This window comes from Zea mays, chromosome 8, assembly GCF_902167145.1.
Source record: "Zea mays cultivar B73 chromosome 8, Zm-B73-REFERENCE-NAM-5.0, whole genome shotgun sequence".
NCBI classification, from domain to species: Eukaryota; Viridiplantae; Streptophyta; class Magnoliopsida; order Poales; family Poaceae; genus Zea; species Zea mays.
Window position 1 is genome coordinate 134,515,888 of NC_050103.1, and position 70,556 is coordinate 134,586,443.

Genomic DNA, 70,556 nt, shown 5'->3' on the forward strand with positions numbered 1-70,556 from the left:
AGAGGTTCGAAGGCTGGCCCTCCGAAGGGTTCAACAGTCGCCTCAGATCGCGTGGGCCCGACACCCACTACTGGTCAGGGGTTCGAAGGCCGGCCCCCCGAAGGGCTCCATGGCCACCTCAGGCTACTCAGGCTCCGCGCCCACTACTGATCAGAGGTTCGAAGGCTGGCCCCCGAAGGGTTCACAGTCGCCTCAGACGCCGAGCGAGGGATGACCAGGGGTACGTTCGATACATAACCGAGGCTCGGGCTGCGCTCCCGAGGTACCCTAGGACATTTCCGAGACCAGCGGGAGCGATCTTGTAACGGAATCCCATCGGAGGGAGGCATCGAGCCCTCGGACCCCGTCGCCAGGGGACCGGGTCCGGCAGATCACCCACTTTTGGGCGTGCCTCTGGGCCCCTAGCCGACCCCCAACGAACGGGGCACGGACGTCCACTCGGATTACCCGCTTGCAGCTCACCGGAGACACCATGTTTGGTGCCCATCGAGGGTAACATGGCGCACTCCCCCCCTCCTCCTTGCGGAAAGGCGACGTAGGGGCGTATGCAAAAAGTCGAGTCTGTCCCTGATCGTCCTCTCGCCCTGTGCGGGGGCTCGGGGGCTGCTCTCGCAAACCCGGCTCCGGCCGAACCGTTGACAGCGTCAACATACCAGCCCGAGAACTTGGGCCCCGACCGTGCACCCGGGCTACGGCCAGTTCGCATGAGGGAACGACCAGACCAGCCGAAGCGTTACGCAAGGCATTAAGACCTCGAAGGAGTGAAACCACTCCTCCGAGGCCTCGGGGGCTACACCCGGCGGGTGCGCTCGCGCGCACCCACCGGAATAAAATGCAACCGAGGAAGGCTGGTCCCCTTGCAAAAAAGTGCGACGAAAGCCTCCAAGCGAGTGCTAACACTCCCTTCGAGGCTCGGGGGCTACTGTCGGGGACCATAATTAGGGGTACCCTCAAGACGCCTAATTCTCAGCTGGTAACCCCCATCAGCATAAAGCTGCAGAGGCCTGATGGGTGCGATTAAGTCAGGGATCAGTCCATACGAGTGACTCGATCACGCATCACCCGAGCCTAGCCTCGGACTCGGGCAGCCGACCTCGAGGGACTTCCGTCTTGCCCGAGGCCCCCCTTTTAACGGCGGACACATCTCCAGCTCGCCCGAGGCCTTGGCTTCGCTAAGAAGCAACCCTGACTAAATCGCCGCACCGACTGACCGAGTTGCAGGGGCATTTAACGCAAAGGTGGCCTGACACCTCTATCCTGACGCGCGCCCCAGAGCCGAAGTGACCGCTGTCACTCCGCTGCTCCACTGACCGGTCTGACAGAAGGACAGCGCCGCCTGCGCCACTCCGACTGCAGTGCCACTCGATAGAGTGAGTCTGACAGGCAGTCAGGCCTCGCCAGGGGCGCCAAAGAGAACTCCGCTCCGCCCGACCCAGGGCTCGGACTCGGGCTAAGACCCGGAAGACGGCGTACTCCGCTCCGCCCGACCCCAGGGCTCGGACTCGGGCTAAGACCCGGAAGACGGCGAACTCCGCTCCGCCCGACCCCAGGGCTCGGACTCGGGCTAAGACCCGGAAGACGGCGAACTCCGCTCCGCCCGACCCCAGGGCTCGGACTCGGGCTAAGACCCGGAAGACGGCGAACTCCGCTCCGCCCGACCCCAGGGCTCGGACTCGGGCTCGGCCCCGGAAGACGACGAACTCCGCCTCGCCCGACCCCAGGGCTCGGACTCCGCCCTGGCCTCTGCCGAACGACTTCCGCCTCGCCCGACCCAGGGGCTCGGACTCGGCCTCGGCAACGGAAGACAGATTCGACCCCAGCTTCGGAGGAGCCCCCACGTCGCCCGGCCTCGGGCGCGGGCCCGCCACGTCAACAAGGAGCGCCATCACCACTCTACCCCGAGCCGACTCGGGCCGCAGAGAACAAGACCGGTGTCCCATCTGACCAGCTCCGCCAGATAGGCAATGATGGCGCCTCCCAAGCTCCATGACGGCGGCGGCTCTCAGCTCTCTTACGGAAGTAGGTGGACGTCAGCGAGGACTCGACCGCTCCGACAGCTGTCCTTTCGCCAAGCTCCGTTGCTCCTCCGACAGCCACGACATCACGCCAGCAGGGTGCCAAGATCTCTCCGGCTGCCACATTGGCATGTACTTAGGGCGCTAGCTCTCCCTCCGCTAGACACGTAGCACTCTGCTACACCCCTCATTGTACACCTGGATCCTCTCCTTACGACTATAAAAGGAAGGACCAGGGCCCTCTTAGAGGGGGTTGGCCGCGCGGGACCGAGGACGGGACAGGCGCTCTCTTGGGGCCGCTCGCTTCCCTCACCCGCGTGGACGCTTGTAACCCCCCTACTGCAAGCGCACCCGACCTGGGCGCAAGACGAACACGAAGGCCGCGGGACTTCCACCTCTCTCACGCCCGTCTCCGGCCACCTCGCCTCTCCCCCCTTCGCGCTCGACCCATCTGGCTGGGGCACGCAGCACACTCACTCGTCGGCTTAGGGACCCCCGGTCTCGAAACGCCGACACAACTACTGGTCTGATGTGATTGCAACGTCTATATAACTAGATGCAACTGCTGGTCTGGTTCGAAAATTGTAGCATTCTGTCGGGAGCGTGCGGGAGGGACGAAGACGAAGCATCGGTTCGGCCTGGGTGGGACGGTTGGCTCGGACCAGGTGCTCCTGGCGCGTAGGTTCAGCCTGGGTGCATTCTCTATATTGAATGCATCCAGGTGTAATATATAAATACAGTATATATATATATATAGGTGAACAACTGGATGGTTTATACTTTAAGGTGAAGAGAACAACACTTATGAAAGCGACAAGAAGATGAGTTCTCAATAATAGCATAAGCATGACAAGTAAGCAGCCTAGACCTATAAGGGGGAGACACCAAATTCCAATAGGCAGAGCCATCGAAACCCTCTAATGCGTATATCTCGTCCCTATTCTCCTTGTGCATGTTTCTGTTCAATTCAAACTCATATTTGCATGCACGTCGGGGATTACATGTTCTGCCGGTTCATACTATGGTTGGATTTCATGTTCTGACAGTGCTAGCTAGAACCACAGAGCAACACTCATCTTCGACGAAAACCAATGCCCCCGGTCCCCGTCCCCCTTCCTAATTAAATTGAGGCAGCCAGAGGACTCGATTACTGTAGTCTCATCCATAGTGATTTTTGGCTAAAAACAAGGTGGGAAAAGGCACGCGCAATTGCAGATTCCGGATCAAACCATCAGCTTATTTATCGTACACGTAATTGATTTTGCATGTTAACACGGGACAAACATCCCAACAATGCTGAAAGGAAAGAAGGGGGGAAAACAGACAGTTCCCATCGTACAGAAGATGGACTTATTTTCAATACGGCATCTCCATCTCTGAAGGAAAACAGAAACAAAAAGGGCCGGTACAAACAGTGATTTGTTCCATCTCCCTAGAGAGTAGTGATCCGTCCCGAGCGAAGTTATTTGTAGGCACCGCACGCAGCACCGGGTAGCTGTTCCCCCGGTCAGCAACTTAACCAAAAGCTGTGTTCCTGTGCCCTCCCACTCAAGGCGTTGAATGAATCAAAGATGAGATTTTTGTACTAGGGTACATCTACAACATCAGTATAGCAAGTGCTCGAAAACATGGTCTACGTTGCGTTGCCACTTCGTCTCGTACAGATGCAGAAGTCTCTCGGCAGGTGTCACTCCTGTAGCAAAGGTTAAGTTAATTAGGATCTTCAGAAACGGAACGAGTGATTCGCAGCAAAGCGTAAACATGGCCGAGGATGCTGAATGTAGCACTACTACCTGTCCTCACCACTTCGTCAACCTCTCTAAGGAAACCGACCTCCTTGTATCCTCTTCTTTCCAATCCATTCTGTGGTTAGGGCAACACAAACGTTAGTACGAACATTTCTCTGAACTTGGCATTGCTTCAAGGAAAAAAATAAGGAAACCATAGCAAAGCACTCTAATTTACTAACCTTGGCCAGTTTTAGAACTTCCTCGGCTAAATCTCTAACATATCCATCGCGAAATGGTGTCTTCAGACCAGTCAACGGTACCTAATCGATATAACACAGCAAAACTGATTGAATCTGCTGGACTTTATCCTTATCTATAATAGACAAAATCTAATCACGATAATATGGTAAATTTCTATTTGGCAGTTGTAGTTGTGAGACAAATAAAATTTTAGTTCCCTATCAAGAATATTTCCCATTTTGGCAAACAACAAAACATCCTTTTAGTCCCAAACATGTTTGATGGATCAAGTGCTCAAATTCTCAGAACAGAGGACGCTAGAGGAGGAAGATAAACAGTATCAGGCAATTGGCGCACGAACACCTGCAACACACACACTGCTTGTATTTTCTAGCATCGCTTGATGGATCAGTACATGTGTCATTTATAGTCGGTGCCTAGCTATCCAGCTTGGGCTCCTGGCCGCTCGCACGACTCAGCTGGTGCCTAGCAATCCGGCTTGGGCTCCTGGCCGCTCGCACGACTCAGCTGATGCCTAGCAATCCGGCTTGGGCTCCTGGCCACTCGCACGATTCAGCTGCCGTGACCTGATCTCAACGGCCTCCACCAACAGCTTCTCTACGTGACACTGTTATATAGTACCTGTTTAGGGTTTTAGGGCTAGTCCCTTGTAATTACAGTTATATCTCTGTGTAATGGGCTAGGCCCAACAAACTAAGTCTGTTAATACTAACTCCCAACCCTGAGTTAGAGTTAGAGTTTCCCACGTGGTATCAATGTTCACCATTTTGTAGCGAATTTTGTTTTTTTACCAAAGTTTGACTTTTGTATTTTTGAATTTGGAACCGAAATCTATCAAAAACTGGAGTGCAATTCGCATCTATGTCAACAGCGAAAACAGGAAATTTCATCGAATTTCGGTGATTTCCCGACGAGAAAGTAAACCCTACATTGGTATAGAGCTAGGTTCGAATCTCAGTTTCTCTCTCCCCTACCACCTTCCCCAGCCGCAGCTGGCCTCCACTGCCGCCGTCGGCGTCCCTTCTCTTCCCTCTCCCATCCCCCAGCCGCCGCCAGCCCTCTTCCCATGGAGCACCTATTCTTGGCGCCCTCCTAGCCGCCTCGTGCGCGAGCACCCCGCAATCGCCGCCATGGGCGTGACCACGGTCGAGCGCGCCGCCTCCCCTGCTCCCGCTGCAGCCCTGGGCGCGGGCGCAGCCGAGCGCGCCGTCGCCACGACACCGGACACAGGCGCCCTAGCCCCTGCAACCATCGACGCGGACGACCTAGCCCCTGCAGCCGCGGTCCCAGCCAGCGTCGCCAACACCGCTGCAGCCGGCCTTCTCCCCACCTTGGGTCTCTTCTCAGCGGTCGGTCTCCTCCCTGTCGAGGGCTCCCCGCAGCAGCAGCGATGTACATCCACCCCTCTCGGTTGGGCTTCCCTGCGCACCAACAGCCGTAGCAGCGCACCTAATCCTCCCCACTGGGATTCCCTGACCACCACCCCACTCTCGCCGCTCCCGCGTGGGCCGACACCGTCGCGTCCCCGTCGAGTCCTCTACCTGCATCCTCTGTGCTCGTTGCCGCCATCGCCACCATCGAGGCGGCCTCCCAGGAGCGCGAACGTGTTGCGTCTCTCGCCTTGGCACAACAACGTGCCATGGGCGCCGCCTTGACCGCCCAAATGGCCATTGCACAACGCCTCCTCCTCGGTCGCCCGTCGGTCGCCCATGAGGATCCCCCGATCGCTCCCGAGGCTCCCCACGCCTCCGGGCTTGACGCTGACACCATCGCTGCCCTCCACTCTCAGGCCGCTGGGGTTCACAACATGTGGTCCCTCGTGTCCGTTATGTTGGACCAAGCGTCCTCCCACTACCCTCGTTGGCAGGCTCAGGTGGTTCTCACGCTTCGGCGATACGCCCTTGCCGACCACGTCCTCGACGACCCCGTCGACCCATTGTCTCCATCCTAGTACCAGATGGACAACGTGGTCCTCTCGTGGCTCAACGACACCATCACCGTTGAGCTACAGGACATCGTCCGCGACTAGGCGGACAATGCTCGCAAGGCGTGGCTCGCTCTCGAGGGGCAGTTCCTCAGGAACCAGGAGGTTTGGATGCTCCACCTCGACGCCTAGTTCCACCAGTTCTCTTTGTTGGAAAGTATTGTCGCTAGATGAAGGGTTTGGTGGACTCCCTCCATGAAGCCCATCGTCGATCGTACCGTGGTGCTGAACCTTCTGCGTTGCCTCAGACCCCGCTACGGCCACCTGAAGGCTCTCATCCAGAGGACTGTGCCATTCCTCACCTTCCACGCCGTCCGCAACAAGCTTCTCCTCAAGGAGCTCACCATGGAGACTAAAGCATCCGCCCAGCTTCGGCCCTCTACAGTGCTCCTACCAGCGGACAGACGTCTTCGAGGGTCAGGCCCCTCGCCCTCCGTCGATCGGTGCCCCTACCCGCCCTCCACTCGTCGTCACTGCGGCTACCACCGCTAACGGAGGTCGTCGTCCCCGCAAGGGCGGTCGTGGGAGTGGCGGCTCCACCCGGGGTGGTCCCTCCGATCGGGGTGGCGGCCAGGCACTGTCGTTATTCTACAACCCCTGGACCGGGACCATCTCCATGTGGCCAGGCAAGGCCCCGGGTGCATCCTTGCCTCGTCCTCCCACATTGGCCCTCCTGACGGCGCCCCCTACGGCGTGCCCCCAATGACTCCGGCTCCGCCCCAGCTCCTACCTCCGGGGATCCCCACCCCGACACCTTGGTCCCCACTGGCTGGAGGATGGGACTCAGCCTCCATCGTCGTCGCCTTCAGTACCCCATGGCGATGACACAACCACCCCCCTCCGACAGGGTGGTCGACTCCAGTGCGTCCTACCACACCACCTCCATCGCGGGCACGTTATCTCGCTCTCATCCCCCCATTCCTCCCACCCCTCCTCGATCGTCGTCGAGAACAGTTCCACTCTGCCGGTCACCTCAGTAGGTGCCTCGGTTCTCCTAGGACCGTTCTATCTCAATGACGTTCTCATAGCTCCTCACATCACTCACAACTTTCTTTCTGTTCGTCGGTTCATCACCGACAATTCTTGTTCCATTGAGTTTGACCCTTTTGGTTTCTCTGTGAAGAGCCACCATGACACCTCTCGCCCGTTGTGACACCTCAGGGCCACTCTAAATGCTCCGACCTTCCTCCATCGACGCGTCTTCCTCGTCCGTCCTGGTCTCCACCACTTGGCATCGTCGTCTCGACCATCCAGGACCCGACGTCATGACTAATCTCACCGGTAGTTCAGCCATTTCATGTAGTAGGGGACATTTTGAGGGCCTCTGTCATGCTTGTCAGCTAGGCCGACATACTTGTCTCCCATTTACTACTTCTCGGGCTGAGCAGGCTTTTGATTAATTTCATTGTGATCGTGTACTCAGTCTTTCTGGTTATAAATACTACTTGGTGATTTTGGATGATTTTTCTCACTTTCTTTGGACTTTTCCGCTTCGACTGAAGTCCGACACATTCGCTACCCTCACCCACTTCTTCGTCTAGGTGTCCACCCAGTTCCCTCGTCCGGTTCGTGCCCTTCAGTGCGATAATGGCCACGAGTTCGACAACAATGCCTCTCGCTCCTTCCTCTCCCACGGCGTTCAGTTGCGTCTCTCCTGCCCTTACACCTCTCCCCAGAACCGTCGGGCCGAAACGTATCATTCACACCACCACAAACATGAACGCATCATTCTTCCTCTTTTAGGCGTCTCTAGCTGCCAGCTACTGGGTAGAGGCCCTGAACACTACTACACATCTCGTCAACCGCCTTCCCTCGAAGGCAGTGAGCTACCCCACTCCCCACTTTGCCCTGTATGGCACAGTCCCCTCCTATGAACACCTTCGTGTGTTCGGTTGTGCCTGTTATCCCAACACTTCTGCCACCGCTCCTCACAAGCTCTCCCCCGCTCCACTCGCTGCCTTTTCCTCGGTTACTCCCCTGACCACAAGGGGTACCATTCTCTTGACCTCCTCTCCCACTGCATCATCATCTCTCGTCACGTTGTTTTTACCAAGATGAGTTTCCTCTTGCTGGCTCCTCCCCACCCACCGATCTCGACTCTCTCCTTGAGTCTGATTCGGTTCCTCCTCTACCCCGATCGCTCCCAACCGCTCTCCCCTAGTTCAGACGCCACTGCTCGCGCCTGTACCCGCACCACGTGCGACCCAGACGCCCCGCCTTGTGTCGTTACCCGCACCACGTGTGGCTACATCGACCCCCCCCCCCCCCGCACGCCATGCGCGGCTCCATCGACGAGTGTGGCCTGCTTCGCCGATCACGCCCTCATCTATCGCCGCCGTGGGCGGGCCACTCCCTCGGCCCTCGCCGAATCGACACTGTCGACGAGCGCGGCTCGCTTAACCGACCCCGCCCTCGTTTACCACCGTCACGAGCGAGGCCCTCCCTCGACTTCAGACGACCCACTGGCCCACACTGAGCCTCCCGTGTACCACCCGATCGCCATCCACCGCGATCCCGGGCACGTCCACCCAATGGTGACTCGTCGTGCAGCCGACGTTCTCCGCCCCGTCGACCGACTAATCCTAACGGCTTACGCTCCTTCGAACGCCTCCCCGGTCCCCTTCTCCGTTCGCGCCACCCTCGCCGACCCCCACTGGCATCATGCTAATGCGCTATGGAGGAGTATGCGGCCCAGCTGGCCAGCCACTCCTGGGACGTAGTGTCGCGTCCACCAGGCACCAACGTGGTCACCGACAAGTGGATTTTTCGCCACAAGCAGACCTTGGATGGCTCCCTCGACTGCTACAGGCCTGTTGGATCCTTCGGGGCTTCACCCAGCGCCCTGGAGTCGACTACGATGAAACCTTTAGTCCCATCGTCAAGTTCGCCACCACTCGGGCCGTTCTCACTCTCGCTCTCTCCCGGGACTAGGCGATTCATTAGCTCGATGTCAAGAATGCCTTGCTCCATTGAACTCTGATGAAGACTGTCTACTGCAGTCAGCCCACCGGCTTTGTCGACTCCGCTAGTCCGGATCTGGTCTGCTGGCTGAACCGCTCCCTGTAGTCTCAAGTAGGCGTCGCGGGCCTAGTACAGTCGCTTCGCCTCCTACTTGGCCTCCATCGGCTTCGTCAAGGCCAAGCAACACATCCATGTTCATCTACCAGCGCGGAGACAACACTGTTTACTTCCTACTCTATGTCGACAACATTGTGCTCACGGCATCCACCGTCGACCTTCTACAGTGCACGATCGACTCTCTTCAGCAGGAGATCCCGATGGACCTCGGGACTCTTCACTACTTCCTCGGCATCACCGTCGAGTGTCGGCCTCATGGTATCTTCCTCCACCGATGTCAGTACACCATCGACATCCTGGAGCGGGTTGGTATGTCTGACTGCAATCCCTGCTCCACGCCTATTGACACTCGGGCGAAGCTCCCTGAGGACGACGGGCCCCCAGTCGTCGACGCGACGTCCTACCGAAGCCTGATAGCCGCCCTCCAGTACCTGACCTTCTCCAGGACCTACAGCACCTACGCCGTCCAGCAGGTGTGCCTACACATGCACACCCCGAGCCCCATCTCACCGCTCTCAAGCGGATCCTGCGCTACCTCCATAACTCCCTCGACTACGACCTTCTACTTCGACCCTCCTCGACGTCGGAGGTCGTGGTTTACACCGACGCCGACTAGGTTGGCTATCCCGACACGCACCGGTCCACTTCTGGTTACGCCGTGTACTGCTCCAACGCAGAGGCCGAGTACCGTGTTGTGGCCAACGGCGTGGAGAGGCCTTCTGGCTGCGCCAGCTTCTCCAAGAGCTCCACAGCCCCCTTCAACGTGCCACCCTCGTCTATTACAACAATGTCAGTGCGGTCTACCTCTCCACCAATCCCGTGCAACATCAGCGCACGAAGCACGTGGAGATCGACTTGCACTTCTTCTGCGAGCGTGTCGCTGCCGGTGACGTTCGGGTTCTCAGCGTCCCCACCACGTTGTGGTTCGCCAGCATCTTCACCAAGGGGCTACCGTGGAGTGTATTAGCCGATTTTCGATCTAGTCTCAACATCTGTACAGGATAGAGTTGATATTGCGATGGTGTTAAGAGTACTCGTTTAGGGTTTTGGGTTAGTCCCTTGTATTTACAGTTATATCCATGTGTAATGGGTCAGGCCCAACAACCTAAGTCTATTAATACAACTCCCAACCCTGAGTTAGGGTTTCCCACAAACACACACGCTAAGCTAGCACACAATGCAACCACATCCCGCATGCACACACATGCTAGAAGCACAACTACACACTATACGTACACGACACATGCACAAGTACACGCAATGACTCGCACACACACATGTTTGAGCAGCACACACATGCGGCCAAACCACACGTAGTGCCGGGTTTATTTTTAACAAGCTAGAGTTGAAACCCAGAATGAGCAAACAACAAGAGAGGGGGAGAGGAAAAAGGAAAACCAACATTGTGGGGAGGAAATGAGTGCACAATTATTTTGAGGTACCTTATGTCTTAGCATCTCTCTTTCCTCCTGTGTCCAGTCAAAAGTCATGTCTAAAATGCTTTGTAATGATTCCTCATCGTACAGCAGCCCAACCTGTAGACATAAACAAAATTCTGATTAAAACTTCCAGCAAAAACTAGAAATAAACTACTACCGCAGAGAGACCATATTGATATTAACTTGTGGCTGTCAGTGGCAGTGCACAGAAATACAAAACAAAGTCAAAGGAAAGCAGATCACAAACCCAAAATGCAGGCAGCGCACACAATCTCCTCCATGGGCCACCATCAGCACCTCTCATCTCAAGGTATCTCTTTAACCTAACCTGCAAGCAGAATACAGAGGACAAAAGTTATTGCAATACCTAGCAATGGCACATATGCCAACATGTAAAGAGACAAAAGAGTAAACCTCAGGAAAAATTGTTGTTAGATGGTTCTCCCAATCATTAAGAGTAGGCAACTCCCCAGGAGCTTGTCGGAGCTTTCCTTGCATAAAATCCTGCACAATAAATACAAATCAAATTGAGTTTTATGAATGGAAACCAAACAGTGTCATGTAAGTGAAGGGATCAAAAAAATCTAAAACCTTTACAATACAGAACTACAGAAGTAAAAGGACATCAAGGACAGAAATAGACCCGAAATGACATTCCGGTGCAGTCAATATACTTATTATTTCGGTACACAAAATACATGGGGACATCTAATGCATAATCCACATATTGCTCAAACCTGCACCCCCAAAAGAAACTATAATTAGGATGCTTTCACATTGAAAACATCTTTAAAGAGAATGAAGCAATCAATCAAATTACTGGCACTCAAGGTGGGGGAGTGGGGAGTTCAAAAGAAATGCTAACCCAAATGAGTTGTCAAAGACAAAAGGGAGCATCCCTGCACGGTTGTTATCGGTATCTGTCCAGATATGGCTGCAGATAAGGGTAAATGTGTTAGTAACTGCAGGTAATGAAATTAATTATGTATTTCCTGAAGGGCTATCAAGTAAATACCTCCTTAGGCTGAGAAATCCATTTGGTTTTCCTTCTTTAAAGGGAGAATTGGCAAATATTGCAGTTGCAATCTGTCAAATGAACAAGACAGGATGATTTGGGAACAGCAAACAAATTATCACAGAAGACTAACAAATACCCACAGGCTGCAATGCGAGGCCAGCACGAAATTTCCTTATCATATCCTGTTCTGAACTGAAGTCAAGATTAACCTGGACATAGAAGTGTGAACTTCAGTCAAGACTATCATAATATAAATCAGTTAACTTCTTTATTGAATCAACTTATGTCGTAGATAGAGTTTCAGGTATCTTTGAGATGAGCTCAAATGGAGAGTGATGACATTTCTGAAAATGCAATCCACACATAAAAATAGAAATATGCTCACCTGCACAGTACATGTCCGGAACATCATATCAAGGCCAAGGGTACCAACTTTAGGCATGTAATTCCTCATTATTTTGTATCTTCCCTACAAGCCGATGATTGTTTTCATCAGGTTTTCACGAAACAGTAAAAATCGTTGCCTAAGCCCTAAGGCATATCTGAACAAGGCTACAGTGAGTTATCAGTCATTTTCCCCAAAGTGCTCAACAGCTGAGTAACTAACAAGTCTATACTGTTGTGTCGGAAATGGGATACGTACCAGAAGACAGCATTTCTAGTGATAGCATCTCATTTAACTATTTAAGTATATCAAGAATACTATGCTTAAAAGTCAAAACAAGCATGATGGGTTGAGGTGTCTGGCAAGCAGTAGTTAACAGTCCAGGAATAAAACGAAGTTCAAAAATATAAGCTTACAAGGTTAAAGGAGAGAGTTACCTTTGGCATTATTGGTATATCACTCAGTGCCCATTTTGGCTGAAAGCCAAGCCCAAGAAATCCTATTCCCATTTCTTCTCCAACTGCTTTGACCTACAAGAACAAACAAACTTTGAGGTCATACCCCCAATTGCACTGAAACAATACATTTTAATGCCACGCAATTTTGAAATTTTCCCATAAGACCCTAGTAAGAACAACTACAAAATAAACTCAAACAAGATGCTCGAGTTAAAGGTATAGTTTTCATCAGAATTATCAAGGTAAGCATGCAAAGGTGTCAGTTAACATTTGGTTCACAAGACTGGTGTCATATCATCTCTGACAAAAGAATGGTCAGTCTTATATAATGTCAAGTAAAAACACACACGAGCTAAGATCATAATTTCTGCAAGATGCACAGGGAAAAGAAAACGTCAGAAAGAGAAGTTACCTGATATAGATGTGAGTTGACCTCAGCACAAGTTTGATGTAACGTTTCGAGAGGAGCGCCACTAAGTTCAAATTGGCCTCCAGGTTCTAGTGAGATGCTTTGCTTTCCCTACATCCATACAAACAATTCAGGTTACAAAGATAAACTGAGAAACTAGAGCCATCATTAAAAAACTGCATAACCTTCTATTTGGATGTGGCATTTAAAGTATATTAGTGAGAGCGGCCCACTGAAACGATGGGCAATGCCCATCCAATTTCAATTGTTGGTGGATGATATATAGTAGCCACACTCATGCAAAAGGAAAGGAGCAATGGAAATTGGAAACAGATGTTTTCTTTCTATTTCAGGGCTACCTGCTTGAGGCCGATAACAATGTTTCCTTCCATTATCTTCTCCCAATCAAATCTCTCAGCGAGCCCGTTCAGTATGTCACGAATCTGATCATATTTTATAGGGCGTAATGTGTCGACTTCAAAACCAAACTTTTCATGCTCCGTGCCAATTCTGTAAAGGACAGATGTTTACTTTGGGGATGAACTTACTGAACAGCCAATTGAAACATATCTTCCTTTTTTGAAAAAGAAAATACAAGGGCATCTTTAATAAATACCGAGACATATCAAATTATCATTGCTCAAATAACATGAACACAGCTACAAGATAAAACGATGGCCAAGTGATCATCACACTGATGAATCCATCCTAGTACAAAGTACGCGCTAGAGCCGGCTCACGGCTCATCACTAAAAGGGGCACTAATCCATCTCAATCGTTGGCACTGTCGTAAGCACTTGAAAGTAACCTCAATGTTAGAGCTAGACAGCGTTGTTGGTGTTGACAATGTAACTTGCCAAGTTAGTTTATTTGATCAGCCAAATTTATTTAATCGTTATAATCAAGTTAATGAGCTGATACACACTGCATAAGACTTGTGGCAGGTTGGAATATGTGTGAGCCCAAGCGAGATACTTGGCTGAGACATCGACCACAGGATGCAACCGAGTCATGATTCGAGGTCATGAGGGAGCAATATAGTGTTTTCATCAAGTCAAAGCTACTAGCATGTATCTCCTGTTCAGGTTTGCATCCAGTATGGAGACTAGCTACCACATGAGGCATGCTTGAGTTCATGTGCGGGGAAAGGTCCAAAATAACAAAGTTAGTGTTTAGATGGTTTAGGGCCTGGTGCGGTGGTAGAGCCTACCGTCTGTAACCGGAAGGTCCCGGGTTCGAGCCCCAGCCTCTGCATATTATGCGGGTAAGGCTTGGCGCTTAAATATACCCTTTCCTAGACCTACACAGTGCGGGAAGCCTACGGCACTGGGTGCGCCCCTTTTTTTAGTGTTTAGATGGTGTTTCATGTCAAGATTGTTAACTTGACCTGACAGAAAATCTATATCTGATCATTGAACCCTCATAGGACTACTTTGGGACACGTGGGCGAGCCGAGAGTGCATGGAGCCAAAGGTGTCAAAAGCAAAGCTTCTGCATCGACAAAGAGAACCTAATCTTTGCTTTTTTGCACACTAATATGCATTAGGGATTGGTAATCTATGCTGTTTTGCGCTAAAAACAGTCCGCTCTCCTCCACGAAAGTGAGGAACCCCTGAAAACTAGTCGCACGAACTATAGTTATCGTGGTGTCGCGTGATCAATTTTTCATGGCAACAGTTGGCTATATATAAGAACTTATGACAGGTATCATTTCAAGAAGCAAAAAAAAACTAATAAACAAACAAATGAAGGAGCATGTGCATATGGAAGCTTCTAACCTCCAGTTCTCCTTGGGCTTGCACCCGGAGACGAGGTAGGCGACGAGGTCCTCCTTGGTGAGCGGCTCCGTCATCTGCACGACCTCCTCCGTCGGGGGGCTGGCCGCGACGGCCCCGCCGCGCCTCCTCCTTCTCCCCCTGCTGTCGGTCGGCGGGAGCCGAACCACCGCGAGCCCACTCCTCCTCCCCGCCGCCGCCGCGGGGCGCGCGCCGTCCGCCGGCGACACACGCGTGACCGCGAGCCGCGACGCCACGGCCATCGAATCAAACCGCCAACGCACTTGCCAAAATCCACCAGAAAGGAAGTCAGCGGGAATCGCGCAGCCCCATACGCGGGCGCCAGCCGTCGAACTGAACCACTCACCTCGCGGAGCTAGGCTAGGGTTCGCCGCCGTCCACTGCTGCAGCCTTTTCGCCTGCGCTACTTCCTCCGCAGTCACGAACTCACGACCGCGCGGGCCGAGCCCGATGAAGGAGTGTGAGTGAGACCGGGGGAGGAGGGGAGGGGGCAGCGCGTGCTGGTTACTTATAAAGCGGTGCTGTGGGGCCCGGGCGCCAGCGCCGTGTGAGCACGGCGCGTTGAAGTGCGCGTGGCACCCATCAATCCGCGAGACAATAGCGCCATCGGCATCGGCAGCAGAAGCTAGAAGCCGCCGGGGCGGCGGCGAGGAGGGAGGTGCGGCCGCCGGCGTCTTCGTCTCTGACGTGTGGGCGCGGCTGCCCTGCGGATTGTGGGCACTTTTTTAGTGGATCCAAAAAAAAAGTGGGGTGCACTTTTTTAGTGGTGGGACTCGGAGGCCCCTAATGATCCTGCCTGCTATTTCCAACTAATCAATTCGCAAATGCGGGACGATTCTACTCCAGATGCAGCACTGACCCTGCCGAATCATCACTGATGACGAAGACGATGATGAGATTGTACCCGGGCAAGGATCCTCTGCGGTGGCAACTGGCAACACAGTGGCAAGAGAGATGCGTGCTAGTGCTGCACGCCTGCACGCCTGCACCGCACCGCACCGCGCCGCGTGACGAGCGAGAGCGAACCTCGCGCATCTTCGCGGCCAGGTTCCCGCCGTGCGGGCGTGCTCAGAGCGAGCACGGAGCACATGCTGAGCATCAGGTGGAGCGAGCATGTGGGCTCTGCTGCAGCGCGTGCGCTTCTCTGATCTCTCAGACTCTGGCCTTGGATTGGATGGCATAGAGAATAGGGTCGCTCGAAGATCACCATCCAAGATGATGTGTTGCTGTTCCAACTCGTATTGGTCTTTGCCGGTGTAGTCAGGCCAGCCAGACGCGTACGTAGGGGTGATCCTTGAGAGACTGTACATATAGCAGAGGCCGCTCCTTGTGTCGACAATGAGTTTTTTTTGCTATTATAATACCCGTAATTAGTGGCTTCTCTACAATAGTACTTATAAATTGTATTTCTCTATAATGCTGCTTATAAGTGAGTACCTTCTTTAAAACAGGAACGGATCTGGGCCTTTTTTGGTGTCCATGACACCAATAAATTTTATTAATCTACATTAGAATATATGTTTGCTAGCACTTAAATGAATTGATGATTTTATAATTTAATTGAGATGACACCAATGATTGTTTTATCTAAATCCGCTCCTGCTTTAAAATAGTATTTCACTCTTATTTCATCTATTTTCTATTTTGTTTTTATTTTCTATCATTTGAAGCACATTTTATCTAGTTAGCTGCGAAGAGCAGGGCTTTTCCTGCCACCTGCAGCCTAGTGACAGCCTCACTGGGAACTTCTTAAACAAGTCAAACTTCTTAAGAATTTTTTCTAATCTTATCCAATTCATGTGTATTAGGAATAACCGAACAAGGCCTTAGATGGTAGAAAATAAAAGTAGGAAAATAAATTAAGAAAAGAAAATAAGAATTGGTGAAATACCACTTTGGAGAAAGTTTCTCACTTATGAATATCACTAGGTCAGTGCTCGTGCGTTGCAACGGGAATAAATAATATTTCGATAACTTATATATACAAATATGTGTTATGCAGTTATGAGATAGAGGATGACATCCGCAAGCTGTCCGTGATGACATAGAGATCACGTGGAAGCGAGAGCGCGGCCTGCAGATCGACGCAACGCAAACACGGCCTGCAACGCAAACGACAAGCGTGTGGCCTACAGATCGCCGCAACGCAAACACGGCCTGCAACGCAAACGGCAAGCGCGGCCGCACGCACTGCCCGTCCTTCATATATGTAGCAGATATTACGCGTTTGGTTGCTATATGGACGTGGTCTGGCTCGCACTGGCTAAGCAGGCCTGCCACTGGCAAGGCTTTTTACGGCTACAAGTCTGCTCTCTGTCTACCTCACGCACGGGAGCAGGCCACGCTAGGGCATCCAACGCGACGCATCCGGCCGTGCTGAGTGGATCGGCCACGATAGTGAGCCCTAAGGGCGAGTGCACGCAGACGTAGCCCCCACGCGCGCCGCACAGGAGGTGGACGTGCGACGGCGTGGCGCGGTGTCAGCACGGCGAACTAAGCGTCCTATCACGGGTCGAAGGATGCTGCACACCAGAGACACAGGGACAGCCGGAGCCCGCCGAGGGAGGAGAAAGGGTGGTGCAGGAGCTATATAGCGCGTAGAGGAGAGCCCGACCACCATGGCTGAGGCTGCTCGCCGATGGATGACGCAGCGATGGATGCCGCAGCCCGGCCACCATATAGGGCAACAAGTGCGCAATGGGATATGAAAGGAAGAGAGAGGAAGACTCACCGGAGGACGCTTCTCACCTTGGCGAGCTTGACCGCAGGAGGCCGCGGACGGTTACCGGCCGATCCGAGCGCACCACGATGCGCTAGCTTGAGCTTGAGCGCAGGATGTTGGTGCCGACCGCCGGAATGGCTGTGTCGACGGCGAGCTCTGAACGTTCGTGGTTTCAACTGAACAAGCGATAAGATGTGGCGCTGCCAAAAAACCGTCGCAGCTTTTCTGGTCTTTCTTGTTACTTATAGGTGTGTGCCCGTGCGTTGCAACGGGAGTACGCTGGGATGAGCATCGACACATATCTGATCGAATCTTATATTTTCTTGGGGCTCTGGAGAAAGTTTGCTCGGAAGCCAAACATGTTAAGACCTGAGCATGTGTTACCTTTGTACCCATCAGCACACTGTTCCTCGCTTGTATGAGTCTTGTTAATTTGCATACCTCGTGCATAGTCTCTCATGTCTCGGTAGCAGTATCAGATTTCTTCAACCGTGGTCAAACCAACTGAAAGATTACAGAACACTGGGAAACCAACTCATTATAAGTTGAGACTTTTTTGTTCTACACTTGTCCTTTACATGAGCAACATATATATTATCTTATCATCAGCTATTTGTACCACAACATGCTATCCAGAGTTCCAGACATCAACTCAAATAGAAATTTCAAATCCAAGAACAACAACCAATGTAATGAGATATCTGCTCTTGTAAAATTGACAATACAAACTGTTAAGGACAAATCTTCAAGACCTCCAGCTTTAATTCTCAAGAAATTAATAGAAAAATATATATTAAAGTTCCATTGTTTTAAGCTGGAGCCAATTGCTGATGATGAGCATATGATGAGGGTGGAGTTCCATTGTTGGTTTAAGCTGGAGCCAGCTTCTAAAGTCTGGTCATGTGTCTTGGATTGTTTTCTGTTCCTTGAATTGTATTAAATTGTACTTGGCGGTAATCACGAATAAATGTTTTGACATAGTTGTTCGACCTTTTATAATGTTTGTTCAATACCAGTTCATTTTATTTGAGTCGGTATATTTATAATAATATTACATATTTATATTGTAAATAATGTTTTCTATCTCCCAAGCCTTGTTTATTCTATAATAGAACATTTTTGAAGAAATGGTTCCGGCTGAATCGGAAGCTGCTTCTACTTCTTTGATTTGAGGCGGTTCCCACTTACCAAGCAATCTAAAATAGCATTTCCATCAAATATTCCAGAATTGAAGTACATAATTGTCGGCGTTTCGAGACAGGGGGGTCCCTAAGCCGACGAGTGAGTGTGCTGCGTGCCCCAGCCCAGATGGGTCGAGCGCGTGGGCGAGCGCGAAGGGGGGAGAGGCGAGGTGGCCGGAGCCGAGCGTGAGAGAGGTGGAAGTCCCGCGGCCTTCGTGTTCGTCCCGCGCCCAGGTCAGGTGCGCTTGCAGTAGGGGGGTTACAAGCGTCCACGCGGGTGAGGGAAACGAGCGGCCCCAAGAGAGCGCCTGTCCCGTCCTCGGTCCCGCGCGGCCAACCTTCTCTGAGAAGGCCCTGGTCCTTCCTTTTATAGTCGTAAGGAGAGGATCCAGGTGTACAATGGGGTGGTGTAGCAGAGTGCTACGTGTCTAGCGGAGGGAGAGCTAGCGCCCTAGGTACATGCCAATGTGGCAGCCGGAGAGATCTGGGCACCCTGCTGGCGTGATGTCGTGGCTGTCGGAGGTGCGGCGGAGCCTGATGGAGGGACAGCTGTTGGAGCGGTCGAGTCCTTGCTGACGTCGTCCGGCTTCCGTAAGAGAGCTGGGGGCCGCCGTCGTCACGGAGCTTGTGGAGCACCATCAATGCCCCTCTGGCGGAGCTGGCCGGATGAGACGCCGGTCTTGTTCTCCGTGACCCGAGTCGATTCGGGGTAGGATGATGATGGCGCCTCCTGCTGACGTGGCGGTCTGTGCCCTAGGCAGGGCGACGTGGGGTTTCCTCCGAAGCCGAGGTTGAGTCTGCCTTCTGTTGCCGTGGCCGAGCCCGAGCCAAGGGGTCGGGCGAGGCGGAAGTCGTTCGGCCGAGGCCAGGGCGGAGTCCGAGCCCTGGGGTCGGGCGAGGCGGAGTTTCGTCGTCTTCCGGGTCTTAGCCCGAGTCCGAGCCCTGGGGTCGGGCGGAGCGGAGTTCGCCGTCTTCCGGGTCTTAGCCCGAGTCCGAGCCCTGGGGTCGGGCGGAGCGGAGTTCGCCGTCTTCCGGGTCTTAGCCCGAGTCCGAGCCCTGGGGTCGGGCGGAGCGGAGTTCGCCGTCTTCCGGGTCTTAGCCCGAGTCCGAGCCCTGGGGTCGGGCGGAGCGGAGTTCGCCGTCTTCCGGGTCTTAGCCCGAGTCCGAGCCCTGGGGTCGGGCGGAGCGGAGTTCGCCGTCTTCCGGGTCTTAGCCCGAGTCCGAGCCCTGAGGTCGGGCGGAGCGGAGTTCGCCGTCTTCCGGGTCTTAGCCCGAGTCCGAGCCCTGGGGTCGGGCGGAGCGGAGTTCGCCGTGGCGCCTTTGGCAAGGCCTGATTGCCTGTCAGACTCACTCTGTCGAGTGGCACTGCAGTCGGAGTGGCGCAGGCGGCGCTGTCCTTCTGTCAGACTGGCCAGTGGAGCGGTGGAGTGACGGCGGTCACCTCGGCTCTGCCGGGGGCGCGTGTCAGGATAGAGGTGTCAGGCCACCTTTGCGTTAAATGCCCCTGCAATTTGGTCAGTCGGTGTGGTGATTTAGTCAAGGTTGCTTCTGAGCGAAGCCAAGGCCTTGGGCGAGCCGGTGATGTGTCCGCCATAAAAAGGGGGCCTCGGGCGAGACGGAAGTCTCTCGAGGTCGGCTGCCTTTGGCCGAGGCTAGGCTCGGGTGAAGCGTGATCGAGTCACTCGTGTGGACTGATCCCTGACTTAATCGTGCCCATCAGGCCTTTGCAGCTTTATGCTGATGGGGGTTACCAGCTGAGAATTAGGCGCCTTGAGGGTACCCCTAATTATGGTCCCCGACAGTAGCCCCCGAGCCTCGAAGGGAGTGTTAGCACTCGCTTGGAGGCTTTTGTCGCACTTTTTTGCAAGGGGACCAGCCTTTCTCGGTTGCATTTCGTTCCGGTGGGTGCGCGCGAGCGCACCCGCCGGGTGTAGCCCCCGAGGCCTCGGAGGAGTGGTTACACTCCTTCGAGGTCTTAATACTTCGCTTAACGCTTCGGCTGGTCTGGTCGTTCCCTCATGCGAACTGGCCGTAGCCCGGGTGCACGGTCGGGGCCCAAGCTCTCGGGCTGGTATGTTGACGCTGTCAACGATTTGGCTGGAGCCGGTTTTTGCGAGAGCAGCCCCCGAGCCTCTGCACAGGGCGAGAGGACGATCAGGGACAGACTCGGCTTTTTACATACGCCCCTACGTCGCCTTTCCGCAAGGAGGAGGGGGGAGTGCGCCATGTTACCCTCGATGGGCACCGAACATGGTGTCTCCGGTGAGCTGCAAGCGGGTAATCCGAGTGGACGTCCGTGCCCCGTTCGTTGGGGGTCGACTAGGGGCCCAGAGGCACGCCCAAAAGTACCTGCGGGTGATTTGCCGGACCCGGTCCCCTGGCGACGGGGTCCGAGGGCTCGATGCCTCCCTCCGGTGGGATTCCGTTACAAGATCGTTCCCGCTGGTCTCGGAAATGTCCTAGGGTACCTCGGGAGCGCAGCCCGAGCCTCGGTTATGTATCGAACGTACCCCTGGTCATCCCTCGCTCGGTGTCTGAGGCGACTGTGAACCCTTCGGGGGCCAGCCTTCGAACCCCTGATCAGTAATGGGCGCGGAGCCCGAGTAGCCTGAGGCGGCCATGGAGCCCTTCGGGGGGCTGGCCTTCGAACCCCTGACCAGTAATGGGTGTCGGGCCCACGCGATCTGAGGCGACTGTTGAACCCTCGGGGGGCCAGCCTTCGAACCCCTGATCAGTAATGGGGGGCTCGGAGCCCGGTTCCTTCGCGGAGAAGGATCCCTTTCGGGGTATCCCCCTTTCCCGGTCCCTGTTGCAAGAGATAGAGAAAGAGGAAAACGGAAAAGGATACGAAATCGGACGACGTGGCGTACCTTTTCTGACGCGGTTATTGCGGCGAAGGTGAAGCGTCGCGCGCTCCTCCTACCAGAGGCGCCGCGTGTCCCGCCGCGGAGTTAATGCGACGGGGCGAGTGGTTGGCGGGGCGGCCGTTGCGCGCGTGCGATCCATTCGAGGAACGGGTCACGGGTGCACCGTCTTCACGCCGTGAGAGGAGGCTCTCTTGCTGTCTCAGGATGGGACGTGAGCCTGGCTGACGACGTGACCGCTGCGCCCGCCCGCCTGCCACCGCTATTACTGCCGGCCCACTTTCGGTCGCTTTGACCGACGCGCCAGTCTGGCGCTGTTGGGTCGCCTCGAGTCGTGGCATAGGCTTCGCAACCGAAGAGGTGCGATGGTGGCACAAGTGGCGGTGCGGTTGCTTGCACGCAGCAACTGGCGCGCCGGTAGCTCGACGCGTGGGCCTGGGTTCCAAGCTGGCGTGTCAGAAGTCGGAGAAGCGCGTCCATCTGGCGCGGTTGCATGCCGCCTGCATGGCTGCCCGCCCCTTCTGCCCGTTGGTCTGGGCGAAAATGGGGAGTCGCCTGTAACCGCTGGACGGTCGTGCGCACTGTGCGCGGCGGTTTGGCTTCTTCTGCCCTGAGCCGGCTTGCATGACATGCGGGACCCAGCCCCCGAGTCGCAGGGGAGGGCCTTGGAGCGTGTTGGAGAAGACTCGGCCCGCGGCGCCTGGGGGCGCACGTAGGGGGAGTTGCCTTTAAAAGGAGGGAGGCTCCTTTCGTAAGGCAACCATGTCTTCTTCCTCCCTTAAGCGTCGGGTCTTCCCGTCTTCCAAGCCCCCGGATGGGGGGTATCCGCCGCCTTTCCGCCTCCTCGTTGGAGGAATGCAACTCCATGGGAGTTGGTACCTCTCAGCCATCGTTCGGCTTCAAGGATTTTCATCATGCTGCCCGGCTGCTCCCCTCCGCCGGCGGTCACCTGAGATGGCGACCTCCGACTCGATGGTGAGGGAAAGCGAGTCGGGCCGCGGCCTCTTCCCCTCCCTCAGCCTCAAGGATTTTCATCACCAGGGCTGGGGAGGGGAGTGCGCCGAGTTGAGGTCGGCCCCCGCGTGGGCGGCGGCCCGCTCCTTCACTCAGTGATTGGAGGGAGAGGCGGCCGTCGTCCGTGGCGCTGGCAGCTGCAGCGTGCCTGGCCTTCAGGCGCGAGTGGCTTCGGAGCCACTCGCGGTGCCGGCATCCGCCACGGCAGCTTGAAGAGGTTCTGCTGCCGGCGAGATGGCCGGGGCCGGCCACGGGCTGACCTCCAACTCTATGGCCTTCTGCCCGTCCTTGCCTCACAAGTTTTGGCACGGGCGGGGGCCTCCTGGCAGCGGCATCGAGCCTGAGGTCGGCGTTGCCGCTGCTTGGTCCCTCGGAGCAGAAGGCGTCGTCGTCGCCGCTGCTGGAGCGGGTGACGGCGCACCATTCGTCGGCCTTCCGTCGCTCCGCAGGCCTTCCCCCTCGGAGTGGGGTTGTTCGTACCTGCGGAGGGGGAACCGGAGTTCCGTTTGTAATGGCACTTCGAATGCCAGTGAGTTCGTTCATTGTGGCTGTCGAGGCCTGAACGTGTATGTAATTTTGGCGCGGAGCCGTGTTTTTTTCTCATTTTCGAGCACTAAGTCTCGCCTGTTTGATTATCTGAACCGCTTTACCAAGCATGAGTTGCCCCGTGTCAAGGTGACGGGTGAGGTATCCGTATCCCGGAGGCGTAGGAATCCCTCGGCCCGTTCGGCCTTGTTATGTGAGGCTCCTCTAGCTTAGTTGAAGAGACCCCTCGGCCGCCCTTCGGTGGATCGAGGCCGGGGGTAGCGATATCAGTATGAACAGAGGCGGAGTTGGCTCGAGAATGGGGAACCTGGTTGGCCGGAGCCTAGCCGTGTTGTCCGTCAGCGGAGCCGACGCCAAAGTCGGTCAGTCGAGGCCTCGGATCGGGCTGGCGCCCTTGGAAGCCGGTTGACCGAGGCCCCAGGGGTAACCGGTTGAGCCGCCTGCTCGGGCCGGATTCCCGGAGGAGCCCCTGGACCGCGGCGCCGCCCGAGGCTGGGTCGGGCTTTGCTGAAGACGTCATCGATGCCGAGGGTGCTACGGCTCCCTTCGGCGTGAAGACCCGAGCCTGCAGGATCAGATCATCTTGTAGCGTGTGCTTTCTGCGGCCGCCGAGGCCAGAAGAACACGCCCTCGCCGCGCTCGCGAAGCTGCGTCTTTTTTCCTCCTGTTCCGAGCATCTGGACTCTGTCGGTAACAGGGATGTTTGTGTGAGCGAGAGTTGCTTTTCGCGGAAGGGACGAGTGAGGTATCCGTATCCCAGAGGCGTGGGAATCCCTCGGCTCGGTCGGCCTTGCCGCTTACGCGTACTTTCACCCGTCCATGAGGCCCTGTCCCCGACTTAGCCGAGAAAGCTTGAAGGACTGCTTCGGCAGGAGAGCTTCCGAACGTGATGACTCGTTCGGTCCACGGAGTCGCTTTACCCGAGCGCAAGTTACTTATCGCAGAAAGGGACGAGTGAGGTATCCGTATCCCGGAGGCGTAGGAGTCCCTCGGCTCGGTCAGCCTTGGCTGCTTACGTGTACCTCGTCGTTTCCAGGATCCGCTTTCCGAAGTAGTCAAGAAGCACGAAAGAAATCCTGCTAAAAAGAGATCCTTTTTCGAGGAAAGATTCGACGCAGAGGGGGTCTCCCCCCTTTTAGCCCCCGAGGGAGGGTCGGGCTTTGCCGAGGCTAGGCCGACCCTTCCTTGACAACTAAACTTTGCGTAGGTGCGAGGTATATGAACAACTTGAAAACATCTTAAGGGTAGAAGCGACGTAGCTGTTTGATGTTCCAAGCGTTGCCGTAGATCTCGCCTTGATTGCTGGCCAGCTTGTATGTTCCGGGCTTCAGAACTTTGGCGATGACGAATGGCCCTTCCCAGGGGGGCGTGAGCTTGTGCCTCCCTCGGGCGTCTTGTCGCAGCCGAAGCACCAGGTCGCCCACCTGGAGTTCTCGGGACCGGACCCCTCGGGCGTGGTAGCGTCGCAGGGACTGTTGGTACCGCGCCGAGTGTAGCAAGGCCCTGTCCCGAGCTTCCTCCAGCTGGTCCAGCGATTCCTCTCGGCTGGCCTGGTTGCTTTGTTCGGTGTAGGCCCTCGCCCTCGGGGAGCCGTATTCTAGGTCAGTGGGCAAGATAGCTTCAGCCCCGTAGACCAGGAAAAACGGCGTGAAGCCCGTGGCACGACTCGGCGTCGTCCTTAGGCTCCAGACCACCGAGGGGAGTTCCTTCATCCATCGCCTGCCGAACTTGTTGAGGTCGTTGTAGATCCGAGGCTTGAGCCCTTGTAGAATCATGCCGTTGGCACGCTCTACCTGCCCATTCGACATGGGATGAGCCACGGCGGCCCAGTCCACCCGGATATGGTGATCTTCGCAAAAATCCAAGAATTTTTTGCCGGTGAACTGGGTGCCGTTGTCGGTGATGATGGAGTTCGGGACCCCGAAGCGATGGATGATGTTGGTGAAGAATGCCACCGCCTGCTCGGACCTGATGCTGTTCAGAGGTCGGACCTCGATCCACTTGGAGAATTTGTCGATGGCGACCAGCAGGTGCGTGTAGCCCCCGGGCGCCTTCTGCAAGGGACCGACGAGGTCCAGACCCCATACAGCGAAGGGCCAGGTGATGGGTATTGTCTGCAGAGCCTGAGCGGGCAGGTGTGTCCGCTTCGCATAGAATTGGCACCCTTCGCAGGTGCGGACAATTCTAGTGGCGTCAGCCACCGCCGTTGGCCAGTAGAAGCCTTGCCGGAAAGCATTTCCAACAAGGGCTCGGGGTGCTGCGTGGTGGCCGCAAGCCCCCGAGTGTACTTCTTGCAGCAGTTCCCGACCTTCGGCGATGGAGATGCATCGCTGGAGGATGCCCGAGGGGCTGCGATGGTAGAGCTCCTCTTCGTCGCCCAGCAAGATGAATGACTTGGCGCGTCGCGCTACCTGCCGAGCCTCGACTTGGTCGAGGGGTAGCTCTCCTCGACGGAGATATTGCAGGTACGGGGCCTGCCAATCTTGGTCTGGCGTGGCCCCGCTCTGCCCTTCCTCGACGTTCAATGCCCCGCCCTCGGGGGCCGAGGGTACCTCGGGCTGGGCCGAGGGTGCCTCGGGCTGAACCGAGGGTACCTCGGGCTGAGCCGAGGGTACCTCGGGCTGAGCCGAGGGTACCTTGGGCTGAGCCGAGGGTACCTCGGGCTCGGGCGCGTCGTCGAGCTTGACGGAGGGTTGATGCAGATCCCGGGAGAAGACGTCCGGGGGGACTGTCGTTCGCCCCGAGGCTATCTTAGCCAGCTCGTCTGCGGTTTCGTTGTAGCGCCGAGCGATGTGGTTGAGCTCGAGCCCGAAGAACTTGTCTTCCAGGCGCCGAACCTCGTCGCAGTAGGCCTCCATCTTCGGGTCGCGGCAGTGGGAGTTCTTCATGACTTGGTCGATGACGAGCTGCGAATCACCGCGGGCGTCGAGGCGTCTGACCCCTAGCTCGATGGCGATCCGCAATCCGTTGACCAGAGCTTCGTACTCGGCCACATTGTTGGACGCCGGGAAGTGGAGGCGCAGCACGTAGCGCAAGTGCTTACCGAGGGGCGAGATGAAGAGCAGGCCCGCGCCGGCCCCCGTCTTCATCAGCGACCCGTCGAAAAACATGGTCCAGAGCTCCGGTTGGATCGGAGTCGTTGGCAGTTGGGTGTCGACCCATTCGGCCACGAAATCCGCCAATACTTGGGACTTGATGGCCTTCCGAGGGGCGAACGAGATCGTTTCGCCCATGATCTCCACCGCCCACTTTGCGATCCTGCCCGAGGCCTCTCGGCACTGGATGATCTCCCCCAGGGGGAAGGATGACACCACAGTTACCGGATGGGACTCGAAGTAGTGTCGTAGCTTCCGCCTTGTCAGGACCACAGCATACAGCAGCTTTTGAACTTGTGGGTAGCGGATCTTAGTCTCGGACAGCACTTCGCTGATGAAGTAGACCGGCCTCTGAACGGGCAATGTATGCCCTTCCTCCTGCCTTTCGACCACAATCGCGGTGCTAACCACCTGAGTGGTCGCGGCGACGTAGACCAAGAGGGTTTCCCCGTCCGCCGGCGGCACCAAGACTGGCGCCTTTGTAAGGAGCGCCTTCAGGTTGCCGAGGGCTTCCTCGGCCTCAGGGGTCCAAACGAAACATTCGGCCTTCCTTAAGAGGCGGTACAGAGGCAGACCTCTTTCGCCGAGGCGTGAGATGAAACGGCTCAGGGCCGCGAGGCATCCCATGACCCTCTGTACCCCTTTTAAGTCCTTGATGGGTCCCATGCTGGTGATGGCCGCAATCTTCTCCGGGTTGGCTTCGATGCCTCGCTCAGAGACGATGAACCCTAGGAGCATGCCTCGGGGTACCCCGAAGACACACTTCTCAGGATTAAGCTTGACTCCTTTCGCCTTGAGACACCGGAATGTCACTTCAAGGTCGGAGAGGAGGTCGGAAGCCTTCCGTGTCTTGACTACGATGTCATCGACGTAGGCCTCGACTGTGCGACCGATGTGTTCGCCGAACACATGGTTCATGCACCGCTGGTACGTCGCGCCTGCATTCCTCAAGCCGAACGGCATGGTGACATAGCAGTACATGTCGAACGGCGTGATGAAAGAAGTCGCGAGCTGGTCGTACTCTTTCATCCGGATCTGGTGATACCCCGAGTAGGCATCGAGGAAGGACAGGGTTTCGCACCCAGCAGTGGAATCCACGATTTGGTCGATGCGAGGCAGAGGGTAGGGAACCTTCGGACATGCTTTGTTGAGACCAGTGTAGTCTACACACATCCGCCATTTCCCCCCTTTCTTCCTCACAAGCACAGGGTTGGCAAGCCATTCGGGATGGAATACCTCCTTGATGAACCCTGCCGCCATTAGCTTGTGGATCTCTTCGCCAATCGCTCTGCGCTTCTCCTCGTCGAATCGGCGCAGAGGCTGTCTGACGGGTCGGGCTCCGGCCCGAATATCCAGCGAGTGCTCGGCGACATCCCTCGGTATGCCGGGCATGTCCGAGGGACTCCACGCGAAGACGTCGGCGTTTGCACGGAGAAAGTCGACGAGCACTGCTTCCTATTTGGGGTCGAGCCCGGAACCGATCCGGATCTGCTTGGTGGTGTCGCCAGTGGGGTCGAGGGGGACAGCCTTGACCGTCTCCGCTGGCTCGAAGTTGCCGGCATGGCGCTTCACGTCTGGGACCTCCTTGGAGAGGTTCTCTAGGTCGACGATGAGGGCCTCAGACTCGGCGAGGGCCTCGGCGTATTCCACGCACTCCACGTCGCATTCGAACGCGTGTTTGTACGTGGGGCCGACGGTGATGACCCCGTTGGGGCCCGACATCTTGAGCTTCAGGTAGGTGTAGTTGGGGACGGCCATGAACTTCGCGTAGCATGGCCTCCCTAGCACGGCGTGGTAGGTTCCTCGGAACCCGACCACTTCGAACGTCAGGGTCTCCCTTCGGAAGTTGGAGGGTGTTCCGAAGCAGACTGGGAGGTCGAGTCGCCCGAGGGGCTGGACGCGCTTCCCAGGGATGATCCCGTGGAAGGGCGCAGCGCCTGCTCGGACGGAGGACGGATCGACGCGCAGAAGCTTGAGGGTCTCGGCGTAGATGATGTTGAGGCAGCTGCCCCCGTCCATCAGGACCTTGGTGAGCCTGACATCGCCGACAACGGGGTCGACGACGAGCGGGTATTTCCCCGGGCTCGGCACATGGTCGGGGTGGTCGGCCCGGTCGAAAGTGATGGGCTTGTCGGACCAGTCTAGGTAGACTGGCGCCGCCACCTTCACCGAGCAGACCTCCCGGCGCTCTTGCTTGCGGTGCCGAGCCGAGGTATTCGCCGCATGCCCTCCATAGATCATGAAGCAGTCGCGGACCTCGGGGAACCCCCCTGCTGGGTGATCTTCGTTCTTGTCGTCGTCGTGGGCCCTGCCACCCTCGGCGGGTGGCCCGGCCCTGTGGAAATGACGCCGAAGCATAATGCACTCCTCGAGGGTGTGCTTGACGGGCCCCTGATGGTAGGGGCACGACTCCTTGAGCATCTTGTCGAAGAGGTTTGCACCTCCGGGGGGCTTCCGAGGGTTCTTATACTCGGCGGCGGCGACAAGGTCTGCGTCGGCGGCGTCGCGTTTCGATTGCGACTTCTTCTTGCCTTTCTTCTTGGCGCCGCGCGGAGCAGACGCCTCGGGAGCTTCTTCCGATGGGCGGCCCTGGGGCTGCTTGTCCTTTCGGAAGATAGCCTCGACCGCCTCCTGGCCGGAGGCGAACTTGGTGGCGATGTCCATCAGCTCGCTCGCCCTGGTGGGGGTTTTGCGACCCAGCTTGCTCACCAGGTCGCGGCAAGTGGTGCCGGCGAGGAACGCGCCGATGACATCCGAGTCGGTGATGTTGGGCAGCTCGGTGCGCTGCTTCGAGAATCGCCGGATGTAGTCCCGGAGCGACTCCCCCGGCTGTTGCCGGCAGCTTCGAAGGTCCCAGGAATTCCCGGGGCGCACGTATGTGCCCTGGAAATTGCCAGCGAAGGCTTGTACCAAGTCGTCCCAGTTGGAAATCTGCCCCGGAGGCAGGTGCTCCAACCAGGCGCGAGCAGTGTCGGAGAGGAACAGGGGGAGGTTGCGGATGATGAGGTTGTCGTCGTCCGTTCCACCCAGTTGGCAGGCAAGGCGGTAGTCCGCGAGCCACAGTTCCGGTCTCGTTTCCCCCGAGTACTTTGTGATAGTAGTCGGGGGTCGGAACCGGGTCGGGAATGGCGCCCGTCGGATGGCCCGACTGAAGGCCTGCGGGCCGGGTGGTTCGGGCGAGGGACTCCGATCCTCCCCGCTGTCGTAGCGCCCCCCACGCCTGGGGTGGTAGCCTCGGCGCACCCTTTCGTCGAGGTGAGCCCGACGGTCGCGTCGATGGTGCTCGTTGCCGAGGTGGCCCGGGGCCGCAGGCGCGGTGTTGCGCGTGCGCCCGGTGTAGACCGAGGCTTCCCGCATGAATCGGGAAGTCGCGGCATGAGGTTCCGAGGGATATCCTTGTCTCCGGGATGCAGTGCTCTCGGCCCGCCGGGCCGCAGCGCCTTCCAGGAGATTCTTGAGTTCTCCCTGGATTCACCGACCCTCGGTGGTTGACGGCTCCGGCATCGCGCGGATGAGCATTGCTGCGGTTGCCAGGTTCTGACCGACCCCGCTGGATGCGGGCGGTGGCCTGATCCTGACATCGTTGGCGACGCGGTGCTGGAGACCTTGGGGCAGATGACGTATTTCTCCGGCCAGGGGTTGGCCCACCCATGCCTGTCCGACGTCCCGACGGATCGGCTCAAGCGCTCCTGTTCCCTCGTTGAGCCTGGCCTGCGCCTCGCGGACTTGCTCGAGTTGTGGGTCGTAACCCCCCGCCGGAGCGGGGACCACAGCTAGCTCCCGTGGGATGTCGGCGCGAGGCACCGGCCTGGGGAGGTCACCATCCTCCGGCATGCCAAGATGGTTGCCTTCGGTGGGATCCCCTAGCTCGACGTGGAAACATTCGCGGCTTGGGCCGCAGCTCTCGTCGCCAAGGCTGCGGCTTCCATCGGAACAGTCGGATAGACAGTAGTCACATGCGGTCATGAAGTCCCGCACGGCACTGGGGTTGCCAAGTCTGGAGAAATCCCAACCGATGCTGGGATCGTCATCTTCCTCGGACCCAGAGGGCCCGTAGGTCGAGACGTCCGTCAGTCGGTCCCAAGGCGACCGCATACAGAACCTCAGTAGGGTTGCACTCGCCTCAATGAGAGCGCCCGCCAAAACGAGGTCGTTTGGCGGGTTGAGGCCGAGTCGAAATGACGCAAGATGGGAGTTAGTCGTTACCTTTTGGTCGACGAGGAGCGACGTAGTCACACCGGGGACTGGTTGCACCGTCATCCCTGGTTCGAGGGCGACGTCCTGCAGGCTTTCCGCGAGCGCGCCGGCGTCGTCTTCTTGCTCAAGGTCAGCGTGCCGCGGGGGGACGGCGCTCTCCTCCGTCTCGAACGCGAGGTCGACGTCCGGCGTGCCTTCCGTCGGGGCGTCGAGGGCGTCGATTCGCTCGACGGCCGACGAAGCGCGGCCTCCCGTCTGGCCTTGACGGATCCGCCTCCTCCTCCGTTGGCGGGGGAGAGAACGGAGCGAGCCCGAATATCGCTCTTCCACCACGCGGGGAAGACGTCGTCGATTCCGCCGCCGGCGGGCGGGTTGTCGGCCGCCGTTGTCGTAGTCGCGCGGCGGTGGAAGAAGTGTCATGTCGTAGCTGCCGTCGAAGGACATGAACTCGAGAGTCCCGAAACGAAGCACCATCCCGGGCCGGAGAGGTCGCTGGAGACTGCCCATCTGGAGCTTGACGGGGAGCTGTTCGTCAGCACGCAGCAGGCCCCTACCTGGCGCGCCAACTGTCGGCGTTTCGAGACAGGGGGGTCCCTAAGCCGACGAGTGAGTGTGCTGCGTGCCCCAGCCCAGATGGGTCGAGCGCGTGGGCGAGCGCGAAGGGGGGAGAGGCGAGGTGGCCGGAGCCGAGCGTGAGAGAGGTGGAAGTCCCGCGGCCTTCGTGTTCGTCCCGCGCCCAGGTCAGGTGCGCTTGCAGTAGGGGGGTTACAAGCGTCCACGCGGGTGAGGGAAGCGAGCGGCCCCAAGAGAGCGCCTGTCCCGTCCTCGGTCCCGCGCGGCCAACCTTCTCTGAGAAGGCCCTGGTCCTTCTTTTTATAGTCGTAAGGAGAGGATCCAGGTGTACAATGGGGTGGTGTAGCAGAGTGCTACGTGTCTAGCGGAGGGAGAGCTAGCGCCCTAGGTACATGCCAATGTGGCAGCCGGAGAGATCTGGGCACCCTGCTGGCGTGATGTCGTGGCTGTCGGAGGTGCGGCGGAGCCTGATGGAGGGACAGCTGTTGGAGCGGTCGAGTCCTTGCTGACGTCGTCCGGCTTCTGTAAGAGAGCTGGGGGCCGCCGTCGTCACGGAGCTTGTGGAGCACCATCAATGCCCCTCTGGCGGAGCTGGCCGGATGAGACGCCGGTCTTGTTCTCCGTGACCCGAGTCGATTCGGGGTAGGATGATGATGGCGCCTCCTGCTGACGTGGCGGTCTGTGCCCTAGGCAGGGCGACGTGGGGTTTCCTCCGAAGCCGAGGTTGAGTCTGCCTTCTGTTGCCGTGGCCGAGCCCGAGCCAAGGGGTCGGGCGAGGCGGAAGTCGTTCGGCCGAGGCCAGGGCGGAGTCCGAGCCCTGGGGTCGGGCGAGGCGGAGTTTCGTCGTCTTCCGGGTCTTAGCCCGAGTCCGAGCCCTGGGGTCGGGCGGAGCGGAGTTCGCCGTCTTCCGGGTCTTAGCCCGAGTCCGAGCCCTGGGGTCGGGCGGAGCGGAGTTCGCCGTCTTCCGGGTCTTAGCCCGAGTCCGAGCCCTGGGGTCGGGCGGAGCGGAGTTCGCCGTCTTCCGGGTCTTAGCCCGAGTCCGAGCCCTGGGGTCGGGCGGAGCGGAGTTCGCCGTCTTCCGGGTCTTAGCCCGAGTCCGAGCCCTGGGGTCGGGCGGAGCGGAGTTCGCCGTCTTCCGGGTCTTAGCCCGAGTCCGAGCCCTGGGGTCGGGCGGAGCGGAGTTCGCCGTGGCGCCTTTGGCAAGGCCTGATTGCCTGTCAGACTCACTCTGTCGAGTGGCACTGCAGTCGGAGTGGCGCAGGCGGCGCTGTCCTTCTGTCAGACTGGCCAGTGGAGCGGTGGAGTGACGGCGGTCACCTCGGCTCTGCCGGGGGCGCGTGTCAGGATAGAGGTGTCAGGCCACCTTTGCGTTAAATGCCCCTGCAATTTGGTCAGTCGGTGTGGTGATTTAGTCAAGGTTGCTTCTGAGCGAAGCCAAGGCCTTGGGCGAGCCGGTGATGTGTCCGCCATAAAAAGGGGGCCTCGGGCGAGACGGAAGTCTCTCGAGGTCGGCTGCCTTTGGCCGAGGCTAGGCTCGGGTGAAGCGTGATCGAGTCACTCGTGTGGACTGATCCCTGACTTAATCGTGCCCATCAGGCCTTTGCAGCTTTATGCTGATGGGGGTTACCAGCTGAGAATTAGGCGCCTTGAGGGTACCCCTAATTATGGTCCCCGACAATAATAATCTGTCGTGACAATCTACTCAGTGCCTATGCCGTGACATTCCCTTTCTACCAAGAAGCCAACTCGTAAAAGAGACCTCACCAGATAAGCTACGACAGCATTTTAACATCGTTTGAAGTAGGAACCTCACCCAGATTCATTGAACCGCCAGCTCTGCCATCTTATCCTTGCCATGTGAAGTGACGTTCTTGGCGACCCCATCAATCTCCTCGATTTGGATGTCCACGAGCTCATTGAGCCCGTTGCTTTGATTAATCTCAACAGCATTGCTTGATCAATCTAAGCATGCATGCTCCGACTAAGCAGATAAAGAGCAACGGGCAGACCTTATTTATGTGCAGAGCAGGAAAAAAACACTGCGCGCGGCAAGGTTGCTTATTCTATGAAAACCCAAACATCGTTGTTACCTAGCTTTACATTACATACATGCTTCTTTAGGCACACACGAGTACCTCGCTCGTTACCCGTTACATACTACATACGGTACTCTCTGCTCGCTTCAGGTTACTACCTATCGCTCTTACGGGCATGGGGTGTCCTGCTCCTCTGCCTTGGCCATCCTCTTCCCTTTCTTTGCCTCGTAATCCTTCACAGCGGCCTTGATCGCGTCCTCAGCGAGCATGCTGCAGTGGAGCTTCACTGGTGGAAGAGACAGGTGCTTCGCAATCTCGCTGCAAAAAAAGACAATGGAAAGGCATGTAGATAGACGTATCAGTACAACAACCCCAAGAAATATGGAATGGGACGACCATATCCAGGCCGATTCGAAACTTACGTGTTCTTGATGGCTACTACTTCCACCACTTGCTTGCCCTTGACCCATTCGGAAGCTGTAACAACAGAAATGAATAAGGAACCGAGCATCGTTTTTTGTAATTAAGGAAAAAATGGTAGGAGGAAAAGGAATACTGTTATGAAAACATGCCAGTAACAACAAACTAAAGCGCCGTTTATATAGCTTCCCTAGCTGCCTAGGCAAAATCTAAGCAACATTAAGATATTCCCTTACCGTGTTACCTCAGAATTGATATAAAATGTTCTAGACATGTGGCACCAGCAAACTAATCAACCATACGGACAAGCCAACCGTATGAAAAGGTTTGGTTCAAAACGGATCCAAAGTTCTGAACACCTGGCACCCCTGCTGCACCAGTAATGAACTAATCAACTATGTGAACCAAGTTTTTTCACTCAAATTTCTACTGTTATTATTGTTGGCGTCAGACTGTATGAACAATGCGCCTTGCAGGCGCTCACAAGAGAATAACCGTAACAAAGCACTCAGTCGATACCATAATTAACAGAGCCTTGATTAGATTAACAGCTCATGTTTGATCTATTCACAGACCATGTTGTCACATGTGTTAGGTGTGGGTTAAAGTCATACATAATAAATAATACAATGCCGCAAGGGTTTCATCAAACAATGTCACATAGTAACAAGTATGTCACCATATAAAACGAAGAACATGCAAAAACTCTATTCATGTAACCCACCACAATAGAGCCAGAGATAAACGTTCATGAGTTCGAAGGCATTGTAGTGAATGTATGAATGAGCCTAGAATTCTGACTGAGATACCTTGGTAGTAAAAATTATCTTTCTTCTCGCCACAAGGTAGGACACCGATTGGTTCCCATTCTAACGTGAAAACAACATCCTACACAAATCCATAACAATATTAACATTATATATAAATAAGAAAAATTGTTCACTTGAGCAGGTGAAGACAAGGGCTTACAGAGGGGTTCTGAGGATCTATGTCAAAAGAGTTGATAGCATATGCTTTAGCAAGCAATTCAAGGGGTCTCTCATCTGCTAATAGAAAAAGAAGCCACGATAAGCAAAGATGATAAACACTGAACACCGACAATCCGAATACTACATGTACATCTCACTTGCCTTGCTATTTCTCCCTCTTCAACATCAGCCACTGGTTCATCTGTGAAATCACCATCCTCATCATCCTCATCGTTTTTCATGTACAACTCGAGCTTTTCTAGTGTGTAGCTTCCCATTTGAAACCCAGGACTTGTTTCACCAACCAAGTTGGGTATCTGTTCACCTGTGACACTTCCGAGCATTTCAAGATCTTTCAAAAAATGGATCCCTTCATTGATGTCAACAGTTTTCTCCATCTGCAAGCCAACATTGCTTACACTACAAGTATGGCAATAGCAGAGCATATGATGTTGAACGTGGAGAGCATACAGTAGATATTACCTCTTGCAAAGCTTTGCGAGCTGCTTCTCTCTCAAGTTCTCTTTGTCGCTTAGCTTCAGCAGCAGCCTCATCAGCAGCTGCTGCTTCAGCCCTCTTGCGAACGTCCTCTGCAGCTTTAGCCTCAGCTTGCAATCGAGCTCTCTCTGTAACAGAAATTCTGTCACATGACTGTTGTCAGCTAAAAATGATTCTATTGCATCTCACCTTCTCTTTGTACCCTCTCAAGTTCCTCCCTTTCGCGTCGAAGCTTCTCGGGATCCTTCTTTGTAGTCTAATATTAACAACCAGGTAAGCTTACAGTGAATAACACAAAACGCAGACAACAACACTCTCTAGGAATCATTTTCACAGACACACCTGATCAAGGGCCTTTTCACGAGCCTTAAGGATCGTATCAGCAAAGCGGCTTCTCAGAAGGGCAGCTCGGATTTGCTTGTCAGGGGAGACCTGCTTCTCAGATACATTTCCCCCTAAAATTTTCATTATATCGACCTGTAAGGGAACCCATTTTCTCTACCACAGAAGATTGGGTATTCACTGGCCATCATGAAAATTCATGCTTACCCTCACCATCAGCAGAAACAGATATAGGGTTTGTACTTTGCTCTGGTAAATTTAATGTGCTCAGTGAATCTGCAAATTAAATCAAGACTGTGTAAGATATAAGTGGTTATATATTCCTGGGTTGTAAAACCAGGAAATGTTATCCAAGGATAAACTGAGTAGCAGCTGCGCTGAAGAAGGGCTCCAAAGCTGCATCGCAAGTATGTAACATAAAAAAAGGGGGCAACAAGAACATCGAAATATAAATGGGAAGAAAAGAAAAGAGGCTATATATATTTTGCAGAGAGGCTACCAATACAAATATTATATAGAGGGCGTTGCAGTTGATTTTTCATAGCTTGACAGCAGTCACCATTTTTGGCTCAGCAGATGGTAATGCCTCGTCTCTAGCTGCTGCTGACGGGGTGATACTGGGATAGCCGTAGCTTTGCAGGAATCCTCCTTAGAATGTACAGGACAAGAGATGAAGGGAGAATCTCCACAAGCTGCAGAAAAGATGGTAAGAACAGTGGAACATTAGAGTTATAGTAAGTATCAATTCGAAGTTGCCACACTGGAGCAGGAGACTTAATTTCGTGCTTTGCAAACTTCATACATACCAGGTAATAGAACAAATTCAGAACTGGATGGTCAAGAACATCGAGGTCAGCTTCCTCGTCAAATGCATTGAAGCACATCTGCAAGAAATGACATTGCAAATTTCGTGAACGAAATGTAAGAGCTAAACCTGCACAACTTCCAGTGGACAGAAACCCTTACCATTATGCATCGTGCCGAGAAACAACAGAAACATATGGTGGCAACTCTGCCGACTTCTCTCAGCTTTTGTTGCCTCCCTTTTGACTCAATAGGAAAATATTTTAGCATGATGAAAAGCTTGAACAAACAAGAAATGTAAGTGCATACTGCATATTTGGATGTAGTGCGGTAGCTAGATCAAACCCTGAACTTAATGCATATCACTAAGTACTAACGTAACACTTTTTAGATTTATACTTCTGCGGTACATGTTTTGCAGACAACCTAGTCAATGCAATTGGCTAACAAAAAGATAAAATAAAAAATCCATGCATTGTTGTTCATGACTTTATTAAAGAAGCATTGAGTAGTATTCATGATCTTGCCTTCCTCCATAGATCAGAAAACCCAAGGCAGTGAAAAAAGAAAGACCAGTAATCATGAACTGCCAGATAGTAATAACTTATAAAATTGCTTACCTTAGAAAAACGACCACACCTGAATACCTACCTACCAGTTACAGGAAGGTGCGCTGCTGTTTACCTTTCAACGATAGACCACTGCGTTTGTTTTTGAAATGTGTAGAGAATTATACTCTTGTTAGCTCAGAGTTCATTCGTCATTGTATCTTTTCAGAATGAAGAATTTGTCAAGCTGTTACATGGTAGCAATATTCCTTGCACAAACCATGTTGTGGGATCAAATTACTGCTTCATGAATGTCTATGAGGATTGAAAGGGAATTAGGCTTACACCTAGTTCCTAAATAATTTTGGTGGTTGAATTGCCCAACACAAATCTTTGGACTAACTAGTTTGCTCTAGTGTATAAGTTATACAGGTGTCAAAGGTTCACACTTAGCCAATAAAAAGACCAAGTGTTGGGTTCAACAAAAATGCAAAGAAGCAACCGAAGGCTCCTCTGATCTGGCGCACCGGACTGTCCGGTGTGCCACCGGACAGTGTCCGGTGCACCACCGGACATGTCCGGTGCACCAGAGGACTCAGGTTTCAAACTCGTCACCTTCGGGAATTTCCGGAGGCCACTCCGCTATAATTCACCGGACTGTCCGGTGTGCACCGGACATGTCCGGTGCTCCAAGGAAGGGCGGCCCCCGGAACTCGCCAGCCTCGGGTTTTCATTCCAGCCGCTCCGCTATAATTCACCGGACTGTCCGGTGTGCACCGGACTGTCCGGTGCATCTGCGGAGCAACGGCTACTTCAGGCGCCAACGGCTACCTGCGACGGCATTTAATACGCACGCAGCGCGCGCAGAAGTCAGAGACGCCCATGCCGGCGCACCGGACAATGAACAGTGCATGTCCGGTGCGCCACCGGACATCAAGGCGGGCCCAGAAGTCAGAACTCCAACGGTCGATTTCCAACGGCACTGGTGACATGGCGGGGGCACCGGACTGTCCGGTGTGCACCGGACTGTCCGGTGCGCCATCGAACAGACAGCCCTGCCAACGGTCAAGTTTGGTGGTTGGGGCTATAAATACCCCAACCACCCCACCATTCATTGCATCCAAGTTTTCCACTTCCCAACTACTACAAGAGCTCTAGCATTCAATTCTAGACACACCAAAGAGATCAAATCCTCTCCAAATTCCACACAGCGCCTTAGTGACTAGAGAGAGAGATTTGCTTGTGTTCTTTCGAGCTCTTGCGCTTGGATTGCTTCCTTCTTTCTTGATTCTTTCTTGTGATCAAACACTCACTTGTAATTGAGGCAAGAGACACCAATTGTGTGGTGGTCCTTGCGGGAGGTTTGATTCCCAAGTAATTTGAGAAGAGAAGCTCACTCGGTCCGAGGGACCGATTGAGAGAGGGAAGGGTTGAAAGAGACCCGGCCTTTGTGGCCTCCTCAACGGGGAGTAGGTTTGCAAGAACCGAACCTCGGTAAAACAAATCCGCGTGTCACACTCTTCATTTGCTTGCGATTTGTTTTGCTCCCTCTCTCGCGGACTTGTTTATATTTCTAACGCTAACCCGGCTTGTAGTTGTGATTATTTTTGAGAATTTCAGTTTTGCCCTATTCACCCCCCCCTCTAGGCGACTTTCAATTGGTATCAAAGCCCGGTGCTTCATTAGAGCCTAACCGCTCGAAGTGATGTCGGGAGATCACGCCAAGAAGGAGATGGAGACCGGCGAAAAGCCCACTACAAGCCACGGGAGCACTTCATCGGAAGAGTCCCGCACCAAGAGGAAGGAGAAGAAGAAGAGCTCCTCCAACAAAGGGAAGGAGAAATCTTCTTCGCACCACAAAGAGAAGAAGGAGAGATCTTCCTCCCACAAGCCACATCGGAGAGGGGACAAGCAAAAGAGGATGAGGAAGGTGGTCTACTACGAGACCGACACTTCATCAACATCAACCTCCGACTCCGATGCACCCTCCGTAACTTCTAAACGCCAAGAGCGTAAGAAGTTTAGTAAGATCCCCCTACACTATCCTCGCATTTCTAAACATGCACCTTTACTTTCCGTCCCATTAGGCAAACCACCAACTTTTGATGGTGAAGATTATGCTAGGTGGAGTGATTTAATGCGATTTCATCTAACCTCACTCCACAAAAGTATATGGGATGTTGTTGAGTTTGGTGCACAGGTACCATCCGTAGGGGACAAGAATTATGATGAGGATGAAGTGGCCCAAATCGAGCACTTCAACTCTCAAGCGACAACAATACTCCTCGCCTCTCTAAGTAGAGAGGAGTATAACAAAGTACAAGGGTTGAAGAGCGCCAAGGAGGTTTGGGATGTGCTCAAAACCGCGCACGAGGGAGACGAGCTCACCAAGATCACCAAGCGGGAAACGATCGAGGGGGAGCTCGGTCGGTTCCGGCTTCGCAAAGGGGAAGAGCCACAACACATGTACAACCGGCTCAAGACCTTGGTGAATCAAGTGCGCAACCTCGGGAGCATAAAGTGGGATGACCACAAAGTGGTTAAGGTTATTTTAAGATCTCTTATTTTCCTTAACCCCACTCAAGTTCAATTAATTCGTGGTAATCCTAGATATACTAAAATGACCCCCGAGGAAGTTATCGGGAATTTTGTAAGTTTTGAGTGCATGATCGAAGGCTCGAGGAAGATCAACGAGCTTGATGATTCCACCACATCCGAAGCTCAACCCGTCGCATTCAAGGCGACGGAGGAAAAGAAGGAGGAGGCTACACCAAGTCGACAACCAATCGACGCCTCCAAGCTTGACAATGAGGAGATGGCGCTCGTCATCAAGAGCTTCCGCCAAATCCTCAAACAAAGGAGGGGGAAAGACTACAAGTCCCGCTCCAAGAAGGTTTGCTACAAATGTGGTAAGCCCGGTCATTTTATTGCTAAATGTCCTATATCAAGTGACAGTGACCGAGGCGACGACAAGAAGGGGAGAAGAAAGGAGAAAAAGAAGTACTACAAGAAGAAGGGCGGCGATGCCCATGTTTGTCGGGAGTGGGATTCCGACGAAAGCTCAAGCGACTCCTCCGACGACGAGGACGCCGCCAACATCGCCGTCACCAAGGGACTTCTTTTCCCCAACGTCGGCCACAAGTGCCTCATGGCAAAGGACGGCAAACGGAAGAAGGTTAAATCTAACTCCTCCACTAAATATGAGTCTTCTAGTGATGATAATGATAGTGATGAGGAGGATAATTTTCGTGTTCTCTTTGCCAATCTTAACATGGAGCAAAAAGAAAAATTAAATGAATTGATTAGTGTTATTCATGAAAAGGATGACCTTTTGGACTCCCAAGAGGATTGTCTAATCAAAGAAAACAAGAAACATGTTAAGGTTAAAAAGGCTTATGCTCTAGAAGTAGAAAAATGTGAAAAATTATCTAGTGAGCTAAGCACTTGTCGTGAGATGATTGACAACCTTAGGAATGAAAATGCTAGTTTAAATGCTAATGTTGATTCTCATATTTGCATTGTTTCAACTTCCAATCCTAAAGATAATAATGATGATTTGCTTGCTAGGATTGAAGAATTGAATATTTCTCTTGCTAGCCTTAGAGTAGAAAATGATAATTTGATTGCTAAGGCTAAAGATTTTGATGTTTGCAATGTCACTATTTCCGATCTTAGAGATAAAAATGATATATTACGTGCTAAGATTGTTGAACTTAATTCTTGCAAACCGTCTACATCTACTATTGAGCATGTGTCTATTTGTGATAGATGTAGAGATATTGATGTTAATACTATTCATGATCACATGTATTTAATTAAACAACAAAATGATCATATAGCAAAACTAGATGCTAAAATTGCCGAGCACAACTTAGAAAATGAGAAATTTAAATTTGCTCGTAGCATGCTTTATAATGGGAGACGCCCTGGCATTAAGGATGGCATTGGCTTCCAAAGAGGAGACAATGACAAACTTAATGTCCCTCCTAAGAACTTGTCTAACTTTGTTAAGGGCAAGGCTCCCATGCCTCAGGATAACAAGGGCTACATTTTGTACCCTGCCGGCTATCCTGAGAGCAAAATTAGGAAAATTCATTCTAGGAAGTCTCACTCTGGCCCTAATCATGCTTTTATGTATAAGGGTGAGACATCTAGCTCTAGGCAACCAACCCGTGCCAAGTTGTCTAGAAAGAAAACTCCTAATGCATCAAATGATAATACCATTTCATTTAAAACTTTTGATGCTTCTTATGTGCTTACTAACAAATCCGGCAAGGTAGTTGCCAAGTTTGTTGGGGGCAAACACAAGGGTTCCAAGACTTGTGTTTGGGTACCCAAAGTTCTTGTGTCTAATGCCAAAGGACCCAAAACCGTTTGGGTACCTAAAGTCAAGAACTAAAATTGTTTTGTAGGTTTATGCATCCGGGGGCTCAAGTTGGATACTCGACAGCGGGTGCACAAACCACATGACAGGGGAGAAAAGGATGTTCTCCTCATATGAGAAAAACCAAGATCCCCAACGAGCTATCACATTCGGGGATGGAAATCAAGGTTTGGTCAAAGGACTGGGTAAAATTGCTATATCACCTGACCATACTATTTCCAATGTTTTTCTTGTAGATTCTTTAGATTACAATTTGCTTTCCGTATCCCAATTATGTCAAATGGGCTACAACTGTCTATTCACTGATGTAGGTGTCACTGTCTTTAGAAGAAGTGATGATTCAGTAGCATTTAAGGGAGTGTTAGAGGGTCAGCTATACTTGGTAGATTTTGATAGAGCTGAACTCGACACTTGCTTAATTGCTAAGACTAACATGGGTTGGCTCTGGCACCGCCGACTAGCCCATGTTGGGATGAAGAATCTTCATAAGCTTCTAAAGGGAGAACACATTTTAGGATTAACAAATGTTCATTTTGAGAAAGACAGAATTTGTAGCGCATGTCAAGCCGGGAAGCAAGTTGGAACCCATCATCCACACAAGAACATCATGACGTCCGACAGGCCGCTTGAGCTACTCCACATGGATCTATTCGACCCGATTGCTTACATAAGCATCGGCGGGAGTAAGTATTGTCTTGTAATAGTGGATGATTATTCTCGCTTCACTTGGGTGTTCTTTTTGCAGGAAAAATCTCAAACCCAAGAGACCTTAAAGGGATTCTTGAGACGGGCTCAAAATGAGTTCGGCTTAAGGATCAAGAAAATTAGAAGCGACAACGGAACGGAGTTCAAGAACTCTCAAATTGAAGGCTTCCTTGAGGAGGAGGGCATCAAGCATGAGTTCTCTTCTCCCTACACTCCACAACAAAATGGAGTAGTGGAGAGGAAGAATCGAACTCTATTGGACATGGCAAGAACCATGCTTGATGAGTACAAGACTTCGGATCGATTTTGGGCCGAGGCGGTCAACACCGCTTGCTACGCCATCAACCGGTTGTATTTACACCGAATCCTCAAGAAGACATCATATGAACTCCTAATCGGTAAAAAGCCCAATATTTCATATTTTAGAGTTTTTGGTAGCAAATGCTTTATTCTTGTTAAGAGAGGTAGAAAATCTAAATTTGCTCCTAAAACGGTAGAAGGCTTTTTACTAGGATATGACTCAAACACAAGGGCATATAGAGTCTTTAACAAGTCCTCAGGACTAGTTGAAGTTTCTTGTGACGTTGTGTTTGATGAGACTAACGGCTCTCAAATAGAGCAAGTTGATTTTGATGAGATAGGTGAAGAACAGGCTCCATGCATAGCACTAAGGAACATGTCCATTGGGGATGTGTGTCCTAAGGAATCCGAAGAGCCTCTACATGCACAAGATCAACCATCCTCCTCCACTCAAGCATCTCCACCAACTCAAAATGAGGATGAGGCTCAAGTTGATGAAGTAGAAGATCAAGCAAATAAGCCACCTCAAGATGACGACAATGATCAAGGGGGAGATACAAATGATCAAGACAAGGAGGGTGAAGAGCAAAGGCCGCCACACCCAAGAGTCCACCAAGCAATCCAACGAGATCACCCCGTCGACATTCATAAGGGGGTAACCACTAGATCTCGTGTTGCACATTTTTGTGAACATTACTCGTTTGTTTCCTCTATTGAGCCACACAGGGTAGAGGAAGCACTACAAGATTCGGATTGGGTGGTGGCAATGCAAGAGGAGCTCAACAACTTCACTAGAAATGAGGTATGGCATTTGGTTCCATGTCCTAATCAAAATGTTGTAGGAACCAAATGGGTCTTCCGCAACAAGCAAGATGAGCATGGCGTGGTGACAAGGAACAAAGCTCGACTTGTGGCCAAGGGATACTCCCAAGTCGAAGGTTTGGATTTCGGTGAAACCTATGCACCCGTAGCTAGGCTTGAGTCAATTCGCATATTATTAGCCTATGCTACTTACCATGGCTTTAAGCTTTATCAAATGGACGTGAAAAGTGCCTTCCTCAACGGACCAATCAAGGAAGAGGTCTATGTTGAGCAACCTCCCGGCTTTGAAGACAGTGAGTATCCTAATCATGTCTATAAGCTCTCTAAGGCGCTTTATGGGCTCAAGCAAGCCCCAAGAGCATGGTATGAATGCCTTAGAGATTTTCTTATTGCTAATGGCTTCAAAGTCGGAAAGGCCGATCCTACACTCTTTACAAAAACTCTTAAAAATGACTTGTTTGTATGCCAAATTTATGTTGATGATATTATATTTGGGTCTACTAACGAGTCTACATGTGAAGAGTTTAGTAGGATTATGACACAGAAATTCGAGATGTCTATGATGGGGGAGTTGAAGTATTTCTTAGGATTCCAAGTAAAGCAACTCCAAGAGGGCACCTTCATTAGCCAAACGAAGTATACTCAAGACATTCTAAGCAAGTTTGGAATGAAGGATGCCAAGCCCATCAAGACTCCCATGGGAACAAATGGGCATCTCGACCTCGACACGGGAGGTAAGTCCGTGGATCAAAAGGTATACCGGTCGATGATTGGTTCATTGCTTTACTTATGTGCATCTCGACCGGACATTATGCTTTCCATTTGCATGTGTGCAAGATTTCAAGCCGACCCTAAGGAATCTCACCTTACGGCCGTAAAACGAATCTTGAGATATTTGGCTTATACTCCTAAGTTTGGGCTTTGGTACCCTCGGGGATCCACATTTGATTTGATTGGTTATTCGGATGCCGATTGAGCAGGGTGTAAGATTAATAGAAAGAGCACATCGGGGACTTGCCAGTTCTTGGGAAGATCCTTGGTGTCTTGGGCTTCAAAGAAGCAAAATTCGGTCGCTCTTTCTACCGCCGAAGCCGAATATATTGCCGCAGGCCATTGTTGCGCGCAATTGCTTTGGATGAGGCAAACCTTGCGGGACTACGGTTACAAATTAACCAAAGTCCCTTTGCTATGTGATAATGAGAGTGCAATTAAAATGGCCGACAATCCCGTCGAGCATAGCCGCACTAAGCACATAGCCATTCGGTATCATTTTCTTAGGGATCACCAACAAAAGGGAGATATCGAGATTTCTTACATCAACACTAAAGATCAATTAGCCGATATCTTTACCAAGCCTCTTGATGAACAAACTTTTACCAAACTTAGGCATGAGCTCAATATTCTTGATTCACGCAACTTCTTTTGCTAGATTGCACACATAGCTCATTTATATACTTTTGATCATATCTCTTTTATATGCTATGACTAATGTGTTTTCAAGTCTATTTCAAACCAAGTCATAGGTATATTGAAAGGGAATTGGAGTCTTCGGCAAAGACAAAGGCTTCCACTCCGTAACTCATCCTTCGCCGTCGCTCCAAGCCACTCTTCATCTTTGGGGGAGAAAGCAAAAGACTTCGTCTTTGGTATAATCTTAACTCATTTATTTATGACCAAAGGGGAAGATAGCACTTCGAGGGCTCTAATAATTCCATTTTTGGCGATTCATGCCAAAGGGGGAGAGAGTATGAGCCCAAAGCAAAAGGACCGCACCACCACCAATTTCAAAAACTTAGTGTTTTCCAAGAGTATTTATCAATTGGTATCCTATTGTGTTCAAAAGGGGGAGAAAGTAGAGTTTTCCAAGAGTATTTATCAATTGGTATCCTATTGTGTTCAAAAGGGGGAGAAAGTAGTATTTAAAAAATGATATATCAAAACCCTCTTGAACACTAAGAGGAGGATCTCCTTTAGGGGGAGTTTTGTTTAGTCAAAGGAAAAGCATTTGAAACAGGGGGAGAAAATTTCAAATCTTGAAAATGCTTTGCAAAATCCTATTCATTTACCTTTGACCATTTGCAAAAGAACTTTGAAAAGGATTTACAAAAGAGTTTGCAAAAACAAAACATGTGGTGCAAGCGTGGTCCAAAATGTTAAATAAGAAAGAAACAATCCATGCATATCTTGTAAGTAGTTATATTGGCTCAATTCCAAGCAACCTTTACACTTACATTATGCAAACTAGTTCAATTATGCACTTCTATATTTGCTTTGGTTTGTGTTGGCATCAATCACCAAAAAGGGGGAGATTGAAAGGGAATTAGGCTTACACCTAGTTCCTAAATAATTTTGGTGGTTGAATTGCCCAACACAAATCTTTGGACTAACTAGTTTGCTCTAGTGTATAAGTTATACAGGTGTCAAAGGTTCACACTTAGCCAATAAAAAGACCAAGTGTTGGGTTCAACAAAAATGCAAAGAAGCAACCGAAGGCTCCTCTGATCTGGCGCACCGGACTGTCCGGTGTGCCACCGGACAGTGTCCGGTGCACCACCGGACATGTCCGGTGCACCAGAGGACTCAGGTTTCAAACTCGTCACCTTCGGGAATTTTCGGAGGCCACTCCGCTATAATTCACCGGACTGTCCGGTGTGCACCGGACATGTCCGGTGCTCCAAGGAAGGGCGGCCCCCGGAACTCGCCAGCCTCGGGTTTTCATTCCAGCCGCTCCGCTATATTTCACCGGACTGTCCGGTGCATCTGCGGAGCAACGACTACTTCAGGCGCCAACGGCTACCTGCGACGGCATTTAATACGCGCGCAGCGCGCGCAGAAGTCAGAGACGCCCATGCCGGCGCACCGGACAATGAACAGTGCATGTCCGGTGCGCCACCGGACATCAAGGCGGGCCCAGAAGTCAGAACTCCAACGGTCGATTTCCAACGGCACTGGTGACGTGGCGGGGGCACCGGACTGTCCGGTGCGCCATCGAACAGACAGCCCTGCCAACGGTCAAGTTTGGTGGTTGGGGCTATAAATACCCCAACCACCCCACCATTCATTGCATCCAAGTTTTCCACTTCCCAACTACTACAAGAGCTCTAGCATTCAATTCTAGACACACCAAAGAGATCAAATCCTCTCCAAATTCCACACAGCGCCTTAGTGACTAGAGAGAGAGATTTGCTTGTGTTCTTTCGAGCTCTTGCGCTTGGATTGCTTCCTTCTTTCTTGATTCTTTCTTGTGATCAAACACTCACTTGTAATTGAGGCAAGAGACACCAATTGTGTGGTGGTCCTTGCGGGAGGTTTGATTCCCAAGTAATTTGAGAAGAGAAGCTCACTCGGTCCGAGGGACCGATTGAGAGAGGGAAGGGTTGAAAGAGACCCGGCCTTTGTGGCCTCCTCAACGGGGAGTAGGTTTGCAAGAACCGAACCTCGATAAAACAAATCCGCGTGTCACACTCTTCATTTGCTTGCGATTTGTTTTGCTCCCTCTCTCGCGGACTTGTTTATATTTCTAACGCTAACCCGGCTTGTAGTTGTGATTATTTTTGAGAATTTCAGTTTCGCCCTATTCACCCCCCCCTCTAGGCGACTTTCAAGGATAGAATACCTGGAAGGGCCATCATCATCTCTGTTGTAAGTGCCTTCAGTCAACTTTATCCCACATAAGTATGCATCAAAAATAATATCACATACTTAAGATGCACATAGACCTTACAAGCTATGTTTCAACATTGCAGATAGATAATCTTGTGAAGGGAGCATCTGGTCAGGCTTTGCAAAATCTTAATCTGATGATGGGACTGCCTGAGAATATGGGGCTACAATACCAGCCCCTGTTCCCTTGATCTTTTGTGTCATTATCTATGATTACATTATGTAGGAGTCCGGAAACCAAATTGTCATTACTGTCAAGAGGTGGCAAGGAGCCTGACATTAGAATTCAGTCAAGTCGAAGTTAGACAGTTAGTGTAGCTTGGTCTGTGTTGTTTTAGCTTTATTAAACCATTAAGAGAATAATGATGATGGCAATTTAGCAGTACAATGGTAGTATTATGTGGGCAGCTTGGTTCCGATAAAATCATAAGCCTATACACATCTTGTGCCCGCAATGTTGTTTGTTATTTTGATCACGAAATCAATATTGAGCTTGAATTCAGTTGAGGCAACTATCCTTGGCATCACTGGATAACTTTATGGTATCTTTTTTATTATGTTCAAGCAAAAAGTTTAGCCCATTACAGTTGTACTTTGAGAAGATTGAAATGTCTCTTGGTATAGTTCTTAAGTCTCTTAGTATGATTCTCAACTTTTGTCCTATAGCAGTATAGCTGCAAGGTTTCATAGCTTGCTACTGTAGCTATCTTATCTGCAGCGTTTCTTTTAACAGGATTTTCATCTCTGCAGCGTTGCTGCTGTGTAAACATCTGTAATACAGACAACTACGAAACAAACTTTCTTGTTTATGTGTGAAGAGCTTTTATTTACAGATCTTTGCCATTTTTGTTTCTATCTCACATATTGGTAGTAATAACTTATAAAATTGCTTACCTTAAAAAAACGACCACACCTGAATACCTACCTACCAGTTACAGGAAGGTGCGCTGCTGTTTACCTTTCAACGATAGACCACTGCGTCAGTCTTCTCAACAACTTCACAGCACAGGAGCTGCATACCTACCTACCAGTTACAGGAAGACCAGTAATCATGTGTTGGTAAACCAAACCGCTAATCAGCTGAAAGAATTTTATGCATTTGATGGTTTCTATCAGGGCAAAAAGAACTTACCCCTGATATTGTTTTCAACTGAGGGATGTTTCAAGACGACAACATCCAGCGTGATTTTGACTCCCTGCTTTTGCTTGTCAGGTGGATGATCTGGAAATAAAGGAACACGAGCATGTTTGGCGGCTCAAGCACCACGCCTACAGAACTAAACACAGCTGATGGTTCTCTTATGAGTACACCTGACTGTTGCTCAGAAACCAAGTGAAAAATAAAGAGCTCATTCAGTTTTTGTAACATGTGACCGATTCTCATGCAGTATCAAGTGATGTAGGTGTTAGTAGACGTTCAAATACTTGGATCTGTTGATTCTAAACTGGAAAAAAAAAGACAGGCTGGGCCAAATTAGATAATTTACCTCCACAGAAGATACTTTTTCAGGAAGCAAACGGTCATTACGGTCACCAAGACCTAAGTTTCCATATCGACCCCAACCCCATCCATAGAGGTCACCGTCTTCAGTTACTGCAGCAGTATGTTCGGCACCGACAGCAATCATTTTCACGCAAACACTCTACAAACGTAGAACCATTAGCACAGGACATTGAACAAACACTGACAGTTCTGTTCCAGAAGAAACAAGGTGGTATAGGTCTCTGGCCAACGTTCACATCATCATTACTGAGGAACATAATGACAGCACATACATGGTATATCTCATGAGTATAGTAGTTTAGCTAATAGAGTGTTGTGAACCAAATCATAGTTATTAAGATGCGAATCAAAAACTTTGACTTGCTACTCATGATTTACAATTTTACATACATGTTTTATTCATAGCATGTTTGCCTAAGTGCAAAATGGTAGTTTTTTAAGCACAGTAAAGAAGTGGATTAGACATCGGTAGTTTTTTAATGCAAAACAGAAATATGTTTTTTGTTTGCTTGAATTCAGTCAAACAAACTGAGAAAGACGTGGATCTGATTGTTTCATTATGTCATAATAATTATCACGCCTCTGAAGAACGTTTGAAAGAAATGATGGACAAGTCTCACAAGGCAATAGAAGACGTTTCAGCATCAAAGCACTAAGTGCTTCAGAGTGCAAAACAGAAAATTTGGATAAATAGGCACATGCATGGAACCCTTCCTCGCATGTTTTGTGCATGCAAACCTACTTTTGGTTATGCTGCATACTTAAATTAGCTGAATTGTTATGTCATTGTTCTATTGCAGGTGACCTGATGTAATGCAAAGGTCTGATTGTTATGGACTTAAAAATGTGAGGAAGGTTTGCATGCAATAAAATCACTTGATGTTAAATAAAAATCTCTTATCTCTTTTGTTTTGCTCGCTCGCTGTTTATCCACATGTCCATGTGATGATGATGAGATCTAGATGTCTAAATAATTTCCATGCTTTATTGGGTTAAATTTCACTATATATGTATCTCTGTAGAATAAATATCGCTAAACATTTAGTCTGCATATCGTATTGGCTGTTCATTCCAACAGCATAAAAATGTAGCTCATATCACAGTTAACCATGTCAAAGTATAGGCTGATCTGTTGTTTCTTTTTTTGTTTATTAGGTTCTCCGATGTCTGAATATCTGCTTGTGCTTCCAAATTCTATTTTCTTTATGCTCAGTATCAGTCGATGCAAAATAAAAGTTCGATTACCTAATTGAATGAACCACCACTAAAAACAACGAAAATAATACGCCAAAGACCATGTATCATATTTTAGAACAATAATACTATGTGTTTCTATTTTCGACGTTGTATGTGCTTCTTTGAGCAGTAGGCTCTGATAAAATTCAAATTTGACAGATGTTTTGCCGTCTCAATACGCTGTTTCAATTTGATGGGCAAAATCCACCAGAGTTTCAAGCACACTTGGGACCGAATCAGTGAACAGGTCACCTATCCCAGTCAGAGTCAGGGTACATGGATAAAAATGTTCAAACTTTCCAGTTTGGCAATAGATGAACAAAGTATTGTATATGTCTACTGACCCGACCGCAACCTTATCATTTGCATTTCAACCCTATCAGACTGGCAATACATGGTGTTTTGTTTTTTTTAAGGTGAAGGTACAGAAACAATGATAGCAAGTACACAAGCAGGCCTAGCAATATTGAAGGAACCACTAAGAAACAACGAAAATGATACTCCAAAGACTATGCATTAGATTTTAGGACAATTGGTTGCTGGATCCAAAGACCATACACGAGATTTCCAGGAAAGCACGTAGTTTAAGTATGGCGTTGAAAGCAAATAAAACTGGATAACTTAAATTGTTCAATCATGATATATTGCATTGGTGCCTAGTTTTGAATGGTCAGCTTTACCAAAAAAAGTCTGCTGATATGGAGTAGTGCAACAGTACAAGTAACCCTGACCGCGGTAAGCAGCCAAGTTACCAAGCAAATGAAATATATGTTGTTACATTGAAGGTGTACTGTAAGCTTGGGATTAGGGAGACCTTAAATCTGTACATAGCTTTAAAAGGATAAGTTAAACTGCTTCTCCCATGTGTTACCGGCCATGCAAAAAAGGATAAGAAGATCTTGTCATACCCCAATGTCTCAAATACCACCAACCATAGTTACCATACTACTGCATTATTTCCTAAAATTGAATGGTCACTTTACAGAAGGCTAAGCTTGCTTGCATGAAGTAGTGTCATACAAGTAAATCCTGATCACGGAAGCACTAAATTTGCCAAGAAAATGAACAAATGCTCAGTTACATTGAGGGGGTAACTGTAAGCTTGAGGCTTGGAAGCCTTAAAATCTGTACATTGCTGAAACGACATATTCCAACAGCATAAAAATTTAGGGGTAATTAAAAAAACTACCTTACTCCTCAAGCGGGAGAGACCGGTCGTGGAGCAACTCGCCGTCGATCTTCACTACTCCCCTTGTAGCCTGCGCAGTCCCGGTTGTCGGCCGAGCAAGCCCCTCCTGGCCTCTGTTGAGCGCCCCCTCGGTCCACTGCAGGCGCGCTCGGACACTGTAGAGGCCCGGCGCGGCGGCGTGGTACAGGAACAAGACTGAAAACGCGTGCTCGGACGAGACTGGTGAAAACGCATGCTCCCGGTTTATCTTCATCGAGCTCTATAAGGTGTCTGAGGAAGTGGAGGTCGTGGAGAGGAAGCATGCAGTAGTGGACGACGTGGGGACTGGAGAGGGGGGAGTCGGTTGCACGAACTGTGTGGGGGTGGGGACGGTAGAGGCCGCACAAATGGGGATGGCGCAGGGCTGGAGGCCGCCGGCGGGATAGAAGATGGAGCGGCGTTGGTAGAGCGGCGGTGATGGAGCAGCGGTGATGGAGCGGCGGTGATGGGCACTGGAGGCCGCGACCGCACCGAAGGCGAACAAGAGGGCGGCGGCGCAAGGCGAGCATGCGGGCGGGGCGCAGCCGCGCAGGGCTGGAGGCCGCGGGCGGGGATAGGGTTTCACGGAGATGGGCCTCGCAGAACACAAATCGGCAGATGGGCCTCACACGGCGTATATGGCTGCCTTAATTTTTTTGCAAGGTAAATTTAGTACCACATTGCTCACCAATTGGTGTTGAAACCTGCTTATATGTGTTTCTGTGCATGTAGCAGTATGATTGTTATCACACGGTGCAGGTATCTTCCTGTGCACGTGACATGTGCAGTAATTCTATTTTTTGTAAAAAAATGTGTTATGGAATAAACCGGGAGCATGCACGCAGGAGCAAGCGGGCCCTACCTGTCAGAGACTACCCGGCAGAACATAAAAAGGCAGGCTACTATTGCTAACTTAATAAGTAGTAGAGATTATAGAGAAGTCTAATTTGTTAGTACTACTGCGAAGAAGGTACCTCTTATAAGTATCACAATAGCAATAAACCCGACGACAATGGCTTATATCATGGAAGAATGGAGGATGAGAATGAGTAGCTTCTACACTACAGGACGCTCGGACATTTTCGATGGCTAGAAGTCGCCGAAAATAGAACATATACCGTAAAAGTAGTCTATTTTCGATCGTATAGGGTCTATTTTCATTGTTTCCGCCAAAAAAATTTAGCCGAAAATTAGCTACTACTTTCGGCAGCCACACCCAGACCGCCGAAAATAACCTATATTCGGCGGTTACACTCTAGCCGCGCAAAAATAGTGGCTAACTTTCGGTGGCGTAGCCCTAGGCGCTAAAAATCAGACCATCGAAAACTGTATACGCTTATTTTCGGTGGCCTGGACCAGACCGCAGGAAAATAAGCAATTTCAAAGAATTTTTTTGAAAAAAATGTAAAATTAACAGCAATTACAACATCAATATAATCACAACATTATGACAACAACACAAATTCTCAGAATTACACATTCACCACAAATATCACAATTCACCAAAATTCCTCACAAATACATCACAGTCCACCAAATACCTCACAAATTCATTCCAATCCACCATAAACTCATAATTCCATCACAAATACATTAGAATCCATCGCATCGGCCAAATTCACCAAAAGAGTCAAATCATCACATATAGGGGTCGTTGAGTTGTGACCACTACCTCCAGATGCAAAGAAGTTGTTGACGAAGTCGTCTATCTGGTTTGGAGTCTAAAAGAAAGAAGAATACATTAATAACTACAATGTTAAGTTGACCACTATTCAAATGAATTATTTGTCAAGCTAACCTCCTCTTTAGTAGCTCCCCCTCCAAAAGCTCGTCTCGGTGCTGGTATCACCGGTGGCGGCGTGTTGTGGCCCATAACCCCCTGGTCCCTACAAAAATCAAGTTAAGCCAAGATTTGAAATGTTAAAACAAACGACAAGTCTAAACTAATTTGAATTTGAACGACGCACCGGAACTAGTTCATAGTAAGTTTTAGTTCATAATGCATTCGAGTAGAGATACTTATCGACGCACCTGAGCTAGAGGAGGTGTCGGAGCATGTAATCCCCATTGAGGTATCGGCGACTGAAATTGAGGGGAAATGAATAGTTGTTGTTGTGCCTGCTCTGTAAACCAAGACTGTTGCAAATATAGTATATTAGTTATAGAACAAATATACGACCATGTTGAGAATAAATAAAACACTCACGTTCATTGCTTGTTGCACCTGTGTGTTGTAAGCAGCCATGTACTCTGATTGTTGTCGGATGAATGTCATTTGTTGTTGTCGCAGCTCCTCACGAAACCTTTCTTGCTGCTCCCTCGTAGCTGAAAGAGAAATGTGCTCTTGGGCCATTTCTAAGTATTTTGGTGATTAAATGTCAACACATGTGCTTAAATGTGAATATATGCCCATGGGTGAACAAAGTACAAATCACAAGTAAAGGTATGTTTCTAAGCCTTAGTACATTGGTTTTGTGTACTAATATATTTATCTAAGTGTTAGAAACAGAGAGAAGAAGAAAAGGAGATTGCTGGCTGTGTACAGCCAACAGGCTGTTTCGGTCTGGGGCACCGGACTGTCCGGTGGTGCACCGGACAGTGTCCGGTGCGCCAGGCTGCCTCGCCCTGAAGACGCCGCTCTCGGGAAATTGCCGACGGCGTACGGCTAAAATTCACCGGACTGTCCGGTGTGCACCGGACTGTCCGGTGAGCCAACGGTCGGCCGCGGAATCTGCGCGCGACACGTGGTCTGGCCAACGGTCGGAAAGTGGCACCGGACTGTCCGGTGTGCACCGGACTGTCCGGTGCGCCAGATCTGCAACAGTCGGCAACGGTCGGCTGCGCTGTTTAAGGAAATAAATCGGGCACCGGACAGTGTCCGGTGTGCACCGGACTGTCCGGTGCGCCCGACGACAGAAGGCAAGATCAGCCTTCCTGATTTGCTCTCAACGGCTCCTAGCTGCCTTGGGGCTATAAAAGGGACCCCTAGGCGCATGGAGGAGTACAGCAAGCAACCTTTGAGCATTCTTGATCATCCACACTCAGTCTTTGCGCATCCGTTTGTTATTCTAAGTGATTCGAGCTCCGTTCTTGTGAGAACTGTGAGATAGTCTTTGAGCTCGATTCTTGGCCGTGTGTGTGCGCATTTTGCTGTGGATTTGTGTGTGTTGCTTCCCTCCCTTACTCTGTATTTCTTGTTGAATCTCAAGTGTAAGGGCGAGAGACTCCAAGTTGTGGAGATTCCTCGCAAACGGGAAATTGAAAGGAAAAGCATAACACTGTGGTATTCAAGTTGATCATTGGATCACTTGAGAGGAGTTGAGTGCAACTCTGGTCCGTTGGGACGCCACAACGTGGAGTAGGCAAGTTTTGTACTTGGCCGAACCACGGGATAAATCACTGTGTCTTCTCTGTGTTGAACTCTTTGTGATTACCATATTGTGCAAGATCTTCTCTCTAGCCATTTGGCATTAACTGTGCTAACACTTAATCAAGTTTTGTGGCTTAAGTTTTGAAGTTTACAGGATCACCTATTCACCCCCCCTCTAGGTGCTCTCAATTGGTATCAGAGCCGTTCTCTTCAAGAAGGGGACTAACCGCCCGAAGAGATGGATCCTAAGGGGAAAGGAATCGTGATCAACGATAAGGAGAAGGAGTCCTTCGTCAACGAGCCAAAGGATGACAAGTCAAACGACTCGGGCTCGGGTCATGGACGAAAAGATGGGAAGAAGAAGAAGACAAGGCGCATCAAGGAGATCGTCTACTACGACAGCGACGAATCCTCTTCTTCCCAAAAGGACAATGACAACGACTACAGGAAGACGGTCAATTCGAACTTTTCATTTGATTATTCTCGTATTCCACATAGTTTGAATTCGCATTTGCTTTCCATTCCTCTCGGCAAACCTCCACACTTTGATGGGGAGGACTACGGATTTTGGAGTCACAAAATGCGTAGTCACTTATTCTCTCTTCATCCAAGCATATGGGAGATTGTAGAGAATGGAATGAAATTTGATAGCTCGGATAGTCCTATGCTTATAAATGAACAAATCCATAGAAATGCACAAGCTACTACTGTTCTCTTAGCATCTTTGTGCAGGGAAGAATACAATAAGGTGAGCGGCTTGGACAATGCCAAGCAGATATGGGACACCCTCAAGATCTCTCACGAGGGCAACGACGTCACCATGCTCACCAAGATGGAGTTGGTGGAGGGCGAACTTGGAAGATTTGCTATGATAAGGGGGGAGGAGCCAACCCAAACATACAACCGGCTCAAAACCCTTGTCAACAAGATAAGGAGCTATGGAAGCACGCGATGGACGGACCACGACGTCGTCCGCCTAATGCTAAGGTCCTTTACCGTTCTTGATCCTCATTTGGTGAATAATATTCGTGAGAATCCCAGGTACACCAAAATGTCGCCCGAAGAAATTCTTGGAAAATTTGTAAGCGGGCGGATGATGATCAAGGAGGCGAGATACGTCGATGACGCGTTGAACGGTCCAATCCACGAGCCTCAACCCATTGCTCTCAAGGCATCGAGAAGCAAGGAGGCACTACCAAGCAAGGTGGCGCAAATTGAGGCGGCCAGGCTTAATGATGAAGAAATGACTCTCATCATTAAGCGCTTCAAGATGGCGTTAAGGGGGCGCAAGGAGCATCCCAACAAGACCAAGACGAAGGGGAAGCGCTCATGCTTCAAGTGTGGTAAGATTGTTCACTTTATCGCTAATTGTCCCGATAATGATAGTGACCAGGAAAAGAAGAGTGGAAAATGGGAAAAGAAGAAGAATTACAAGAAGGCAAAGGGCGAGGCTCATATTGGAAAGGAGTGGGATTCAGATTGCTCCTCGTCCGACTCCGACAACGAAGGACTCGCCGCCACCGCCTTCAACAAGTCATCCCTCTTCCCCAACGAGCATCACACGTGCCTCATGGCTAAGGAGAAGAAAGTAAGTACTCGAAACTCTACTTATGCTTCTTCTAGTGAGGATGAGTCTAGTGATGATGAAATAGACTATTCATGCTTATTTAAAGGCTTAGATAGATCTAAGATTGACAAAATTAATGAATTGATTGATGCTTTAAATGATAAGAATAGGCTACTAGAAAAGCAAGAGGATCTCTTGTACGAAGAACATGATAAGTTTGTAGAGGCTCAAAAATCCCTTGCATTAGAAATTAAGAGAAATGAAATGCTTGCTTGTGAATTGTCTACATGCCATGATTCAATTTCTAAATTAAAGAGCATTAATGATGACTTAAATGCTAAACTAGTAGAAGCACAAAAATCCAACTCTTGTGTTGAACATGTTGAAATTTGCACTAGGTGTAAGGATGTTGATATTAATGCTTGTAGTGAACACTTAGTTTCCATTTCAAAATTGAATGATGAATTAGCTAGTCTTAATGCCCAACTTAAGACTAGCAAGAGTGAATTTGAAAAACTAAAATTTGCAAGGGATGCCTACACTATTGGTAGACACCCCTCAATTAAGGATGGGCTTGGCTTCAAGAGGGAAGCCAAGAACTTAACAAGCCATAAGACTCCTATCTCCACCAAGGAGAAAGGGAAGGCTCCTATGGCTAATAGTGTTAAGAAGAATCATGCTTTCATGTACTATGATAGGAGATACTCTAGAAATGCTTTTAGGAGTAATGATGTTTTTGATTCACATGCTTATGACTCTTATGCTATGACTGCTTCTAGTTCTCATGGTATGCATGGTAGAAAAGTGTTTAGAAGAAATGTTGTTCACCAAATGCCTAGGAGAAATGTAGTTCATAATGCTCCTAGGAAAGTAGTGAATGAACCTTCCGAAATTTATTGTACTCTAAATGCTTCCTTTGCTATTTGTAGAAAGGATAAGAAAATTGTTGCTAGGAAGTTAGGGGCAAGATGCAAGGGAGATAAAACTTGCATTTGGGTCCCTAAGAATATTTGTGCTAACCTTGTAGGACCCAACATGAGTTGGGTACCTAAGTCCCAAGCCTAAATTTGCCTTGCAGGTTTATGCATCCGGGGGTTCAAGCTGGATTATTGATAGCGGATGCACAAACCATATGACGGGGGAGAAGAAGATGTTCACCTCCTACGTCAAGAATAAGGATTCCCAAGATTCAATCATATTCGGTGATGGGAATCAAGGCAAGGTAAAAGGGTTAGGTAAAATTGCAATTTCTAATGAGCATTCTATCTCCAATGTATTTTTAGTAGAGAGTCTTGGATATAATTTGCTATCTGTTAGTCAATTATGTCATATGGGATATAACTGTCTATTTACAAATGTAGATGTGTCGGTCTTTAGAAGAAGTGATGGTTCACTAGCTTTTAAGGGTGCATTAGACGGCAAACTTTATTTAGTTGATTTTGCAAAAGAAGAGGCCGGTCTAGATGCATGCTTAATAGCTAAGACTAGCATGGGCTGGCTGTGGCATCGCCGCTTAGCACATGTGGGGATGAAGAACCTTCACAAGCTTCTAAAGGGAGAACACGTGATAGGATTGACTAACGTACAATTCGAAAAAGATAGACCTTGTGCAGCTTGTCAAGCAGGTAAACAAGTGGGAGGAGCACATCACAGCAAGAATGTGATGACCACATCAAGACCCCTGGAGCTGCTGCACATGGACCTCTTCGGACCCGTCGCCTATCTGAGTATAGGGGGAAGTAAGTATGGTTTAGTTATTGTTGATGACTTTTCCCGCTTCACTTGGGTGTTCTTTTTGCAGGATAAGTCTAAAACCCAAGGGACCCTCAAGCGCTTCCTCAGGAGAGCTCAAAATGAGTTTGAGCTCAAGGTGAAGAAGATAAGAAGCGACAACGGGTCCGAGTTCAAGAACCTTCAAGTGGAGGAGTTCCTTGAGGAGGAAGGGATCAAGCATGAGTTCTCCGCTCCCTACACACCACAGCAAAATGGTGTGGTAGAGAGGAAGAACGGGACGCTAATCGACATGGCGAGGACTATGCTTGGAGAATTCAAGACCCCCGAGCGTTTTTGGTCGGAAGCCGTGAACACGGCTTGCCACGCCATCAACAGGGTCTACCTTCACCGCCTTCTCAAGAAGACGTCGTATGAGCTTCTAACCAGTAACAAACCCAATGTATCTTACTTTCGTGTATTTGGGAGCAAGTGCTACATTCTAGTGAAGAAGGGTAGAAATTCTAAGTTTGCTCCCAAAGCTGTAGAAGGGTTTTTATTAGGTTATGACTCAAATACAAAGGCGTATAGAGTCTTCAACAAATCATCGGGTTTGGTTGAAGTCTCTAGCGACGTTGTATTTGATGAGACTAATGGCTCTCCAAGAGAGCAAGTTGTTGATTGTGATGATGTAGATGAAGAAGATGTTCCAATGGCCGCTATACGAACCATGGCGGTTGGAGAAGTGCGGCCACAGGAACATGATGAACAAGATCAAACATCTTCCTCAACTATGGTGCTACCCCCAACTCAAGACGATGAACAGGTTCATCAACAGGAGGCGTGTGATCAAGGGGGAGCACAAGATGATCATGTGATGGAGGAAGATGCGCAACCGGCACCTCCAACCCAAGTTCGAGCGATGATTCAAAGGGATCATCCCGTCGACCAAATTCTGGGTGACATTAGCAAGGGAGTAACTACTCATTCTCGATTAGTTAATTTTTGTGAGCATTACTCCTTTGTCTCTTCCATTGAGCCTTTCAGGGTAGAGGAGGCCTTGCTAGATCCGGACTGGGTGCTGGCCATGCAGGAGGAGCTCAACAACTTCAAGAGAAATGAAGTTTGGACGCTGGTGCCTCGTCCGAAGCAAAATGTTGTGGGAACCAAGTGGGTGTTCCGCAACAAACAGGACGAGCACGGGGTGGTGACGAGAAACAAGGCTCGACTTGTGGCAAAAGGTTATGCCCAAGTCGCAGGTTTGGATTTCGAGGAGACTTTTGCTCCTGTGGCTAGGCTAGAGTCAATTCGAATCTTGCTAGCATATGCCGCTCACCATTCTTTCAGGTTGTACCAAATGGATGTGAAGAGCGCTTTCCTCAACGGGCCAATCAAGGAGGAGGTGTACGTGGAGCAACCCCCTGGCTTCGAGGATGAACGGTACCCCAACCACGTGTGTAAGCTCTCTAAGGCGCTCTATGGACTTAAGCAAGCCCCAAGAGCATGGTATGAATGCCTAAGAGACTTTCTAATTGCTAATGCTTTCAAGGTTGGGAAAGCCGATCCAACTCTTTTTACTAAGACATGTGATGGTGATTTGTTTGTGTGCCAAATTTATGTCGATGACATAATATTTGGTTCTACTAACCAAAAGTCTTGTGAAGAGTTTAGCAGGGTGATGACGCAGAAATTCGAGATGTCGATGATGGGCGAGTTGAACTACTTCCTTGGGTTCCAAGTGAAGCAACTCAAGGACGGCACCTTCATCTCCCAAACGAAGTACACGCAAGATCTGCTAAAGCGGTTTGGGATGAAGGACGCCAAGCCCGCAAAGACTCCGATGGGAACCGACGGACACACCGACCTCAACAAAGGAGGTAAGTCCGTTGATCAAAAAGCATACTGGTCAATGATAGGTTCTTTGCTTTACTTATGTGCTAGTAGACCGGATATTATGCTTAGCGTATGCATGTGTGCTAGATTTCAATCCGATCCTAAGGAGTGTCACTTAGTGGCGGTGAAGCGAATTCTTAGATATTTAGTTGCTACGCCTTGCTTCGGGCTCTGGTATCCAAAGGGGTCTACCTTTGACTTGGTTGGGTACTCAGACTCCGACTATGCTGGATGTAAGGTCGATAGGAAGAGTACATCAGGGACGTGCCAATTCTTAGGAAGGTCCCTGGTGTCGTGGAACTCTAAGAAACAAACCTCCGTTGCCCTATCCACCGCTGAGGCCGAGTACGTTGCCGCAGGTCAGTGTTGCGCGCAACTGCTTTGGATGAGGCAAACCCTCCGGGACTTTGGCTACAATCTGAGCAAAGTCCCACTCCTTTGTGACAATGAGAGTGCCATCCGCATGGCGGAGAATCCTGTTGAGCACAGCCGCACAAAGCACATAGACATCCGGCATCACTTTTTGAGAGACCACCAGCAAAAGGGAGATATCGAAGTGTTTCATGTTAGCACCGAGAACCAGCTAGCCGATATCTTCACTAAGCCTCTAGATGAGAAGACCTTTTGCAGGTTGCGTAGTGAGCTAAATGTCTTAGATTCGCGGAACCTGGATTGAATTGTAGCATACATGTGTTTATGGCCGTGATCAGGTTCATTCTGCATTTTGTTGCTTATTGTGGTGCTCAAGTTGTACAAACACTCCCTGGACCTCACAAGTCCGTTGCAAAGTGATGCACATGTTTAGGGGGAGATGTGTTACAACTTGACCCCTTGAGACTAACCATTTGCTTGAGTTTGCTTGATTTAGTCTCGAAGGTGGATTGAAAGGGAAAGGTGAACTTGGACCATGCAAGACTTCCACTGCACTCCGATGAGAGGGTAACTTATTTCAAGTTCATCTCTATGATCTTATTGCCTTTGTACTCTTAATTGAAGATTTTGGTGAGGCAATGGGGTTACAAGGGCCAAGATTGATCCCGTTTTGGTGCTTGATGCCAAAGGGGGAGAAAATAAAGGCCAAAGCAATAAATGGATCAGCTACCACTTGAGAGATTTTGAAAATAGTAGAGTAGAGCTTTTTGTTTTGTCAAAACTCTTTTATTGTGTCTCTTGTCAAAAGTTGGTTTCTTGTGGGGGGAGTTTTTGAAATCTTTGATCAATCTCTTTTGGAATGACTCTCTTTATGCTTCAACATGTGTGTTTGACTTAGAGATAGAGATTTGAGTTTGATTTGCAAAAACAAACCAAGTGGTGGCAAAGGATGATCCATATATGCCAAAAATGAATCAAAACAGATTTGAGTTCTATTTCAAGTAATTTTGCACTTGTTCTAGTTGCTTTATGTTGTGTTGGCATAAATCACCAAAAAGGGGGAGATTGAAAGAGAAATGTGCTCTTGGGCCATTTCTAAGTATTTTGGTGATTAAATATCAACACATGTGCTTAAATGTGAATATATGCCCATGGGTGAACAAAGTACAAATCACAAGTAAAGGTATGTTTCTAAGCCTTAGTACATTGGTTTTGTGTACTAATATATTTATCTAAGTGTTAGAAACAGAGAGAAGAAGAAAAGGAGATTGCTGGCTGTGTACAGCCAACAGGCTGTTTCGGTCTGGGGCACCGGACTGTCCGGTGGTGCACCGGACAGTGTCCGGTGCGCCAGGCTGCCTCGCCCTGAAGACGCCGCTCTCGGGAAATTGCCGACGGCGTACGGCTAAAATTCACCGGACTGTCCGGTGTGCACCGGACTGTCCGGTGAGCCAACGGTCGGCCGAGCCAACGGTCGGCCGCGGAATCTGCGCGCGACACGTGGTCTGGCCAACGGTCGGAAAGTGGCACCGGACTGTCCGGTGTGCACCGGACTGTCCGGTGCGCCAGATCTGCAACAGTCGGCAACGGTCGGCTGCGCTGTTTAAGGAAATAAATCGGGCACCGGACAGTGTCCGGTGTGCACCGGACTGTCCGGTGCGCCCGACGACAGAAGGCAAGATCAGCCTTCCTGATTTGCTCTCAACGGCTCCTAGCTACCTTGGGGCTATAAAAGGGACCCCTAGGCGCATGGAGGAGTACACCAAGCAACCTTTGAGCATTCTTGATCATCCACACTCAGTCTTTGCGCATCCGTTTGTTATTCTAAGTGATTCGAGCTCCGTTCTTGTGAGAACTGTGAGATAGTCTTTGAGCTCGATTCTTGGCCGTGTGTGTGCGCATTTTGCTGTGGATTTGTGTGTGTTGCTTCCCTCCCTTACTCTGTATTTCTTGTTGAATCTCAAGTGTAAGGGCGAGAGACTCCAAGTTGTGGAGATTCCTCGCAAACGGGAAATTGAAAGGAAAAGCATAACACTGTGGTATTCAAGTTGATCATTGGATCACTTGAGAGGAGTTGAGTGCAACTCTCGTCCGTTGGGACGCCACAACGTGGAGTAGGCAAGTTTTGTACTTGGCCGAACCACGGGATAAATCACTGTGTCTTCTCTGTGTTGAACTCTTTGTGATTACCATATTGTGCAAGATCTTCTCTCTAGCCATTTGGCATTAACTGTGCTAACACTTAATCAAGTTTTGTGGCTTAAGTTTTGAAGTTTACAGGATCACCTATTCACCCCCCCCCCTCTAGGTGCTCTCAGTAGCCTCCTCCATGCTCGAGTGCCAACTACGGCTGCTACCACAACTCGTCTACGACGAAGAGCCCCCACGAGACCGCAACTCCATCAAATCGATCACACCGGTAAACATAGAATACCTTAAAAAACAAGAAAGTTAGTTATTCGGTCATAATTTCAATCTTATTGAAAAAATCACAAGTTCAAATCGTTTATGGGCCTTTCCTCCAATAGAATGCACAACTTCAGTGTCGATGATAGGCGCTCCTCGCCAATCATAGTGTTCACCATGCTTCCTAACCATCTCCTGCCCGTAAGTCTCCTACAATACAATATGAATGTTCATCACACATGTATTGTATAACTATATGGCAAGAAAACATTAATCCTAATTGTTGGAGAAATTTTCTCCGGTCATGTGGTGGAGTGCACCCGCCCTGACCCTAAGATGAGGAGCGGCCTAGAGATTAGCCTGATTAGCTGGAATAACACGAGAACACAAGGGTTAGGCTAGTTCGGGTCGTACCCTACATCCACCGTGAGTTGTATTGCTTGGAAGTCTCTGTGTATATCTATGTCGGGTAGGAACTCCCCCCTATACCGTGTGTGTGCCCTCCCTTTTATAGTCCAAGGGAGGCACGTACATGGTGATCGAGCCCCGAAAAAGGCCTAGTAATCTATTGCTGGATATGGAGTAAGTGGAGTAGCGGTTCGTGGAGAACGGATACATCCTCTTGGTCTTCATGTAGATATCTTGGTTTGTCGTGCCCTTGCCCTATCTAATCAGAGCAGGACGCAAGAGTAGGCTGCGGCGTAGGCTGATGCGCTACCGCATGTAGGGGTGCTCAGGCGGCGGCGTTCTGTCTTCTCTGCCTGTTTACCTTTGCCTTGATAACACGTGTGCTATAGTGGGAGTCATAATAATAGCAGCCCAAGCAGCGCAGGGAGTCAAAGGTCTTGCCTCGGTAACGCGCAAGTCTCATCAATCACAATGTCACAAGAAACCTCAACTAATCCAGTGGATTTGTTGAATACTCTATATACCCTTGTGTTTGAGTCATAAACAAGTAAAAAGCCTTCTACAACCTTAGGAGCAAATTTAGATTTTCTACCTCTTTTAACAAGAATAAAGCATTTGCTACCAAAGACTCTAAAATATGAAACATTGAGCTTTTTACCGTTGAGGGGTTCGTATGATGTCTTCTTGAGGATTTGGTGAAGGTAGAGCCGGTTGATGGAGCAGCAAGCAGTGTTGATCGCCTCGGCCCAAAACCGCTCCGGTGTCTTGTACTCATCAAGCATGGTCCTTGCCATGTCTAGTAGAATTCTATTCTTACTCTCCACTACACCATTTTGTTGAGGTGTGTAGGGAGAAGAAAACTCATGCTTGATGCCCTCATCCTTAAGGAAGCCTTCAATTTGTGAGTTCTTGAACTACGTCCCGTTGTTGCTTCTTATCTTCTTGATTCTCAATCCGAACTCATTTTGAGCCCGTCTCAAGAATCCCTTTAAAGTCTCTTGGGTTTGTGATTTTTCCTGCAAAAAGAAAGAACACCCAAGTGAAGCGAGAATAATCATCCACAATTACGAGACAATACTTACTCCCGACGATGCTTATGTAAGCGATCGGGCCGAATAAATCCATGTGGAGTAGCTCAAGCGGCCTGTCAGTCGTCATGATGTTCTTGTGTGGATGATGGGTACCAACTTGCTTCCCTGCTTGACATGCGCTACAAACCCTGTCTTTCTCAAAATGAACATTTGTTAGTCCCAAAATGTGTTCTCCCTTTAGAAGCTTGTGAAAATTCTTCATCCCAACATGGGCTAGTCGGCGATGCCAGAGCCAACCCATATTAGTCTTAGCAATTAAAACAAGTATCGAGTTCATCTTTATTAAAATCAACTAAGTATAGCTGACCCTCGAGTACTCCCTTAAATGATATTGAATCATCACTTCTTCTAAAGACAGTAACACCTATATCCGTAAAAAGACAGTTGTAACCCATTTTGCATAATTGGGATACAGAAAGCAAATTGTAATCTAAAGAATCTACAAGAAAAACATTGAAAATGGAATGGTAAGGTGATATAACAATTTTAACAAGTCCTTTGAACAAACCTTGATTTCCATCCCCGAATGTGATAGCTCTTTGGGGATCATCATTTTTCTCGTAGGAGAACATCTTTTTCTCCCATGTCATGTGGTTTGTGCATCCGCTATCAATGATCAAACTTGAGCCCCCAGATGCATAAATCTGCAAAACAATTTTAGGCCTTGTTCTTAGGTACCCAAACAGTCTTGGGTCCTTTCACGTTAGAAACAAGCACCTTGGGTACCCAAACACAAGTCTTGGAGCCCTTGTGTTTGCCCCCAACATATTTGGCAACTACTTTGCCTGATTTGTTAGTTAGCACATAAGATGCATAAAAAGTTTTAAATGAAACATTAGGTTTATTTGATGCAGTATGAGTTTTCTTTTTAGGCAATTTTACATGGGTTGATTGCCTAGAGCTAGATGCCTCATTCTTATACATAAAAGCATGATGTGAAACAGAATTAGATTTTCTACCATGAATTCTCCTAATCTTGTGTTCAGGATAACCAGCAGGATAAAAAATATAACCCTTGTTATCCTGAGCCATGGGAGCCTTGCCCTTTACAAAGCTAGACAATTTCTTAGGGCACTAAGCTTGACATTGCTTCCCTGTTGGAAACCAATGCCATCCTTAATGCCAGGGCATCTCCCACTATAGAGCATGCTTCTAGCAAATTTAAAATTTTCATTTTCTATCTCATGCTCATTAATTTTAGCAGTGAGTTGAACTATGTGATCATTTTGTTGTTTAATTAAATCAAGGTGATCATGGATAGCATCAACATTAATGTCTCTACATGACTACATCTAGTACAAATGGTGACATGATCAACACTAGATGTAGATGGTTTGCAAGCATTTAATTCATCAATCTTAGCATGTAACATGGCATTCTCATCTCTAAGATTGGACATAGAAACATTGCAAACATTCAATTCTTTAGCCTTTGAAATTAAACTACCATTTTCAATTTTAAGGCTAGAAATTGGTTCATTCAATTTATCAATCTTAGTAATCAAACTAGCATTTTCATTTCTAATATTGACAATTGAATCATGACAAACATTTGAGTTTCAACCTTAGCAGTTAAATTACTATTCTCAGTTCTAAGGTTGGAAATTGTGTCATGGCAAATGCTAAGCTCTCTAGTCAAGTTTTCACATTTTTCTATTTCTTGAGCATAAGCATTCTTCACCTTAACATGCTTCTTATTTTCCTTAATAAGGAATTCTTCTTGGCTATCCAAGAGTTCATCCTTCTCATGAATAGCACCTATTAATTCATTTAATTTTTCTTTTTGTTGCATGTTAAGGTTGGCAAAAAGACTAAGCAAGTTATCTTCACCATCACTAGAACTACCCTCATCACTAGATGTAGTATACTTGGGGGTGGTTCTAGCTCGTACCTTCTTTTTCTTGCCGTCCTTTGCCATGAGGCACTTGTGGCCGACGTTGGGGAAGAGAAGACCCTTGTTGACGACGATGTTGGCGGCATCCTCGTCGGAGGAGGAGTCGGTGGAGCTCTCATCGGAGTCCCATTCCCGACAAACGTGGGCATCACCGCCCTTCTTCTTGTAGTACCTCTTCTTCTACTTCTTTCCCCTCTTATCGTCGCCCCTGTCACTATTGCTAGACATAGGACATTTAGCAATAAAATGATCGGGCTTACCACACTTGTAGCACACCCTTTTGCAGCGGGGTTTGTAATCATTCCCCCTCCTTTGCTTGAGGATTTGGCGAAAACTCTTGATGATGAGCGCCATCTCCTCGTTGTCGAGCTTGGAGGCATCGATGGGAATCCTACTTGGCGTAGGATCCTTCTTTTCTTCTTCCGTCGCCTTGAATGCGACAGGTTGCACCTCTGGTCTAGAGGTGCCGCCTTGCTCCAAGTTGACGATATGTTTGGAGCCTTTGATCATCAACTCAAAGCTCACAAACTTTCCTATAACCTCCTCGGGAGACATTAGCTTATATCTAGGATCACCACAAATTAATTGAACTTGCGTAGGATTACGAAAAACTAGTGATCTTAGAATAACCTTGACCATTTCATGGTCATCCCATTTTGTGCTCTCGAGGTTGCGCACTTGATTCACCAAGGTCTTGAGCCGGTTGTACATGGCTTGTGGCTCCTCTCCTTGGTTGAGGATGAATCGATCGAGCTCCCCCTCGATCGTTTCCCGCTTGGTGATCTTGGTCACCTCATCCCCTTCGTGCGCGGTCTTGAAGACGTCCCAAATTTCTTTGGCCGTCTTTAATCATTGCACCTCTCCTCTCGACACAAGGAGGCGAGGAGTATAGTTGTGGCTTGGGAGTTAAAGTGCCGAATTTGGTCGGCCTCGTCCGAATCGTAGTCCTTGTCCCCTACCTTCGATACATGTGCTCCATACTCAACAATATCCCATATGCTTTTGTGGAGTGAGGTTAGGTGATGCCTCATTTTGTCACTCCACATACAATAATTCTCACCATCAAAAAATAGTGGTTTGCCTAGGGGAACGGAAAGTAATGGAGTGCGTTTGGAAATGCGAGGATAGCGGAGGGGCATCTTACTATACTTCTTGTGCTCATGGCGCTTAGAAGTGACGGACGCTGATTCGGAGCCGGAGGTAGAGGGTGACGAAGAGTCGGTCTCGTAGTAGACCACTTTCTTCATCTTCTTCTTCTTGTCACCTCTCTGTTGTGACTTGATGGAGGAAGAGGATTCCTCCTTGTTCTTGTGGCCGGACTCCCTCGAATGAGTTCTTCCCGAGCTTGCGGACTTGTCGCCACCGGTCACGATCTCCCTCTTGGCGTGATCTCCCGACATCACTTCGAGTTGTTAAACTCTAATGAAGCACCGGGCTTTGATACCAATTGGAAGTCGCCTAGAGGGGGGTGAATAGGCGGAATCTAAAATTTACAAACTTAAGCACACACTACAAGCCGAGGTTAGCGTTAGAATTAAATTCGAGTCCAAAAGAGAGGGAAAACAAATCAACCAAGAGATAAATCGAATGAACACGGTGATTTTTTTACCGAGGTTTGGTTCCAAAGAACCTAGTCCCCGTTGAGGTGGTCACAAAGACCGGGTCTCTTTCAACCCTTTCCCTCTCTCAAACGGTCACTTAGACCGATTGAGCTTTCTCCTTAATCAACCAGGTCACTTAGACCCTGCAAGGACCACCACACACTTGGTATCTCTTGCTTTGATTACAAGTCACTTGAGAATAAGAATACGAAAAGAAGAAAGCACGATTGCAAAAGCCAAGCAACAAGAGCGACAAATAACACACGAATCACTCTCTCTCTCTCAAGTCGCTAATCACTAATGATCACTTGTCTCAATTGTAGAACTTGGAGAGATTGGAAGCTTTGATTGTGTCTTGGAATGGATTGCTAGCTCTTGTATTGAATGTGAAAGATTGGAGTGCTTGGGTGAAGTGAATGGAGGTGGTTGGGGTTGTATTTATAGCCCCCAACCACTTCCTAGCCATTGCTCCTTTTCTGCCGACCGCGGACGGTCCGCGCCCCTGGTCCGGACGGTCCGCCCCTGCACATCAACGACTGAAATCGCAACGGACAGCAGTAACGGCTATATCAACGGCTACTTTGCATTTAATGCATCCTCAGATGTCAAATAAAGGCAGTCGCGGACGGTCCGGTCGTGCACCCTGGACGGTCCGCGAGGACGCTAAAAATACATTTTACCGAACCCGTCACCTTCGGGTTTTTCTAGTTTTCATCGATCGGACGGTCCATGTTTAGGTGTTTTTCCAAAAAGCTTCTCCTGTTCGGAATAATCTACGGTATTCCGGACACTCGATTTAGAATAGTTGTAGATGAACTTATGCACCCGTGGAAAGATCAACTAGGCAAAAATGGTTAGTCCACAAGGTTTGTGATGGTCGTCAAACACCAAAATCGATTATAGGAAATATGAAAGTTCCCTTTGCCCGGGAACAGGATCTGGATGTCGCCTAGAGGGGGGGTGAATAGGCGAATAAAAATTATCACTTTAGTTCTTACTCTACTCAAAGACCAGATCGCAGTGGAATGAAAGATCCTTCGAGTAGGTTGCAGCGGAATAGAAGATCCTGTCTCAAAATGCCCTGCACTTCAAATATAACTTGTACCACAGATAAGTGTTGAAGTGCAGATATAAAAAGTGAGTAAGACAGAGAGTCAGCACACAATACAGAGCGAAGCACACGGACGCAGGAATTTATCCCGAGGTTCGGCCAAGCCTGAAATGCTTGCCTAGTCCTCGTTGGAGTTAGCCACACCTGGGCTTGGAGTCTATTTCAACTCCTTCCTCCGTTTGCTCAGATCTGTCAGTATGACAGATAGAGCCTTCCACTATGTTGAGTTGGGTTACAACAAAGCCGCGGCTGCTTACAATCTTCTTGACAGCACTCCGACGGAGTAACAATGCGCTCAAGACTTTGCTCTAGCTCTTTGCAGCACCTCTCCACTCTCTAAAGGCTTATAACTTTGCCTTCACACAAACTAGAGAGATTTACACAAGAGGGAGAGAGAGAATCGATCCGAGTGATGTATACAATTGTTGGCTGCACTTGTGTTGTTGTTTGAGGCGCCTAGGGGTCCCTTTTATAGCCCCAAATGGCCTAGGAGCCATTAGAGCTTCATTTGGAAGCTCCCAGCCTTCCCTGGTTGCGGGTGCACCGGACTGTCCGGTGGCGCACCGGACAGTGAACAGTAACGGATCTGATTGACAGTTTCCTTCTCTGGAACAGCTAGCCGTTGGTGCACCGGACAGGTTACTATTCACTGTCCTGTGCACCGGACACAGCTACTATTCACTGTCCTGTGCACCGGACGCTGCGACTATTCACTGTCCTGTGCACCGGACGCTGCGACTATTCACTGTCCTGTGCACCGGACGCTGCGACTATTCACTATCCTGTGCACCGGACACAGTTACTATTCATTGTCCTGTGCACCGGACAGAGTTACTATTCACTGTCCTGTGCACCGGACAGCTACTATTCACTGTCCTGTGCACCAGCCAACAGCACACTAAGTGCTTTTTCCTCTGTTCTTTCTCCGTTTAACTTCAACTTTTGGGAGGATTTTCCTGAGACTTAAACAAACACATTTAGAGTATAATCCAATTGATTTAGTCCTAGAAACTTACATCTTTCTTGTTCTTCTCCTAGCTTTTCTGTTTCTCCTCCAGCAGAGCTCAGAATGGTACTTTCTCTACAGAAAGAGTTAGAGAGCAAACCAAAGCACCAAACTTGTAGTAAGAGGTGTATGCAAAATGGTTGAACACTCAAACCTTACATACTTAACCTTTTTCATCGTTTTACCCAATTTGGCTTGTTTGAGGTCGATGTTGGACTCTAAACCATCAAGTCAACTTGACTTGATCTAGATTGACATATCTGAGCCCCAACCCCCGTTCACTTCTCGAGCTTGATCTTGAGCCTTATGTAGTGATCCTTGATGCACCATAAGTCTTCTTAACTCGATCAACCTTGACTTTGCAAGTCTTCTTCTTCACCCCTGGCTTTGGGTTCCTGGTCTCCTTGACCTTCTCCCGTGCACTCGATACCTCGAAGCTCTTCTTGCCTCCATCATTGGCTTGATCGGTTGTCTCTGAGTTACGCACACCAAGTCTCACTTAAGCAATGTCCATCTTACTTGTGATGTCCATTATCTATAGATAATCCAGTCTTTGGACCATCACACTTGTTCACTTGTGTTGAACCCTGTTAGCTTTGCATTAAGCACCTGTTCAACACTTAGCACACTTGTTAGTCCTTTAATTGGGTTGTCATCCAAACCACCAAAACCCACAAGAGAGCTTTCAAAATATTGAGACTATTTCCCTTTCAGCATGGTAGTTTTTTCGATAGAAACAATTGTTTCACTCGAGGAGTTAGTGGCAAATAGGGAAGCTGCTTATGTGCAACATCTGTCACACTCATCATTATCAACTTCCACAAATCTAGATTGTCCACATTTCAGACATTTTTCTCCCCTGCATGCTCCTTCATGAAAAGCATATAATTATTTTTGCACAGATCAATCTTTTCATAATCCATATTGAGACCTTTGATAATTGCCTTTGAATGATACATGTCTTTAGGCAACTTATTGGGCTTTGGCAGCACATTCCCGAATAACTTTAAGTCTCATTGTAACAGTTGTTCGAGAAAAAGTACTTGGACTTAATGGATATGAGCCAGGTCACAAAAGCGAGTATACTCACACCTGTGAGTTCATGCAACGACTCTTCAGAGTCTTTTAGTAGCTTAAAAAATCTCGAAACCTCTGGTGTGGGAGGTTCCTCGAAGCTTAGGTTTAACTCTGGATGTAGCGAATCTAACATCTCATACATCGCATCACCACCAGCCCAATCATTGTTCTCCTCCTCTTCTACATTAGGGTTGGGTAATACCTCACCATAATGTTCCCACACCTTATATCCGGACATAATTCCAAACTGACAGAGATCTAGGCTAACTCTTGCCTTATTAAGCAATATATTGTTTTCGTGCCCCCTACAAGGACATCTGACAGTGTCGGTTAATGACAAGGAGAAAACACGGTCCACAAAATCTTTGGTCTTGGCTACCCACTCATCAGAATGACGCTCATTCCTTCTCCAGCCATTGTACATCCATTTACGATCATAAACCATGCTCGAGACTATTAAAGCGGACCATATCATAAGAACATCATTCAACTTTCTCAAGGTTATCGGTCCTACATCTATAGGCAAGGATAGGTCCTAAACCCACCCAAGAGTGACCGACAAGGCGCGTATTTATGACAAGCTAGCAGGATTCGAAGAAAATTTCGGCATCATAACCTCGTTGTTCTCTAGCTGCACACTAAATATGGTGTAGTGGAGAACAGTGAGGTTATGCCGAATTTTTTTCCTTTGGATCATATTGCCTTGTCATAAATCCGAGTCCTATCGGTCACTCCGAGGCTGTCCATAATTGGGACAATTTTAGACGGGTACGTCTCACATACGTCGAGCACGTGAGACGAACCTGTCTGAAACGGGTGACACACAGGTTACGCTACTACAAAATATAA

The 70,556-nt window shown here is 49.9% G+C and overlaps 2 protein-coding genes and 3 long non-coding RNA genes across 5 annotated transcripts; 1 reads left to right on the forward strand and 4 right to left on the reverse strand.

The window, feature by feature from the left end:
• Positions 1-3,352: 3,352 nt before the first annotated feature.
• LOC100381846 (uncharacterized) lies at positions 3,353-15,052 on the reverse strand. Its single transcript, NM_001361545.1, has 16 exons — positions 14,920-15,052; positions 14,556-14,835; positions 13,137-13,287; positions 12,781-12,888; positions 12,348-12,440; positions 11,911-11,994; positions 11,666-11,734; positions 11,523-11,593; positions 11,373-11,441; positions 11,151-11,244; positions 10,922-11,011; positions 10,755-10,835; positions 10,511-10,603; positions 3,985-4,065; positions 3,809-3,878; positions 3,353-3,708 (listed from the first exon to the last, which is right to left on the reverse strand). The coding sequence occupies exons 2-16, from the start codon at positions 14,813-14,815 to the stop codon at positions 3,620-3,622; spliced, it is 1,503 nt and encodes a 500-aa protein (NP_001348474.1). The 5' UTR covers positions 14,816-14,835; positions 14,920-15,052; the 3' UTR covers positions 3,353-3,619.
• Positions 15,053-33,839: 18,787 nt separating this feature from the next.
• On the reverse strand, positions 33,840-34,314 carry LOC109941646 (uncharacterized). Its single transcript, XR_002264362.1, has 2 exons — positions 34,191-34,314; positions 33,840-34,109 (listed from the first exon to the last, which is right to left on the reverse strand). It is a non-coding gene; the product is annotated as an uncharacterized lncRNA (long non-coding RNA).
• Positions 34,315-34,863: 549 nt separating this feature from the next.
• Positions 34,864-35,373, reverse strand: LOC103637294 (uncharacterized). The gene is made up of 3 exons (XR_002264382.1): positions 35,237-35,373; positions 35,030-35,142; positions 34,864-34,943 (listed from the first exon to the last, which is right to left on the reverse strand). It is a non-coding gene; the product is annotated as an uncharacterized lncRNA (long non-coding RNA).
• Positions 35,374-35,521: 148 nt separating this feature from the next.
• On the reverse strand, positions 35,522-36,383 carry LOC103635926 (tobamovirus multiplication protein 3-like). Its single transcript, XM_008658301.4, has 3 exons — positions 35,996-36,383; positions 35,836-35,913; positions 35,522-35,721 (listed from the first exon to the last, which is right to left on the reverse strand). The coding sequence occupies exons 1-3, from the start codon at positions 36,101-36,103 to the stop codon at positions 35,623-35,625; spliced, it is 285 nt and encodes a 94-aa protein (XP_008656523.1). The 5' UTR covers positions 36,104-36,383; the 3' UTR covers positions 35,522-35,622.
• Positions 36,384-46,190: 9,807 nt separating this feature from the next.
• Positions 46,191-46,662, forward strand: LOC109941628 (uncharacterized). The gene is made up of 2 exons (XR_002264295.1): positions 46,191-46,234; positions 46,339-46,662. It is a non-coding gene; the product is annotated as an uncharacterized lncRNA (long non-coding RNA).
• Positions 46,663-70,556: the final 23,894 nt, after the last annotated feature.

Bases quoted from the DNA above. Each gene is read 5' to 3' on its own strand.
- LOC100381846 (NM_001361545.1), bottom strand. From the start codon at position 14,815: ATGGCCGTGGCGTCGCGGCTCGCGGTCACGCGTGTGTCGCCGGCGGAC. The intron at 13,288-14,555 runs GTTAGAAGCTTC...TGTCCTTTACAG, and splicing joins AAGCCCAAGGAGAACTGGAG to AATTGGCACGGAGCATGAAA. The intron at 11,012-11,150 runs GTCTATTTCTGT...TTTATTGTGCAG, and splicing joins GCACCGGAATGTCATTTCGG to GATTTTATGCAAGGAAAGCT.
- LOC103635926 (XM_008658301.4), bottom strand. From the start codon at position 36,103: ATGCTAAAATATTTTCCTATTGAGTCAAAAGGGAGGCAACAAAAGCTG. The intron at 35,914-35,995 runs GTAAGGGTTTCT...CATTTCTTGCAG, and splicing joins TCTCGGCACGATGCATAATG to ATGTGCTTCAATGCATTTGA. The intron at 35,722-35,835 runs GTATGTATGAAG...TCTTTTCTGCAG, and splicing joins TGAATTTGTTCTATTACCTG to CTTGTGGAGATTCTCCCTTC.